Genomic DNA, 71,414 nt, shown 5'->3' on the forward strand with positions numbered 1-71,414 from the left:
GAAACGGACATCACCCTGCGAACGGAAATCACTTTACTTTATTCCTCACCTCCGGCTACCTTGTCTCCTGCCCCCCATCCTCTCTGCCAGGGTCAGGTTTTAGACAGACCTCCTGCTGGACATTCTTGTTCTGTGTTTAGAACCCAAAATATAAACACCACACTCTGTGGGAGGTCAGCCGGAAGGAAGGGGAGACTGCGGGCTGCTGGACACGGGACCCAGCCCCTTGAGCCAGACTCACTCCTCTGTTGTGCCGCACAGGCTCCCAGCTGAGCCCGCGTGCCCACCACGGACACCTGCGACCCCCCGTGGATCCTGCCAAGCCCATTCTGCTTGTCCTTTTTCTTAGGGAGTTTGAACTAACAGTAAAATGGATAAATTACAGAAGCCCCCAATTCCTTGCACAGGAGTCAGCTCAAATAACTAGTTAAGATGAGGCTTGTTAGCAGAAACACAAAACCCTACTGCAGTGGCTTTAACACATAAAAGGGTTTATTTGTCTCACTCGATAAAGAGGCTGGGAGTCAATGATCCAGCTGGTACAGTAGCCCAAACACTGTCAGGGGGAACGGGACTCCTTCTGGGCCCCTGCCCTGTCACCCTTAGTGATGGCTGCTGCATCCCCAGGGGCTGCCAGGCTGTTCCGGGAAGCAGAAGGGGTGAGGAGAAGACGAGAAGGGACGCGTCCCGGAAGACTTCTGCCGAGCCTATGGCACAGGTCTGTCTAGCTGCAAGGGAGGCTGCCATACAGAGGGCTTAGAGCTGGGCACATCACTAGAGCCAACAATGTTGGGGTTCCGTTAGAAAGGAAGGAAGGGGAAGTAGATATTTGGTAGAGTATCAGTTCAGCTGCTATAACAAAGATAGAAAGTTAGCAACGGCCAATGTACAATGAGAGATTATTTCTTAGGGAAAAGTTGTCATTTGGTCCAGAGCAGGTGTGGCAAACAGGGCAGGTATCAGCAAGAACTCAGGCTTCGAGGGAATAAGAGGGAAAATGGCAAACATCTTCATATTGTTGCGAAAGTTAACTTGTTTTTTAATGATTCGATTTGTTGTTATTACTTTAACCTCTTAGGTCCCCCGAAAGGATCTTGAGGAACCTCCAGGAGTCCCCAGACCACACTCTGAGAACCCCCTCTTTAGGGTCACACCACCTTAATAAATGAACAAAGAGGCCTGGACATCACAAATAATAACTTGGTCTCCTGGTCTAGCGCTCACCTTCCATCCCAATTTTCCACTCAGAAATTTCTTAAGAAGTAACAACCGACATGTTAAGGGGAAACGTGAACCCCCATGCGCACACACACTGGGGACCACAGCGGAGGAAACTACACGGTGGGGGGAAATCTTAATCTGCAGAAAGGCGAGGGTCTTTTTCTGCGAGGTCTCCGGGATACTGCTGGCCTTCCAACAAAAGGGTGCGGGTCCGCTTATATTCAGACATTTTTCCATAAATACTGTAAGTGTATTTCAGCTTCCTTATGATTTTCTTAACAGCATTCTCTTTTCTCTAGCCTGCCTTATTGCAAGAATGCAGTACATAATAACATACAAACTATGTGTTAATTGACTGTTTTGTTATCAGTAAGGCTTCTGGTCAGCAGTAGGTCATTAGTAATTAAGTTTGGGGGGAGCCAAAAGTTATACCTGGACTTTTGATTGCACTGGGGTCGGGGGTGGGCCAGTGACTCTAACCCTCGCGTTATTTAAGGGTCAACTGTATACATTTCAACTCCGGGGCCAGGAGTGGTAGGCAGAATGTTTTAAATGACCCCCCAAGACATCTTGTCCCAATCCCCAGCACCGTGGCAGGGGGTACAGCACAGCTGACCTTAGGAAGGGAGAGGGCCTGCGTGGCCGGATCTGGTCACACAAGGCCTCAAAGGCACTGAGCTGTCTGCGGTGACGCTGGAAGACTCGAAAATGAGAAGGAGCCAATGCACCGCTGCTGCTCTGAAGCACGGGCAGGCCGTGTGAGGAGCCGGGGCAGCCTCAGGGAGCTGGGGGAGGCCCCGCCAGCAGCCAGGGGGATGGAGACCTCACTCCCACAATCCCGCTGGACCCTGCCAGCAAGCATGAGCTTGGAGGAGCAAGCCAAGCTCCAGGTGAGAAAGCTGCCAGCCGACATCTTGGTTTTAGCCTCCAAGGCCCAGCAGAGAGCCCCACGTCTGCCCAGACCTCTAATCTGCGGGTCTCGGAGCTAATAAGTGGGTGCTGTTGAAAGCCACTAAGTTGGTACTAATTTGCCATGCAGCAAGAGGAAGCTAGCGCATCAGGGCAGGGACACAGGGCGAAGCCTGCCTTGTAGATGGCAGGAAGAGACATCCCCTTGCCCCATGAGATAAGCCAAGACCTACATTAACCACCTGCAAAAGCATCTGAGAACTTCACAAAGCTGCAAAGAGCAGTTTCCCACGATGCCCAGAGAAAGGGGCCCGGGAAGACATGTAAAAAATAACCACGGGGTGCTAGCACCTTACATAATCCACACAAACTAAACAGCTGACACAGAGACACCCACGCAGCAACACTAAGCTGGGGAAAATGAGAGTCACATTGGTGGCAATTTCCAAAGGGCAACAGCTCCCCAGGTGCATGAGTGCCTCCGTTCAATAAGGCGACGGAGCAGCTGAGCCCGCCGGGAGGACACCAGCAGCCCCCCAGCAGCCCTGGACGGCCAGCGTGCCCAGGAAGTCAGCACCATTAGCGTTTGCTCCCAGGGGCCTCTCTCACCAGCAGAGCTGTGGGAATGACAACCAGCGGTGAGTCACCGGGCCACCAGAGAAGAGCGAACATTAAAATGACAGTCCCCAAGGCTCTCCATCATCTTTGGCTTTCTAGCTGAGATGGCTATTGGGAGGCTTTGGGGCCATCTTCCAGCCCGCAGGCCCGGGAGAGCTACGGGGTCGGAGAGCCCAGCTGGCCCTCACTTCCTGGGGCCCGGCCCCATCTGGAAACCCTAGAAATAGCCCTCATCTGACCTGCCCCTGCGGTGTCCTTCCCCCCGCCCTCCCTCCTTCCCTCCTTTCCTTCCATCATCAGGTATTCACTGAGCATTTACTGATGTCAGTCCCTGTGCTAGGTGCTGGCAACCTGGCTGAGGACAAGTCTGACAGGTCCCAGTTCTCAAGGAGTCCACCTTCTGGTGGGGACGACAGACCACGAAGAAGTGAAAAAACACAAGGAAACAAACTGGATAAAGAACGGCGATGTCAAGTTCTAGAAAGGACAAGAACTGGGAGAGCCAGGCACACGGCAGGGGCGTCGGGGAGGGGCACAGAGCTGCTGAAGGCCGGAGCTGGACAGGGCTCAGCCAGCGCTCAGGCGGCGGGAGGCCGGGGAACAGAGCACGCCACCGATGGGCAGGTGACGTATGCAGGAGCCCGGGCTGTGGGGTGATGTTGGTCCGTAACACCAAGTACAGAGGGAGGCTGTCAGAGGTTCTAAGCAGGGGGTGGCTTGCTGTGATTTACGGGCGTTAAAGAGCCTTCTGGTTGCCCCGCAGAGAACAGACAGACGGAGGTGGCACGGAAGCTGGAAGACCCATCAGAAGGCTCCTGCAGAGGGGCTTCCAGGAAGGAGCGGCTGGATGATGGATGAGGATGTCTGCAGAGGGGATGGAGAGGAGGGAACAGGTTCAGGAGACCAGTGGGGAACAGAGCCAGTCACACTCGCTTGTGGGAGGACAGGAGATGACGGACAGTCTTCTTTCTCATCAAACGCTCGCCGTGTGCAGACTTAGGACGAGGAGCTGCCCTCAGCGCTGGAACACAAAGAGGTAGGAGCCCTGGTTCTGTCTTCAGAGAGGTGGCCCTCAGGCCAGAAACATAACAAGATGATACAAAGAGGCACTCACTCGGGGACAATAAATGGCGCTGACGACTCATGCCATGCAAGAGTTTGAGAGGAGAGGGGTGGGAGCTCTAAGAGCACTTCTAGTCGGGAAAAGCTTCAGCCGCCCCCACCTGGCCCTTCAGAAGCAGCGAGGGGACAGGGGAGCGCTCTAGGGAAGGGAAGTGCGCAGGTGTGGAAACCTCTGATGCTGTAAGTCCTTCTGGAACTCTCTGCCCCCTCGCTGCTCAGTGGACTGCAAAGAGGCCATTCAGAGGGTTCACCCCCTATCTCATCTCCAACATCAGACTCAACGCGTCGTACCTGGGGCAGGCAGCGTGCCAGGGGACTAAGGTTGGCAGGATCTCAAACGAGTGTTGCGGCAAAGCAGCCGCCCACGTCCCGTGACCGGCTCCCCGGCACCTGGATCTACCGGCTTGCACACCAGCTCTCCAGCTGGGACAGCAGCCCTTCCTTATCCCCAGCCAGCCTGCTCCGCTGACCATGACGGCCTGTGTGCATCTGTAGCTCCCTGTAACAAAGGCAGTACAGGGGTGCTGGCTGGGCGGCCTGCGTCTCCTGGAGGAACCCACCAGAGACAGACCCAGCTCCCACTCGAGTCCAAGCACCTGCACTACATATCCTCCCAGTGCCCCCTGCCCACACCTCCCGGGCTCCGGACCCTTCCAGGTACAGACACTGGCCCGAGCCGGCCGCAATTCCGCACGTCCCTTCAGGCACAGTGGCTCAGATAGCTCAACAGCTTTCTGGGGTTTTGCTTAAAGCCAACCACCTTCCCCACCGCCCCTGCTACATCCAGCTTTCTCCCTGGCTCACCGCCAGCCATGCCTCTCAAGTTCCAGAACATTCTACAGCTCGCCTGAGGTACAGAGAAGGCGAGCAGTTACACTGCTCCTGTAAGAGCCTGATTAAATCCCCTAAAGCTGTTCGAGTCGCCTGCCTCGGTTTGGAACACGCACCAGAATCACAGGGGGATCTGACTCAGAACCCTGACTCTGACCCAGGGGCTCACTTCTAACAAGCTCCCCGGTAACGCCGCTGAGCGGACGGGGGCCCCGCCTTGAGCAAGAACACCTCAGTCCTATCACCGCCCTCATCCCCCGAGTTTAAACTCACTCAGCCTGCTTTCTAATACAATTCCAGACACAGGACAGGGTCACACACACAGCGGGCTCAGACTAATGCACCAACCCAACGGTAATGAACATCCTGAGCTCAGGAATATCCGGGCAGCTCTGTAAGAAACGCGGGTTAACGCACCGAACATGAGCCCTACTGAGCTTACAGCTAAAAAACTCAAGTGGCCCCTGTTCTTTCACTGCCTCGTTACCGGTGCCCACCAAGTTCCCAAAGCAAAGGAACCCTCCATCCTGACTCTCTGACTTGAACTGTGCTGTGCCTGCGGCCAGCTCTGAGAAACGTAACCTGTGCTTCCAACAGGCAGCGCTGGACCGCTTTCTGAATTACTGCAGAATCTCTGCAGGAAAGGCACAAAGCTAGAAGGTTACAGGCCTGGAAGGAGGCCCCAGGCTCTCCACAGACTGACCACTGCGCTGGGGCTCCCCAGAGGGAAATACTTAAGTCTTTGTAGCACAAGCCAGCGTCCGCAGAGCTGACAGAGAATCCAGCAGGGAGCAAAACTGAGTCAACAGCAAAATGTGCCAGCAGGAGAGCTGGGGGGGTCTGAGCACACCCCAAATAATAACAAGCCGCCCAACGCGACTGCCTTCGCAGTGGCTGAGGATAAAACCAGGGATGGAGCAGTCAGTCCCCATGTTGAAATATTTCCGCCTGAAAGTAGGGCAGGAGCAGAGGTGACACTGGGAACTGGAGCCCCTTCTCCATGCTCCTGCATCACAGCGCCTGCCACCTGACCGGACTCCCAAAGGGAGAACCGCAGAGCACGGCCAGAACCCCACCCCCGCAAGCCAACGCCAGCCAGCGTGCCTGGAGGGAGCAGGTGCCCTGACCTGGAGAAGGGAGCCAGCAAATACCGCAGAGGGGACCCGGAGGAGTCAGGAAGAGGCGTAAAGGAGGTGGTGTGACATGCCCTGCCTGAGGTCCCAAGGGTCTCCATAGCTACGAAGGAAGAAATATGAAGCAGCGAGAGAAAGCCACATTCTGTCATGAAACAAAGCCCAGACCCTCTGAGGTCGGGCACTTGCAGGAGACTCTTGAGACAGAGAAAACATTCTGAGGATCCCTCCCCCTTCAGGGTCTTTCGCTGGAGCCCTGCAGAGGAGAGCCCGGAGCGAGGAAGGACAAGGTGAAGGCCACATGCCTGTGAAGTTGTTCCAACCCCTTGGGGCTAGATTGTAGGCCTCTCGGTTGCCATGTGGAAGAGCGAAGGTCCCAAGGTCCAGGGAGAGGACCGCACTTTGAAGTGAGTTGCACTTAGGTCCTCAGCTGACCCCTGCTGCCCTCTCGGTAGTTAACAAAGTCTTTAAAAACGCCAGCCTGTCTCAGCAAAGCAGCATCAGGCATTTGGGTCCATACTTCTGCGGTACAGGGAGGGCGATACTGATCAAATGTGAAGACCGGTTTTCATGAGGTGCTTGGAATGGAGCTTCCTGCGATCTGAAACTTCACGGCTCGGAGCTCTGCTTAAATAAGAAGCGAGCCCTTTTTGCTAAAGGACTCTCACTTACGATAGCAGCTGACAGTAACTGAACATTGCGCACGGAGATCACTGTGTTAGGTGGCTATTTTTACTTAATCCTCTCAAACAATCCTATGCGGCAAGTGATATTTTTATCTTTATTTTACCAATCAGAAAATGAAGACTTAAGAGACCTGATCTAACTTCCCCAAGGAACCGGGAAACAGAAGCCAGCAATCTGACTCGGGACCTCTGCTCTTATAACTGCCACCTGCCACCACCCAAGAAGCCCTAACGATCATGACTCTGGCTCCAACATTAACTGTGAAGGAACAGAAGGAGGGTAGGAGAGCAAAGTGCATGAAGAAGACATGGTCACCAACTTTGTCAGGAGCCCTCAAAGAAGGGTCCACTTCAGGAGTCCCTAAAGATCCCAGAACAGCCACCCTGTGAGCCTTCCTAGGCTCTGAGTGACCTTGTTTCCTAGTCACCCCCTGACGTACAAAGCACAGCTCTCTCCTCGTGATATGTGCGTGCAATAACGTCCTAGACCTGGGCTTCTGGAGTGCCACCTCAGTGAGGCTGAGACCCACCATCTCGGGAGCCCACCCTCACTAAATGAACCAACATTCGCTGAACCCCTTTCGGTCTGCACAGGGCACCCGATTCCAGTTGCAACCTGGTGAGTCTCTGCCAAAAGAGTCCAAGTTTTAAAATAAAAAAAAGATGGGGACTCCCAAAATGACAATGCTATTATTGCTCCTTTGATACTCAAGCCCAGGACAGGTCAAAGAAAATTGTGTCAAATGACTGATTTCTTTGCATTAAACATATTCCCTGCATCTCGAGGAGGCTTTGTTCTGGTTGGCATTTGAGATACTTTTGCATTCTTGGCTTCTTCCCTGCAGAGCCACTGACACCTTCAATGGGCACGATCCTGAGCTACGTTCCCGGCTAACTAAATGCCTTCTGTCCCTCAAGAGTCTCAGAAAGCCTGTGGGGGGGAAAATCTAAATTCATGAAGCCTGAGTTTGGCCGTCCCAAAAGAATAAGAGCTCAGGAAAATACGTTAGACCGAGATGCACGCTTGTCACTGCCACCACAACCCCCAAGGCCAGCATAAACCAGGGCATTGATCAGGACCTGCGGGCACGCTGAGTGGAAGCTAGAAAATGCCCAGGCCCGTCACCATCAAATGCACATAATTTATAGCATTACTTGCTAATTATAGAGCCAGCTGGGCTGGCACTTCTTAAAAACTCAAACACAGGGCCCTTTCCTGGGAGTTTTGGGGTGCATGTAAGTAAGGTCCAGGCACGCTCAACCCAAAAGGCTTCCCAGAAACCTGGGTTTTATTCACCAAGTAGGTTCCCCAGGCCAGCATCAGTGACACCTATGAATGTGTCAGAAATGCAAATTCTCAGGCCCCCTTCCCTTCCAAGCCTCCTGACCCAGACACCCTGGGGGGGCGCCCAGCAAATCCAGGTGATTCACACGCTAAAGTGTGAACCCCTGCAGTAAGGCAAAGCCTTTTCCAGAAGCTGCGAAAAGCAAAGTCACACAGTATCTGGTGGCCAGTCCTTTGTGCCGAAAGGTATTTCATCAGGCCCTGCGTCACCCCCCATTTCCCCCTGGAAACAGAATGCTCAACAGATAGCAGGAAGGCCATTTTTTTTATCTGAAACACAGCAATATCCTAAGTCAATTCATTTACTTCTGCAGCTAATGATACTGCTAACCAATAACTCTGGCCAATTGTAAGAGCAGCAATAACCCTCTCATATAATTGATTTTCTCTGCTGAGGAACAAAGAGGTCGCTCCCTCTAACAATTCGGCCTGCACTGATCAGTACATCAGAGCACTAGGAGACCCAGGCTGGGGCCTGGGCCCAAGCTCATGAACTCCTCTGGGTCTGCACCCACCCAGGGGTACGGCACTCGGCATGGGTGACGCCCCTCCATCAGACTCCAGGCCCAAGGCGATGATCTGCCTGGCACAGGGCAGAAAAAGCTGGAGGTGCCTGTGGAGGAAAAAGCCACACCACCACTCTCTGAATGTCTGTCCCCAGCTCTGCTGACAGGGCTGGTCGCCTAACCCCATTCAGTCAAGTAGCATTTATTTGAGATGTTCATTTCCACCGCGACCTTTATTTGCAAAGGGCCCCCAATTCAACGTCCCCCTATAAACATCAATGGCTGACATTTTAATATTGCATTTGTAATCCTGCAGCATTCTGTGCCCTACCGCCCTAAATGGGTTGAAGTGTGTCCCCGCAAAAGATGGTACAGTCCTAACCCCCAGTACCTGTAAATGTGACCAGATTTAAATAGGGTCTTTGCAGATGACCCGAGTTATCATAAAACATGATCGTTAGGGCCCTAAGGCAGTAGATCTGTGTCCCTATTAAAAACGGGAGTTTGGGGACAGAGACTCGCCCACAGGGAGAACGCCATCGGAAGACTGGAGTTCTGCCTCCACAGGCCAAGGAACGACCAGAGGCTGGGAGAGAGACCCCCCCAACCCCTCAGTCTCAGACTTGTAGCCTCCTGAAGTGACGTGAGAAATTTCTGTTGTTTAAGCCACTCAAGGGGTGGCACTTCGTTCCAGGAGCCGCAGGAAACTAATGTACTCTCCAACGAGACCCCAGGTACCCCCAAAGGCAGGATGGCCCTGGGAGCTTCCTCTGAAAGGACTTCCCCACCTCTGCACACCTTTAGGGGGCGATGCTGAAGCAGTGTTTCAAACCATAGCTGGGGAGCAGGACTAAATCAGCCAGCCCCCAGACCCGGCTTTGCATCCAAAGCCCCCTGGGGAGCTTTTCAGAAATACAGACGTCTGAGACTCCGCCCAGGGTCCCAAAGAATAGCACACGGTCGGCCATGAGATGCCACCTGCCAGGAACTGCCCCACAGGCCCTTCCGGGGCCCCTCCAACCTGAAACCCCATCACTGCTACACCGGTGTGTCCTCCACACCCTGGCCACGCCGAGGGGGCTCCATGGACCCGCAGCATCAGACTCACCTGGGAGCTTGTGGGACAGAGAAACCTGGGGCCCACGCCAGACCGACCGAAGCAGGTAAATGGCGTACACAGCAGGTGTGGAAAGCACTTGCAGCGGCTCGATGACGTGGGACAAATGATTATGAGGAGAGAACAAACAGGTAAGGGTTACTGGAGAGGCAGCATTACACAGTGGTCAATGCCGCGGTCGCTACAGCTGAGCTCCGTCACCTGAGACTCAGTTCTTCGGTCGGTACAGTGGGGACAATGCAGTGCCTGTCCCACAGGACTGAGGACGGAGTGAGTCAACACAGAGCGCCTAGGGCATAATGAGAGCTCAGTACGTGCCATCGAGAAACATCTAAGGCAGCGGTTCTCAACCTGGGGGTCGCCACCCCTCTGGGGGTCGAAGGACCCTTTCACAGGGGCCGCCTAAGACCATCGGAAAACACATATGTAATTACATATTGTTTTCGTGACTCATCACTATGCTTTAATTATGTTCAGTTTATTACAATGAAAATACATCCTGTATATCAGATATTTACATTACGATTCATAACAGCAGCAAAATTACAGTTATGAGGTAGCAACGAAAATAATTTTATGGTTGGGGGTCCCCACAACATGAGGAACTGTATTAAAGGGTCGCGGCATGAGGAAGGCTGAGAACCACTGCTCTAAGGGATGGCGTGGTGACTGTCTTCAACTACAGCGACCACAGTTTTTACACAAGAGAGGGAAGAACAGAAGGATACGGTATTGCAAAGCTCCGCGAGGACCCCATGGTGTCTCCTAGTAGCTAATCACCAAATGGACTTGGGTAAAGTGATTCCAATGTGACTGAACGGGGCGCTTAGCAAAGACTCTTGAATTTGTGACATAAATAAAACCGAATGAACAATTAACCCCTCAATCCACTAAAGAAATGAATGAGGGGACTCATCCCACAGCAGACTTAAGACACTTTAAGGTGCTCTCCACGCCCCCAAAAAGAATGGAGTGGGCTATTACGGGAGCATGCGGACTGCCTCAGATTTCTTTGGAAATCTCTGGGGGAAAAAAACATAAAACTTCTTTATCTTTGAATGAAGACAAAGTCCTGAACCAGAACACCCTCTCCTCTCCCACACCGGGTCCCTCCCCACTCCAAAAAACTCATGATGTTAACAGAGAAAGGTGACGTTCTAAAGCCAGGCAGACCTGGAGCTACCTCAGCAAAAGGGACACTCTTAATAAATGTAACATCAGCTGGAACCCTTTCTCCCCAATGTTACGTCTGGCCCACGGCAAGGATGGTTTAAAAAGAGTGTCCGTGAACCAGAAAGGAGACTCACGCAAAAGACCGTGACCAGCAGCTGCCATGCTTCGCCGTGCGCTGGCTGAGCGGATCTAAACGAAGGAAAAAATCCCCAGGCCCGCCAAGTGTGCATTTTGCAAGGATCGCTATCTTTCACTTTATGAAATCAAACCCTTTTTTTTTTTTTAAGATTTTGTTTATTTATTTTTAGAGGGAAAGGGAGGGAGAAACAGAAGGAGAGAACCTTCAATGGGAGCGAGAAACACCAATAGGTTGCCCCTCGAACGCACCCCAGCCTGGAAACAACTGCGTCACACCAGTCAGGACTCAGACCCTTTCTTAAAGTTTAACTACAAACAGCTGATTCTTTAACAAGAAGATCTAATTTTGCCCCTAATTTCCACTTTCAAAGATAGAGGTGTCATATTTGAAAAAATTTCTCCCCCAGGAAATGACATGGAAAAGCGTGGAAAGGAAACGTCTGTCCACAACAACAAAGTCAAATAACCCTATTAAGAAATAGGCAAAGAACTTGAACAGACATTTCTCCAAACATGATACACAAACGGCCAACAAGCTTATGAAAAGATGCTCAACATCACTAACCATCAGAGACGTACAAAAGGACAATGATATATCATCTCACGCCCACCACGATGGCTCCTGTTTTAAAAAACCAGAAAATAACAAGTGCTGGCAAGGATGTGGAAAAACTGGAACTCTGTACCCCGTTGGCGACGTTGTAAAACGGTACAACTGTTAAGGAAAAGAGTAAGGAGGTTCCTCAAAAACTTAAAGCTAAAACTACCACGTGATCCAGCAATCCCGCTCCTGGGTTTCAGAAGAATTGGAAGCCGGGTCTCAGAGAGATTATTTCCACACTCATGTTCACAGCAATCTAAACATCCATCAACAGATGACGGTTAAAAACGCACAGTGGAATATGACTCAGCCTTAAAATAAAAAGAAACTCTGACAGAGGGACAAACCTTGAGGACACTGTGCTCAGTGAAATGAGCCAGTCACAAAAAGACAAACACTGCATGATCCCACTTACAGGAGATATCTAAAGGAGGTGAATCCTAGAAGCAGGAAGCAGAATGGCCGGTCCCAGGGACAGGGGTCTGCGGGAGGAGGAAAGGGAGAGCTGTGGAGTAGGTACTTTATAGAGGACCAGAGCGCAAGATGAAAAAGTTCTTGCCATCAATTCTGCAATAGTGCGAATATACTTAAGGCCACTGCACTGTCCGTTTAAAAATGGCTAAGACAGTAAATTTTATGTTATGTGTTTTGTAGCACAATAAACAAACAACAAAATAACAAAAAAAAAAAAAAAAGAAAAGAAAGCAGTTGGCCATCTTCACTAAACGTCAGGGGACAGAGTTCAACAGCACAGCCAGATCTCGGCTGCATTGTACAAGTGTTTTCCCTACTTTGGTATCTCCTTCCCTCTAATTGTTTAATCCTTTTATTTGCAATGCAATTACTTTTGCCCTGATAACCTCAAGCATGAAGTATAAGTTTCTCTTAAGTTGCCTGGAGCAATTATCATGCCTTCTAACATGATAATAGCAGAGGGCATAAATATTCCATTTTGTCAGATCACTCTGTTTACACCATCCCAATATGTGTCTTGAGGATATAGATCACCTTTAAACAATCCTGGCTGGTGTCTCTGTTTTTGCCCTTTAGTGGAATTTTTAAAGGGCATCTACTGTTCTAAGAAATTGCCATTGAACTTGGGAAGTATGTTAACTTGCAGTGACAATTTGTCATTCAGCCTCACCGCCTGGAGTTTTACCAAGCCAGGCTCTGAGTGAAGACAGATTTTCTTATTCCACTGTTTCAGGATGTAGAGTTTTGCACTCACTAAGAGAAAAGTAGTAAAGCCTCATCTCGAAAATTAAACACAGGCCACGGTGTAAAGTATCTGCCCACCAGTGTTTTGAGTCCTGGGATTCTGCTGTTTCAGTGATGGGATTCACATATGGATACCAGAAAACTTAATGATTTGGGACATTACTGTCATCGAGGATAAAATGAACATTCTTGTAAGAGGCTCGCCTGTATTTTCCTCCATCTTCATCAGTAGAGCAATTTTCTTTTACGACGAGAAGTCATTGGAATTGCACAACATAGAAACGGATAATGCTGCATGCATTAGCAGACTATTGGCAGATGATTTTGTAAATGGCTTATCTATTTCATTACCTGAAAGGCCTAATGTCACAAGCAAGAAGTAGACGTTAGGCTGAAAACCTAAGTAAACAAAATAAAAATCAGTGGTAAGCACTATTCTGTGTCCTGCTTGGATTGAAAGTTAGAATGTTGAAATTCAAATCAATGTAGTGTCTTACTAAGAAATAATTCTCATCACTAGTTACAAACCCATTTCTAGTTGTCAAAATGGCCAGTAAGAAAAACAGGAGGGTTTCATGTATAATGGTGTGAATACATTCAAGGCAGGCATTTCCTTTTAATACTGAGATTTTGTGATGATCCTCCTCTCCCCCAAGGCCAGGGACAATTACTACAAAATGTGGAAGAGATATTTTGGTAACCATTACATGAAAACATGAAGTCCCCGGTTCCAGGGTCAAATTCAATTTTTTCTTTCATTTTGATGTCATTTAGTTTTATTATTGACAGTTTTATTTATAGTTTTTAAGACTCCTTCTTTAAAGAACTGTCAGAGATATGGAAAACACAGAGAATAACGAGATCAAAATCCTGTACTTCCCACTCAAATTTAATAAAGGTTAGCCTTTTACGATGTTTGACGTAGATCACCGAACCAAAGAACAGGAAAGGGAATATATGCAGAAGTCACTGACCTATTCCGGCTTTTAGACGTGCCACAGACATTAACCAAAAGCAGGGAGTCGGGCAGAGTCAGAGAAAGGACTCTCATCGCCAAACCCCTTCCACGGCACAGAGCGACGCCAGCTCCCCGGAGTGGTGGGAGGAATAAAGATGCAAATCGTATTAGTTTCCTGTGGCCGCTGAACAAATTATCGCAAACTGGATGGCTCAGAACAACAGAAATTGATTCTCACAGCCCTGGAGGCCAGAAACCCGCAATCAGCATCGCTGGGCTGAGATCAGGGTCTTGGCAGGCCCACACCCCTCCAGAGGCTCTCCGGAAGAATCCACCCCTTGCCCCTCCCGCCTTCTGGCAGCTCCTGGCTTTCCTTGATTCAGGGCCTCATCGCCCCAACCTTTGCCTCCATAGTCCCAATGCCTTCTCTCCTGCGTCCAATATCCCTCTGCCTCTTTTTCATAAGGACACTTGTGATCACATTTAGGATTCATCCAGAGAGACAGAGATCTGGTCCCTCTTCTTATAGGGCACTTATCCTACCTGAAGGCCGCCCCCCCCCCCATCACCTCACCTAAACCTAATTTTCTCCCAAAGGCCCCACCTCCAAATACCATCACATTAGGGGTTAGGGCTTCAACATATAAATGGGGGTGGGGCACAATTCAGTCCATAGCAACTGCCTACTAGCAACCTATCATGTAAGGAAAGTAAATCTAGTTATTTAAAGTTTAGACACCAAATAACTGAAGGTCTCCACCTCACCTGGTCAAATCACTTTGGTTTCTGAGTGGCCAGTTGGTCACTGTTACTTTGAAAAGTCCCTCTGAGAGACACTACAAGAGAAGTGGCAAAGACATGTGACGGTCACAATGGGAGAGGGAGACATAAGGGGCCACCTGCTTACAGAATACCCAAACAGCCCATGAGAGAATGTCTCCCTTTCTGGAGCCCAGAGGCAAGACCCACAGACATCCCAACAAGGCCTCCTCCTTTGAAGATCACAACATATAAAACACATACACACGTGCACACATGTGCACAAACGTCTTATTAAGCCTGAGTCCACAACTTGTGAAAATAAGAAACATGATCAAAGTTATCCTCAGCCCTGGCTGGCGTGGCTCAGTGGACTGAGTGCCCGCCTGCAAACTAAAGGGTTGCCAGTTTACCTCCCAGTCAGGGCACGTGCCTGGGTTGCAGGCCAGGTCCCCATTTGGGGACGTGCAAGAGGACAACCACACATGGATGTTTCTCTCCCTCTCTTTCTCCCTCCTTCCCTCTCAGTCAGGGAGTGCCAGGGAATCTCCCCTATTGGCAAGGATGGCGGCAAGGATGGCGGCAAGGGGAAGTTTTCACACCGAGTGTGCCAAAAGCTGGCAAGATGAATGGACGGGGCCCAAGCATGACAAAAGCTGGCAAGATAATTGGGTAGAAGGAAAAAAAGCCTTCCCTTCCCTACCCTGCTAAGAGCCACAGGCTTGAGCAAGAAGGGGAGATGGTCTTTGAGACCAAGTCCACCCTTCTCCCAGGTATGGTGCCTGAATACACCTCTTTCCTTTGCACTGGCACCTGTCTCACAAGTTTGGCTCTCACTGCGGCAGGCAGCTGACCCTGCGTTTCCATTACACTGGGACATCCAACAGCCGCTTGCTCTACCATATGGAAACTTGAGATGCAAACAGCTTCTGGAAAAGTGGGGAGGGGTGAGCAGAGTCAGGATCAGGGGGTCAGACCAAGCAGGCACTTGCTTTCATGAAGCTGTCAGGAGAATAGGAGGAGAAAGGCTGCCATAACTGTGAAGACATGCCAAGAGGAACCTGGAGCCCCTCTAATAAAGGAGGAGATGAACACACACTGACCCACGCTTCAGAATACCCTGAGGTACGCGTCCTTCAGATACAGCCTTCCAGGCTCCTCCAGCACTACTGTTCACCTTCTGGGACAGGTTCTGTAATTCTCTCGCTTCGGTGAGCATCAGAATCCCCTAGAAACCAGTTTAAAATGCAGGTGCCTGGGCCTCACCCCAAGAGCTTCTAAGTCACCAGTCTGGGATGGGGCCCGGGCACTTTCATTCTTTAAGTCTCCCCAGTCATTCTGCTGTGATCTGAAGTTTGCAGCCCACAGAACCAGGTCCTTCTCCCTTCTCATCTTGGGACTGTCCCTTCAACACGTGCAGGAAATCTTCCTTCTCTCTCTTTTCCGAGTCTTCTGCAATAGTAAGACTTTGGCTTCCACGGAAAAGAAGAAGGTGTCTGAATTGCAGTGAATCATCCATAAAACAGTTCCTGATCAAAAGCAAATTATAAGTAGCCTTCGATGGGTAGTCGCCAACCTTGGCTAAACATCAGAGTCTTTGCAGGGATGTTTTGCTTAGATACCCAGGCCTCTCCTTGGACACAATGAATCAGAACATCCAGAGGGAGGTTCAGGTGTCGACATCTTTCTAAAGCACCAAAGCCAAAGGCCACTTCCCTGTTCCTTCCCACCCCACCTCCCTTCTAGCACACTTCCTAATTGCCTTGCTCAGAAAATGCTCGTTCTAAATGGCAGTGTATGAAGTCTTTAGCTTCTTAGGCAAACATAATTAAGAAGGTAAATAAAGCACGAAAAATCATATAACAGATTCAAATCTCAGATTAAGTCTTTCTATTTTCTGCCTGCATGTTTAATTATCTGTGCCGTGTGTTTATAGTGCCAAAAACGTGGTCAATTGCAAAGGGCATGGATCTGTTTCCAGAAAATAACTCGCCATGCGTAAAGCACTTTCAGCTTAGAAGCTGTAAGGAGTTTTCATAAGATGACCGCGTCTGATTTTCCCAGCATCTCCATTCACTCACTCACGCATGCGTTCATTCATCAAATCCCTCCTGCACACCTACTATGCACTAAGCACTGTGCCAGTGTGCAGGACATGGGAGAGCAGAGCAGACCTGTCCCTGCCCGTGCCCCCGCCTTCAGGCCGCAGGGATGGGTCAGGTCCGCAGGTAATGACAGCACAGCGAACGGAAGGGCAGGACGGGGGAAGTGCAAAGTGGAGCCGAGACGTGAGACCATCGGGGAAGCTTTCTGGGGAAGGAACACGCAGACCACACCCCACTGGGGAAGCAGGAGAGAGTCGAGCACATACTGGAGGGAGTGTCCTGGGCTGGTCACTGCTGCCACCCTGTGTGTAATCATCTGTTGGCTCCTGCATTATACTCAGTGTTCCCCCATCTCGCTCGGGTCAAGGTAAGATAAGTCCTCCTACTGCTTGCCCATGGCTTTGGAAAAAGGAGGCTCCAAAGGGGACTGGCTGTGACTTTGGAGACACAGCGTCCTTGTGAGATGCAGGGATGACAATCCCTTCCCCTGCACCAGCCGTAAGATATGGAACAACGAAAGTAACGGCAGACATAGGGCTGCACAGAGCGTCTTCAGAGGGAGGTGCCATCTACTGCTGTCATTGGTGTGCCTTCTGTGATTTGTCCCCAGTGACTTTACTCCAACTCCTTCCTCTCTAAGAACTGGCCAGACCCCATCTCTGTCCCCAAACCTCACTTCTCTTTCTTCTCTGCTACCAGAACTCTAAACCCTTTGGGACTCTGATTCCCCAGCCTTGGGACCTGCACCACCACTACAATCAGAGAGGGGACAGACCACACAGGCACGGCAGTATCTGTATCCCAGCTCGGGATACAGCTGCCAGCCAGACATACATGCCCCACTACCCCCGGGAGGAAAGGGCTAAGACTCAACGCATACCCAATTCCGTTAGCCTTCCAGCCTCGAACATAAATCATCTTTGCCAACAACCCACCGGCTCAATCTGTCTCCATAGTGGGTCTGTATATTTCTCATAAACATGTTTCCTGGCTCAGCAGCTGGCAAGAGAGGACAAGTATTCACTCACAACTTTATGGTCCGAATGGTAGAGGAAATCCAAGTCCTAGAGGTTCCAACGGTGCCTACTTGCATTTAAGAATCTCTGCCACTTTAGTACAATAACAGGAGCCATTCAGTTGTGGGGGGAGGGGAATCCCCTTCAGCAAGCCAGCCTATACTGCAGTGGCAGCATGTGTGTGTTCCTGTCAGACCCACTGGGGGTGCCCCAGGAAGCCACATCACCCGTGGAGGTGGATTTCTAAGCCCTGGTCTAAGACCAGAGCATAGGCACCCTTGGACGCTCTCTGTCACCGGCTACAAAGCCACAGGTATTTTTCCTGCAGGCTCAGCAAGCCGGGACCGTGTGCACAGCTAACACACACAGGCACACAAATGGGGCGAGCAGCATTCAGCACCTGCCCTAGCAAACAAAGAGCGCATATGGAGGGAAAAGAAGGCGGTCCTGGGCTGCATTCCCAGCAGCTAAAAGCACACTGCAGGCATCCACGGGACGGTTCAACATGCTGTGCCCACAGGGACTGGCAGGAACACCACGCTGGGAGATTGCCTCAACACGCTCCGGACTCCTCTGCGTGCCAACAGGACCGAAAAGGACACCTGGGCACCATCATGAAGACTGCAGGAGGCTGCAGGAGGCGTCAAAAGGAGAGAGAGACGACTTCAACCGTGGCCTCCTCGCCTTGCAACTTTGCAATGGGCGCTTGGGACCTGGGGGGCCCTGAAGGCCACGTTCTCCAACAACCACATTGTGACGGGCCTGCGACACAGTGTGCCAAGAGCTCCCCGCTGTGATGAAGTGGCCCGTCTGCTTCACAAAAGACTGGTCCTTGCTCTCCTTTGTCAGTGACTCCCTTCCAAGGACAGGCGTTTCCAAACATTCCCACCTGGACCCTCCGCCACCGCTGCCGCTGCTGGCAAGCTCACAGGTTGGCTCCGCCACCAGCGAAGGCTTCGTCAGTGACGTGTACTCACAGGTGCTTTGCTGCTCGAGGCGGGCCCAGTCAGCCTGTGCTCAGCGACCAGGAGAATTACAGCTTGCTCTTGCTCCGAACACCCGGTGCCTCAACTGATGGCCTCCAGTGACATGCATGCAAGGAGCTGTGCCCACCCACCCCCAAATTCCTCTGTGGAAGCCCTAACCCCCAGCACCTCACATGTGCCTGTATTGGAGAGAGGGCCTTTAAACAGGGAGCTGAGCTAAAATGAGGCCGTTCTGCTGGGCCCTGGTCCTCTCTGACTAGTGTCCATATAAGAGACTTGGACATAGAGAGACCCCAGGGATGCACCCGCAAAGAGGAAGGGCCACGTGGGGACACAGAGAAGACGGCTGTCTATCCACAAGCTGAGGACAGAGGCCTCAGAATAAACCGGACCTGCCAGGACTCGATCTTGGGCTTCCCACCTGCAGAACTGCGAGGAAAGACATTTCCGTTGTTGGAGTCCCCGACTCCCAGCCTGCGGTGTTTTGTTACGAAAGCCTTAGGAAATGAATATGGACATGTGGCTAGCTAAGCAAAAGGCCCATTTGCAAAACCTCATCCCTCTTTGACCTGGGTCCCCATACAACGTGCCTCTTCTGATGGCACAGTCGTGTCCCTGTGCTGGAGAAACCCATGTCATTGCTCCGGAGCGCTCTCCAGCCAGCCAATGGCCAACATCCATCAACGACGGGAAGCACCGAACAGGAGGAAGGACAATGGTAGATCTCAACCCTCACCAAAGCAGGAGGAGGAAACACTAAAACTGGGGCAGAGGGTCAATCTATACTACAGATAGCTCGGCTCATCTGGCAGTATCAGACTCAGGCTATAGATTCTGCTCTCGCTCTCACACGCCAGTTCTCTCATTCTCTCTCTCAGTAAAATATGCAAACCCCCCTCTGGGGGGGAAAGTAATCCCCTCCTGTGACATCTGTCACCTCCCTTCTTGTCATATGTGGCCCCTCCTAGCAACTCCAGCCAACCCACACTGAGCCCAGCAGACGTCAGGGGCATATCATAAGTAAGTGCACGTACCGCTGGTTTAACTGTTCCGCAGAGGCATCTTCTCTGCCATCGTGGAGAGAACGAGGAGAAACCGAACAGGCTGGGGACACAGACAAATTAAGACGAGCGCAGAGGAGAAGGCAGAACCCCTACCACTTGCTGATGTCCCCTAGAGCCTGTGTGGGCAGGACCACCAGCCACACTCTCTCACAGGAGAGTCTCAGACAGAGTCACAGACACCCACTCCCTTCCCAGCCCCCTGCAGACCTCAAGATGTCCAACTCCAAGAGAGGGCAGGGTGGGGGTGAGGAGCCCACGTCTCCCGGGGAGCGGACCGCCAGGTTACAAAGCAAGCTGGAGACAGCAGGTAGCAACAACACAGTGTGTTGTCTTTCATTCTTCGGTAACAACAATCACATTTCCACGTGTACGTACATACGTACACGTGGAAAAGCACAGAGCGCTCTAGCAATGATGGGGAAATGTCAGGCAAACGGCATTAAGATGGTCGGGCGCCGTATATGCATTAAAATAACTGCCGGTAAAAGTCATTTCAAATTTAAAAATAACACACTGGAGAAGGCACAGCCTGATTCCGACTGTGTTAAATATGTGCACTCACAGACATAAGGAAAGAGAAGAGAGCTGCATGAGGCAGGGCTTGCACTGCTATACAGCGTCGCTGTGGAGCAGACTCAAACAAAACAGACAAATGAGGGAAGTGTTTGTATTGCAATATCTGAAAAACAGACATAGTTCATTTCCTTAAAGGAAAAAGAAAGAAAGAAAGAAATCTGGAGAATACCCACTAACCTGATGACAACGGTTGACTGCTTAGCCTGGGGAGAGAATGGGGACAGGAGAGTGTCTCAATCGATTAGGACCATCACAGCAAATTGGCACAGTCTGGGTGGCTTACAAACAACAGAAATTTATTTCTCACATTCTGCAGACCAAGATCAACACTGGCAGATCTGGTGCTTGATGAGGGCTTCCTTCCTGCTTCCTAGACGGAGCCTTCTTGCTGTGTCCTCACGTGGCAGAAGGGAGCGCTCAGGGGGCTCTTTTGAAGGGCGCTAACCCCACTCGTGAGGGCCGCACCCTTGTGACCTGCTCACCTCCAGAAGCCCCACCTTCCACTTCCATCACACTGGGGATTAGGTGCAACATATGGATTTTGGGAATACAGTCTATAACAGAAAGGTATTTTCACATAAATTTCTTTTTTCATAACAAGATTTTTGTATTGCATTAATGTTAATACTGATATGACTAAAAAGAAGGACGAGAGCCCTTAGGGACACACGCCTGACCCTCCTTCCTCACCTTACCCTCCTACCCACCAGCAGAAAATCCGTCCTTTAAACTGAAGCTAAAGGTTTCCCACCTACCGACATCCTTAACTTCACAGAGAAGCAAAACTGCAAAGATCATAAAAATGTCAATATCTTTGACATATTTGTCAACAAAATGTCAAAATGTCAACATCAACAGCTGTTCAACATCCGTTCGGTTTCTCCCTAGAGCCAGCCGAAGGGATGGACCCTGGGCTCAGGCTGGCCCTAGCCTCATCCCCCGTTGCCCGGCCTCTTGCCAGCCCCCTCCCCAAGCAGGTCACACCCTTCCCACCCACCTCTGCCCCTCCCCCTCTCAGAAAGACACCATTTGGCAAAGCCTCTATAAATCCCTCGCAGTTCCCTCCCCACGAACTGTCATTACGTGAGCCTTCTCTACTTTATTCCCAGACAGATAAATAAAAACCAAAACCCAGTTCGGGGAGGCGTTTGATACACCCGAAGTTAAGGGAGCCGCAGTGCGGTCAACCAAACAGGCTGAGATAAGTGAAACCCTTTACATGCGCCATGTTTTGTTTCAGCTCCGAAAGGGGGACAAATACCTCTGAAAGGTTGAATGCAGGGCAGGGGAGTCAGAGAGCAGGGTCCCTTGCTGACCATTTCCTCCCCACCAACCCAAGCACCCTGCTGCCCCTTGGGTCATGAACCTAAAAAGATGTTCGGGGTGAGAGGCTCCGGGGCTGGCTGGCAGTGTGACCGGTGCGTGAACAGCCAAGGACGGGGACTCAGGTCAAGCGCTGCTGCAGGGCCCCTGCAGCCACACCTCTGCCCCACTGGACTTCCCCGCTGCTGCTTCCTCCACGGGAAGTAACGCAGAGACGGGCACGCGTCCTCCCACGGGTCAAAACCCGCGCACCGCCACCCCAGGGGACAGAAAGGAGGTCCTGGGGTTTTCCGTAGGCAGCCCCTTCTTTGCCCCGGGGCCCCCCGTCAGGGCTCCAGCCAAAGCCTTCTGCTCTCGCAACGCCCTCCTGTCTGTGGGCCAACTGCTGAACAGTGGGGCTTTAACATAAGGTGGAACGGACCAGAACTTGGAGTGATCTCAAGCTGAATTTGCCCACAGACCACCCCATGGCCTCCAAAGCCACTCCCTCGTGAGCTCCCAGAACAGCGTGCATTCTGAAACGGCATTCTAGCCTCCCATGGGCGCTCAATCAACACTGGACAACCACGCAGGTGCAGGACCAAAACCCAGGAAGTCAGACCCCACGGAGCACCGCCCGCAGAGCCGAGCTGCTGTCCTGAAGGGAAACCTTGACTCTGTCTCAGCGTGACGGTGGACAGACTGTTGGCAAGTGCTCCTCTTCAACAGCCATTTGTATTCAGCGACTGCAGCGATGATAAATAATTCTTACCTATTTATAAGACCCTCCGAGATAAATTCCCCTTCTCGTATCAACAGCAAGAATTAATTTATTTTCAAATGGTCTGGAATAGAGATTTGCCATCAGGCTGATCTTTCTGCCAATTAGCGAGGTTCTGGGCATCCATGGCGACTTCGCCCTTTTCGGACCCTTTCATTCTCTCCTTAGATGTTCAGCCGCCGTTCCCAAACCACCCCTAGGTTTCTTTATAGCCCATCCAAGACCTTCCCCTGGGATCGTCTTCATATGCAAAACATGCATTAGAAGGAAGCACGAAACGCAACGGTTACAGAGAAAGGCACTGCTGTCCAGAACTAATTGGCCAGAGCCTATTTACACTGCCCAGAGAAAGCCCCACCCTCAGACGGCTGATCAAATACACCTGCCCCCCTGCACGCCCCCCAGTACCAGTGAGTGCTGATCCCTCATGACTGCAAAGAGCTCTCCTCAAGAGACTGTCCTGGAAGCCCAGCGGGGCTCAGGAGGGAAGGCAGAATGAGACCCAGCAGGGGCTGTGAAGAGCCACTGAGTTAGCCCCTGCCTGCTGGCTGGGAGTCAAGGCCGCTGATCCACAAGATGTTCCTGCCAATAGCAAGTTCGCACAGTCCCTGGGGGATTGGAGAGCACAGCACAGCAGCCCACGTCAAGGACCGCGCAAAGCTATTAGCACACAGATATATGTGACTGTAAGGAAGCTTAGGGTCCAGGAGGCAGAAACTGACAGCCATCCAAGCTTTTGATGAAAAAAAAAAAAAAAAAAATGACATTATGGTTTTTCCTCCAAGACCACATCACGGATCCCCATGCAACAATCATAGCCAGCCGTCTGGTCCCAAGAATGGCCCTTCTATGATGTCAGTAATCAGTTTCTCAGGGCCAAATCCCCAGGAACTTTCTTCTCTTTCTACAATCGGGAATTCCAGGCAAGAAAGAAGACAGGTGGGCAAGGACGAGAACAGCAGCCTCCCTCCCGGGTACCCGCCCAGCTGAGTCCAGTGAGCCTGACCCGATGCTCCTTGTCCCCCCACCCCCGATCCAACAGAACAAACAGCCTTTGACCCCGCGGCCCCCCACAGGGTCTCCTCTGTGCCTCCTCCCTCTCTGGGAAAGCAGAGAGTTCAAGCCCCAGCTGAGGTCTCCCAGGGGCTCACACCCGCCTCGGGGCCTTGGCACGACCCCGTGCCTGACAGGCTGCCTGCGTCCTCCCTGGGTTCTCACTGATGCTGAATCCTCTCTACTGATGGCAGCGCATGCAGACAACCCAGCTCCAGCCAGTAATGGCCCTCGGTTACGGTCTCACAGCCTGGCCCCGAAGCCCCCCTCTCCTTAGGGACCGCAGCCGGATTTCCTGCTGTGGCTCCTACGGCGCCTCTCCGCACATGCTCACGCCCAAACCCGGCCCCCCGGCCCCCCGGCCCTGCTCCGGTGCCTTGTCGGACATTTTAATTTCGACTTTGCAGCCACTAAGGAGAGTTGCCCTCAAGTTACAAAAAGGAGAAAGGGAGCTAAGGGACACGCGCCCAGTGGGTGGCAGCCGCGAGCTCCACCCAGAGCCCTGCCGCTGCCCAGGCTCCCCGCCTCACCCTCCTGTAACAAGCCCTTGCTGGTGTGATGCTTGGTCAATGGTCTCATGCTACCGTTGGGTGTACCGTCATCTCCCAGGGGACATCTAAAGCGCCTTACGGGCCAGGACCGGATCACGGTCACTCACTCCTCCCAGCTTCCAGGTCCGTTCACGTATACAGAGCCCCACCGCGGACTGTCAGCCACGCGCTATATTTATAATGAAGCCTGACATTTAAAATCTGAACTTAGCAAAACATAACCGAGGGGCTGATGAGTCATGTCACCAAGAGCTAATTTCCTTTTAGGAAAAATGTCAAATTCAATTCCTCTACATAAAGGCCCTAAGTGACCTGTTTCAACATCGCTGGCCACTTAACAGAGGTGTGAACGGGCCCACCCCGTGTGAAGGGCGGCACTCACCAGCTGAGGCATCACGAGGTCGGCCAAGTAGACGAACGCAGCTCCAAGGGTGAAGCCAGCGGCCACCGGGAAGAAGGCAAAGGCACCGAAGCCCCCAGAGGACGTGGCCATCTCAACCGCTGGGGCCAGGAGGGACCAGTAGGAGGCAGCTAACATGACCTGCAAAACCACAGAGAGCAACCACCATTACAGCAGCCTCAGATGGCCTCCCACGTGGGGGTGTCGCTGCTCTCTACGGGCCACACTGACACGCACAATTTCACGTGTTAGGCCCTGAATCCTCCATCCCAAACCAAAAAGCCACCATCAGAACTCCTGGAACTAATGTTGCAGGAACTCAGCCCGGGGTGGAATGGAGTTGACCTGGGAAGATGGACTCTCTTTTGCTGCCATGTAGCCTCTATTTTGATGGTTCTCAGCCAGGGGCAATTTTGCTGTCTGGGGGACACTTGGCAATGTCTGGAGACATTTTTGTTGTCACACTAGGGGCATCTAGTGACTAGAGGCCGGAGACGCTTGCAAACACCTACAATGCACAGCTCCTGACGGCAAAGAATTATCTGGCCCCAAAAGTCAATAACGCTGTTGAGAAATCCTGTCCTAACAGGATTCTTCCAGGACATGTTGCATCGTCAGCATAAGCCACCGCATTATAAGACAAAGGTCGTCCTTACGTTCAGTGAAAATCTCTCTCCCTTCCATTTTTACATGTTAGCTCTAGGCCCACTCTCTGGAGCACCAAAGAATGTCTTTCCTCTGTGGCATGAGATAGCCTTTGAAGTATCTGAGGACAGCCAGGGAGTCAATGTCAGCTTGACCTCATCAATTTACGGATCTCTAAAAAGGAAGAGGAGAGCTAACATTTATCGATCACCTAATATTCCCAGGGAGCAAGTTTCACCATGTGTATCTTGTTTTTATCATCACAAAAACCCTGAGAGGTGGATAGTGTTTTCTCTTACTATTTGTAGATAAAGAAACTGAATCTCAAAGTAATAAGATAATTTGCTCAAGGTCACATAGCCCATAAGTGGCAGATTCAGGGAACGGAGCAAGCAGAACCATAATCACCTCAATGAGCGGACCCATACGAGCGAAAAGGGGAAAATGGAACTAGACCCAAATCTCAGTGAGGTCAACTCAACAACAGACTCTCCAGTGTTTAGAAAATGGAACATTCATCCAGCCAGTTACTCCTATAGATGCGGTGGCATCTTCCTGGCGGGAGTCCACCCACTACCCATCGTAACCACACAACAGTCACCACAGACATGTAAACGGTTGAATGGCTTTCTGAAAATGAAGCAGGAATCAGGTGGGGAAAGCTAGCAGATGCCTGGTTTCTATTATAAACCCGGTAGAATAACCTGACTTTTTAAGCTATACATGCATATCTTTGGGGGGGGAATTTTTAAAGAAACTGATAATCACTTGAAAATATATAGAAATAAATATTATAAGTAAATGTATCATATAATATAACTTTTAAATCTTTTAATAATAGAAGATCTTGATTGCACAGTCAAAATTCAATGAAAGGGAAAAGCTCCTGTGTACAAGAACTCAATTTCCAGAAATGTTTCTGCCTGAAAGAGACTCAATGAGACTGTGTTTTTGTTAGAAGTGCCTAAATCACAGTCTTGACACCAGAAAATTGATAGGGACTGGAGGAGACACTTAAAATCAGCAGATATTTGCAAGTTCTGCTAGAAAATCCCTGACTTCCCTTTGGTAATTTGCAAAACCTAGAAAAACTCATATGATCCTTTTTCTGAAAATATCATACAAACTACCATGGGAATCTATACTTTATAATGCTATTAATTTCCCTCTGTGTCAGAGGTACCAGCACAGAATAATCAAAAACAATCAGCGAACTCCCTAGTCTACAGCAGGCAAATCTTTTCATTTCTGCGTAAGTGCTCATTTTGGGACCATTAACGCTCTGAAAATATAAATGAATTGGTGAAGGGTTCCTTATGGAATACATCAGAATATCTGGGCATGATGGGGGCAGTTAAGCATTTCTTTATGACAGTAATGACAGCTTAATTCAAGAAGAGAAGAAAATCCAAGCCACAAAATACAAAGTCCCTTTTAATAAAACCAGGAGAGAGAAATACTGCACACTGATCACTTACAAGGCACTGAACATCAGTACCCGTCATTCAATGACAGTGTCTATAGATCAGGTGCATGAAAATCTACAGCAGACAGGAACACAGAGTTCAAAATACCAGCACGCAACTCAAGGCCCGCCGGAGTGGGTCCTCCATCAATGTTTGCTGAAGCAAATGAACAGGGACTCTAACCTCAAGGCCGGTGGGTAATTAAGGAGTAGGCACAAACTTGCAATCCGCATAAATCAAGGCAAGAATTACTCCAAAAGGACAGAAGCCAAGTAATATGTCTAACTCTGTCTCCAAATCAGATATAAAATTAATTTGTAAAAGTCAATTAATAAGTACCTGATGAGTGACTATTACACAACCAACGTTATGCTGGATCCTCGGGGGCTGAGAGGGAGGAAGAAAGACGCAAAAGCAGACCGGGGTCCCGCCTCTAAGGACCTGGCTACATCGCAGGAGAGCCTCAGAAGACGTCCGATATGACAAACAGAAGGCCTCCGAAAGACAGACGAGTAAGTCTGTGGCCTTTCTGGAGATGACAGCGTTGTAAAAAAAGAGAACACCTGAGAAAACACGGCCAAGAGCACTTGACGGTGGCACATGGTTTGGAAAGGAAAACGAGGTGGGGCCTTGGAGCTGGGCCCAGCACGCCCACTGGCGATGTGAACTGCACTTGAGGTAAGACCACAGCACTCCAAGGTCAAACACCAGGTAGGTGTTTTGTTAGAGCTCACCTTTCCTCTTCTGAAGACCCCCTGTTTGAGTGACGGAGAAGGGCCAGTACACTAATTACTTCAGTCCTTTCAATAGTCACACTAGCCAGATGCCAAAACCATTAACTCCATGGAGGTTAACAAAGCGGGGGAAGGACATCCTTACTGAACCTTTTCACCACTTGGTCGCCAAGCGAGTGAGAACACGATACCGCCCAAAGCAACCTCTCCGTGGCACCCAGCCACCAATCCATCAGCAACCTCTCGAAGGCGCCCTGTTGGAAGACAATTACACAGCTGGTCCAGCCCTCCCCGCCCACCCACCACCCACTCACCCTGATCGGACTGTCCCAGATCTGGCTGCTCACGTCTGATGGAGGAGAGAAGAGCCAGCTCATTGAGAACAAACCCAGACACCCGGGTGGGAGAAGCTTTCACCCCGCTTCGCTGAACTCCCTCCGGGGAGGCGACAAATCACCGAGAGGCTCCACGCCTCTCTCTGCTCAAGGAGAGGCTTCAGGGCAGGATCTCCGGGGTCATGAAGGAAAATGACATCCCTTATTCCAAACAAGATCGTATTTCATCCTCACCACTCATGAAAACATGGCTTGTCCAAGTGTTTTCCGCCCTACCTCACCTGAGGGGCACAAGAGACTCCCGTCAATGTGGTGGCAGTGACCTTGGGAGATGGAAGGCAAGAGGTCCAGGTCGATGGGACAGAATCTCAAGAGACCAGGTGGAATATGAAAAAGCCCCCCACCTAGGTTTGCCTGATCTAGCAAATAAAAATATAGGAAACAGTTTGAGTTTCAGATGAACAATGAGTAGCTATTTTTATTTCAGACATGTTACACTAAAGTGGGAATGTTCCTTAGCTGACATTTCTATTTAAACGGCCATCCTATATTTCCTCCGGCAGCCCTGGCCAGCCATTCAGGGGCAGACCCACTGGGTTTTTGGAGCTCCCCTCCTTCCCACTTCATGAAAGGCAATAACACATCATCGTGGGTAGAAGGTGTGACTCCGGAGTCAGACCACCTGGTTCACAGCTAAACTGCATACTTCAGGCCTCGGGTGAGAGCATCATGTCTCCAGAGCTACTATTTCTTCACGTGGAAAACATACAGAAGGAGCGGCACTCCTAAGGAACACGAAATTAGCAACAAGAACAACCTTTACATAAAGACTGACCAGGGGCTGGGAACTTCCTTAACCCTCCCTACCTCACACATGGGAAAAGTGAGGCACAAAGGGGTTAAGTAATCAACAAAGCCATACAATTAGTAAGTGGCAGAGCCAAGATTCAGTCCCAGCCGGGGTGGCTCTTGAGTCCCTGCTCTTGACCTAATGACCATCCCCAAGGAGGTGCTTACCTCCTGAAGTTGTTGCAAGAACTAAATGCAATGATGCATGTAAAATGCTTAGCACAAAAACCAGCCTAAAGAGTCTCTAAATGCTAGATACTACATATGTGTGTGATATGTATCAATTTTTTTACTGTTATTAGAGCAAATGTTATGGGAGAAAAATAACCAAACAGGAAAAACGAAGGATCTCAGAAGGAACACAGGGAATTCAGGGAAGGAACTTTTTTTAATTATATTTTATTAATTACGCTATTACAGTTGTCCCAATTTTTCCCCCTTCGCCCCCCTTCCGCAAGCACCCCCCACTCTCTCAGGCAATCCCCCCACCATTGCTCAAGTCCATGGGTCATGCATATAAGTTCTTGGGCTGCTCCGTTTCCTATACTGTCCTTCACACCCCCATGGCTGTTTTGTAGCTACCTATCTGTACTTCTTAACCCCCTCAGCTCCTCAGCCATTCCCCCACATCCCCACCCATCTGGCAACCATCAAAACACTCTCTGTATCTGTGATTCTGTCTCTGTTCTTCTTAGTTTGTATTTTTAGATTCAATTGTTGATAGATACGTATTTATTGCTATTCTATTATTCATTGAGTTAACCTTCTTCTTTTTCCTAAGTAAGTCCCTGCTGGAAGGCTTGAAGTTGTCCCAGACTCTGCTTACACTGTCCTTGTTCTTTTGGATTCCTTTTTCTTCTTGTTCTGATTGGCTGTTTTTTGCTTCCTTATGTTCCAAATCATCGATCTGATTCTCAGCTTCATCCACTCTACTGCTGTTTCCTGGTAAATTGTTCTTTATTTCAATTAGTGTATCCTTCATTTCTGTCTGGATCCTCTTTATGCTGCTGAGGTCCTCACTAAGTTCCTTCAGCATCCTTATAACCAGTGTTTTGAACTCTGCATCTGATAGGCTGCTTATCTCCATTTTGTTTAGTTCTCTTTCTGGAGTTTTGATCTGTTCTTTCATTTGGGTCAGGTTTCTTTGTCTCATTTTGGCGGCCCCCCTGTGTTAGTTCCTATGTATTAGGGAGAGTTGGGATGGGGGGCCTGGTGCGGGGCTGGGACTCCTCGCTCCGAAGATATCACTCAGGGAGGGAATATTTATAAAGGGGAAAACCTGTTATTAATATTAGACAGATATGTATGTGTGGAATAAATCTATGAAAAAGGATAGGATGCTGGCGGGAACAAGAAAGACTTTTCAGAAACTGAAACCATGAAAACAAAACAAACAAGAAAACATTTGCTCTATTTACAGAGTTAAAGTCAATGAAATTTCCCATCATGCAGAACAAAACAGCAAAGGGATTATAAAACAACAAGAAAAAAGGGAGCAAAAGGAGAGGCTCAGCCAGAAAGTCCAAGAGCCAACTAATAAGGCTAATAAAGAGAGAACAGAGGCCCAGCGGGGGAAACCATTAAAGGGCCATGAAATAACATCTGCCAGAACGGAGGGGCACTGGTCTGCAAACCCAGAAATTGCAGAATACACTGACTCAGAAATGTGGGGAACATTTTCTCAAGAAACAGACAAAAGTGGTTCCTTCTAGGAAAGAGGACAGGGCCGTGGAAGAGGTGGGGGGACTGATTTCTTTTCTCTTTACAAGCCTTTTATTAACGTTAGCTCTCTCTAGATGGGGGCATCTATTACCCTGATAAAAATAAGCAACGATTCAAAAAGACTGAGCCCAACTTAAATGTCCAATAAGTCATCAGTAAAAAGTATCACAGTCACGTGTGCAGCGTAGCATCATTCCGTTACACCTCAGTGCAGGTGAAAACCAGTATCACGGTCAACGTGTGTGCGGCAGGGCCACGCATCCACCTGAATAAGGAAGCATTCAGGACATATTAGGGGAAGGAACATGTTCTTAAACATAATGTGCAGCATGACCCCATTCTTTAAAATTACACAGAAACGAGAAAGTATAGAAGGTCATGCTGCTCAGAAGGAAGATTTGGAGGAGGCTGTGTGGAAAAGATGATCAATGGACGATGAAGAAAAGAGATCCCGAACCATGATCCCCAAGTTCACTGACCCACACCGAGCCCAGATTCCTCACGTGTCCTACACCCGTCTCTGTCTATGTCAGTTGATACCAATCAAGACGTACCGAGCACTTACTAAGTGCCAATCGCTATACTAAGGGCTTCAAATACCCTTACTTACTCGTCTGCACGACATCCTATAAAGGATGAGGACGCCGAGGCTCTGCCCGCGCTCACACAACTCATCAGCGGAGAAACCAGGACCAAACCCAGGCAAGGGAGCCCCAGAGCCCATCACAACAGCAAAGGACTCGTCCGCCCGCACAAGGCCGCACGCCTCGGTGCCGAAAGTCGCCCTGCCCTTGGCTCACCCCACACCGCTGATGGCTGGAGACATTTCCTGCATGACCACATCCTGAGAAGTTCATCATAATTAAATCGTGGGGAAATTTTCAAAGTGCTTCAGCGATGTAATGAGTTTACATTCAATTAGCCTCTTCCTTCACTGGGAGAACCAGAAAGGCCAGTTTCCTTACAGCCTCAGTGGGAAAGGGTTTCTCACTGTCTATTTTCTGCGATTTCATTCTGACGCTCCAGGAGAGTAAATCAGGGCACACAGAAGAGCTGGAGAAACGGGGTGGCCTAAAAGCGGCGCACCCCAAGAAGACCTCTAATGCACACACTACCCTGCTCATTCAACTCTTAACTTTAAGAATGTTTTTGAATGCTGACTGTGTTCTAATCCCTGTTCTAGGGAATGCAGCTCACAGTGACCAGGACAGCCCTGCCTTCTAGATGCATCTAGTCTGGGAAGGAAGACGTGAACAAGCAATCAGAACCCATGATTGCCATATTGAACAAGCACAGAGAGCTACAGATGCTCATCAAGGCAGAACGTGTGGGGAAAACGGGAGACTCCGCTTCCTTACGGAGAAAACTCTTGATGGCAAGCCTCTGGAAAGAACCATGCTCCCCAAGGGACGAAGCAGGCAAACCCCCAAGGCTTTGGGAGCTAGGTCCCTGATCAGAAGGCCAAGGTGAAACACACGGTAAGGCAAACCCTCCCTTGACCAGTGGGCAACAACTTACTTCGCAACTCAACCTATGCAGTGCCAGGAGTGTGCCTGTTCCGAGCCAGGTGGCCGCTGGCGCTCTCCAGCAGGGAGGGGCTCCCCACCCCAGGGACCATATGAGATGGGGGGAGGGGGGGACTATGAAAATATTTAGGCTCTCAAAGGAAGCACGGATCTCCAGCGGGTAGGACTCACCCTCCTCTTCCTTCCGTCCATCCCTCCATACCCTTCCGCCCATCATCAGTCCATAGCCACCCATACCTACTCATCCATCCATCCTCCGTTCAGCCAGCCAGCCAGCCATCTGGGCATCTGTTTATGTGTTCTCTCCATCAAAGAAATTTATTGTGAGCCTCCCACACGTCAGGAATACTTTCTTAGCGTCTGTCCTGGTTTACTCTTTTTGAGATGACAATACTCATTCAGGCCCACCTCTGCCAGGACTCTCGCTACCCGCCTCCATTCCTTTGTGGTTCTCCAGCACACTTGTCATCCCTGTCTTGACACGCTCTACGGTTTATTATAGAGTTTGCTTATCATGTGACTTTCTGCTAGAACGCCAGTCCCACAAGGGCAGGAATTTGTCTTGCTTTTTAGTGTTTTATCGCCAGTGTCTAAAACAGTACCTGGCAACCCAGGGTAGGGGAAGGGTGCAAGAGGACCCCTGGGGGCTCCCTTCTTGTTCCCACTGCCCTACATCCCATGGCCAGGTCACACAAAGGAGTCCATCCAGTATGGAACGCAGCACAACCTTCACCTATTATATGCAAATAATAAAAGTTACAGCTACAATGCCCTGGCTGGTATAGCTCAGTGGATTGAGTACCGGCCTGCGAACCAAAGTGTCGCTGGTTCAATTCCCAGTCAGGGCACATGCCTGGGTTGCAGGCTGGGTTCCCCATTGGGGGTGTGTGAGAGGCAACCACAGATTCCTGTTTCTCTCCCTCTGTTTCTCTCTCCCTTCCCCTTTTTCTAAAAATAACTAAATAAAATATTTTTTTTTAAAAGAAAAGCTATAGCTACAGGATTAGTTTGAGGGTCAGATGAGGTAATGGATGGGAACGTGCTTTGGAAAATATAAAGCAAGAAACCCATGTCACATAATAATATTTGGGGCTCATGAGCCCATAAGATGCGAGTGTGCCCTGCAGTCAGCTTATGGGTGCCCCCAACCCATGGATTTCTTCATGCACAATTGCAAACTGTCCTGCAAATTCAAATCGGTAATCTACTTAAAGCCTATACCCAGGCAATGACTCTGCGCCCCTTCCTCCTGCCTGAAACACGATACTAATCTGTTTTCCCCTTGTTTATGCGTTTCACAATTATAAATTTTCTCCACCCGCCTGGAGAGCTAACTCACTTAGCCCCAGGGCTGTCACGGTTAATTTCTTCACAAGAAGACCAGAGCTTCAGAAGCTAAGAGAGGTTTCCAAAGAAATGCTACAGAAAAAGAAAAAAGAAAAACTGTGCACAGGTAAATGCAAAGGCTTCCCTTCACTTGCTTGTCAAATGCATGCGTCTCCTGGAACTGAGTCTCCGTCAGGCCTGGGGGCTCTACTCCGTTAGCTGCTTGGCCAGTCTGGGGAAACATCCCAGTCGGATGTGGGATTAAAAGTCAGGGCACCCTGACAGCAAAGATCAGCTTCCACGAGCAAGCTATTAAAGTGTCTGCTTCCCTGGTATTTCATTCTCTGCTCCGGAGGGCACAGAAGCATTACAGAGTCAAAGCTGGGTTTTTTCCTCCCACTATTTGCATGAGGTAGGAAAGGGAAGGATGTCAGTCTCCGCGGAGCGGAGTGGGGAGAAGCCTGGAGGCACAGGTAACAGGACTGGCTGCTAAATCACAGGGATTGCAGGCAGCTCAGCTAGAAATCCTTCCCGAGGGCTCAGCATTCCCTGTCTGAGCCCAAACGCTCTCTCCGTTACTGCGGAGGATCAGAGCTCTGCTTCAAGGCCCCCTCAGCTGCCCAGAGAGGGGCTCCCCTACCCAGGGAAAGTGAAGTATTAATTACAAGGACCCTCCCAAAGGCCTAGTCCTTCCTTGTTGGGGGCGGGGTGGGGGGTGGGGGGGAGACACGGAGTGGGAGTGGAGTGAGGCCAAGAAAACCCCAAGCTCCATCCTGCACTCAGCACCCCCAGGCCCCGGGAGGCTTCCGAGCCCATGATCACCGCCTCCAGGTTTGTCACCACGCTCATGGGGGCAATGGAATGAACAGAAACTACAGTCTGGCATTGTCCCTCCACTCTGTCTACACGCCCACCCGAGGAACACCAGGATGGGCTTTCCCTCCGCGGCTCTGCCCTCAGCCAAATGCTCTCTATACCCACCAACAATGTTCATAAAATGAGGCCAACTCCCCTGCAAAGAGGGAAGAAGACTGAAGCCTGAATCTGAAAGATAATTGTTTTTATCCTCAAAAAAAAATAAAAATAAAATGAAACCACACATGTGCAGTTAATGAAACCAAGCAAGCCTGCCCTGGCTGGTGTGGCTCAGTGAATTGAGCGCCGGCCTGCAAACCAAAGGGTCACAGGTTTGATTCCCAGTCAGGGCACAGGCCTGGGTTGCCAGCCAAGGTCCCCAGCTGGGGGCGTGCGAGAGGCAACCACACATAGATGTTTCTCTCCCTCTCTTTCTCCCTCCCTTCCCCACTGTCTAAAAATAAATAAATGAAATCTTTTTTTTTTTTTAATAAAAAATAAAACCAAGCAATCCTGAAGCAGGGATCATAAAAAGCAGCATCTCTGCCAGCCCCGGCCAATTCCACAGCCTGGGTGCACCTGCTCTCAGGAGGGGCGATGACCAAGATACTTCAGGGTGGTCACAGTGCTGTCCGCCACAGAAGGCCGCCTTGCCCAACAGCCAGCTCTTGCTTCCAGAACAGCACAGCCCTGGTACTGAGAAGAATTTAGCCCAAACGCTTTCCTCTCAGGAGACCAGAACACCTGTGACTAACCTGGGACCACAAAGGCTTGGCTTCTCCCAGAACAAATGACGCTTCACTGGGTCTTCGAATTTCTCCCTTGGTATGAAAGTCAGCAGACTGAACGGAAACTCAAAGCGCCAGCATTTGCTCTCAGAGGTGGGAGCTAAGGCACAAAGGTAAGCGGAGAGGCAGGATGGAGAAAAGACCAAAGGAGAGGCCACGTAGGGGGCCAGTGGCCACAAAAGAAGGAATATGGGTCCTGGAAGGGTACCGTCAACAGGCATCCCCTCACAGGGAGGTGGCAGGTGCTACAGCAGAGCCATAGTATTTTGCAGGCTCCTCCCATCCAAAACTAGAGAGTATTTCTCCACCCACGGAATCCGGTGGGCCTTGTCACTTGCTTTGGCCAATCAAATGTGACACAAGTGATTCGGGGTCAGCTCCGGGGTCTAGGCCTCCTGAGACCTTGCAATTTTCACCTGCACCTTCTTGTAGCTCTTCCCCAGTCCTGTGAGGAAGGCTGTGCTAGACTACGGACCCGTGCGGGCAGACGCCCAGACAACTGGAGGTCACAGGGCCCCGGACCCATAAGCGAGGCCCTCTTCCACCCTCCAGCCTAGGCAAGCGGCCAGGTGTTCACAGCCTCATAAGTGACCCCACGCAAGACCAGAAGAACCACCCGGCTGGGCCCAGGCAACCCAGAATCATAAGAAATTATAGATTGGTGTTGCCGAAAGCCACTAAGCTTGGGGTGGGTTCTAAATGACACAGGCGTGTGGGGAACGTGTGCTGTGTGTTGGCTACTGGACATCTATAACACCTCTCCCCCCATTATTAGTCACTTTATCTAATGGCGGGAGGGGAGACAGGGCACACGGCCCAGCCCTGGCCAGATGACACACCACATCCCTGTGGCAACATGGATTATCATTCAGGGAGGAGCACATAACTCGAGCCAGGCCAGTTAACCCCTGGCCGTGAAACTCAATTCCAAGACCGTTTGCACTATGGAAGAAAGACTTCCCCTTCCTCCGGACTTGAGCCTGAGAGGATAGAGACAGACTCGCTGAAGGCGGAGCCACACAGAAAAAAGAAGAGCCAGGAGACAGAGAAACCCAGGTTCTGGTGATGTCCTCTGGCCCACAGAGTGGACCAGTATTTGAGGATGGCTCTACATCTGGGTATTTCAACTGAATTGGCCAAGACATTTTCGTTCTTCCTTAGGCCAGATGGAGTTCGTTTTTCAATCATCCATGAACCTGGATGATATAGAGATGGAGGAACTTATTTTTTATTGTTTACCCTTTGTACTACTTGAATTTCTTACCGACATCATGAATTCTGCCTCCATGTTGAAATAAACTAGTTAATGAGAGAAATAACACAACTCATTTTTAAAACAGCGGGTAAAAAATGTACACAGAGAAGGTAAGTCAATAACAGCATTAGGGCTCAAAGTTCTCTCTGCACTAGGCTGTGCGGCCTACAGTGCGAACTGCCCGCCCCGGTTTCCGTTCTCCTCCTCTTTCATAACAGAACCCCAATGTTTATCTGAGCACATTGTAGCAAAACTAAAAGACCATGCACCCTAGCCTTCCTTGCAGCCTGATGAGGTCATACAGATAGGTTCTGGCCAATCAGATGTAAATGGAGCTGTCGTGCAGGACTTCCAGGGAATCTCCCTCCCCCCTACCCCCTCACTGCCTGGCACACAGATGCGAGGTCCTGAGATCTAGCGGTCATTCCGGCCAGGAAGACAAAAGGAGTCTAGATCCCTGGTGACTCTGTGAACCGACTTTCCCAGCCACGGTCTCTGGATTTCTTCTACCCAAGCGGAGCCTTTCCAGTTTCAATCACTATTTTCCAGGTTTCAGTTACTCTCAGTCAAACCTAATACTAAACAGAGCAGCAGGAAACATCACCATCAGCACAACTAGCTGTAGGCGTCTCGTTGCCATAGAGACCACCCCAACACAAAGACTCCACAGTACAAACCCACTCACATGAGAAAGGCCCACTGTAACTCGAAGATGCTCCCCTGGTCCTCCACCTCCTCGTTTCTGACAGAGTCCCCCTCAGCCCGTAAGCCGGGAGGGTGACACCCAATTCTCCAGCAGCCCCAGGGGAAGTAGCCCCAGGAACACAGCCTGCCAATTCCTCTTCATTCTCTGGCAAGTGTCCTTTGCTCTCCCCCTTCCCAACTCCTCTGCCTCTCCCCAAAGTCAAGGCCTCTAACGAGTCAAGACACCACCTAAAGCCGTACAAGAGCCTCCAGCCTGCCTCCCCTGCCCGCGCCCCATGGCGGTGCCATCTGCTCCCCACAGAATTCCCTGCCCGAAAGTACAGCTCGGATCATGGCACCCTCTCAGAAACCTCCAGGATGTCCCCACCAATCTAGAGAACTAAGCAGAAATTTTCTTCCATGGGATCTCAGGTTGTCCATATCCGACCCCAACCTACTTCTCTGGCCTCTCCTCCCAACCAAACCAATCGCCATTGCCCTCCACAGCTCTGTATTTTCTACTTTTATGCCTCCAATCTGCTGTTTTGCTTATAATTCATTTCCTTCCCCTGCTCCCTCCTGACATCCTCAGAGTCTCCTGTTCTTCCAACCTGAGCTTCTTCCACGAAGAAGTCCTCTCTAATTCCCCAACTAGAAGGCAACTCCCAGTGGCTGGGTTCCCGTTGCCTTTTGCCCACTGCCTTCCTACAGCCGCACGCTGACCTGTCTCACGGTTACAAGTGAACGTGACTTCTCTTCTCTGCCCGACGCTGAGCCCCTGGTAGGGAAGGATTATAGCTCCCTTCTTTGCATACCCTCTCACAATGCCCTGCACACAGTAGGCGCTCACTAAATGGTTGTGATGGCCTGGCCCCAAGACAGTTCTCTCCCTGCTCCCGCATTCTGGGCAGGCGCTCTCCAAGGAAGAAAACAAGTGGGTACTCTGCAAACAGAACACACGTCTGGGCCATTTCTAAAACCGCACCGGCCCTTGAGAAAGCTTTGACTACTGGCTCTTCGCCCTCCTTGCTGAAAAGCAAGACTATGCAATCCAACAGCAGCCTTTCCACAAAGCACGTGTGTTAATAACGTGTATAGATTTGCTCTTGTCGCGCAAAGGCTAAAGGACAAAACTTAACAAATATTAACTTTGATCCCTTGCATCAGAGTACCTTTCAAAAGAACTGACACTAACTAAATGCTCTAAATGCTTTTTAATGTGATTTGTACTAAGATGCCTGTGAGAAATAATGTCAGCTACCCTCCTATTATTTAAATTGCAGCAGAAGGCATTTAGATCCGTTTCTAACAACTAGCTAAACAGTCAATTAAGTTACAAAAAAAGAAAAGAAAAAAAAAAAGTGTGGAGTCTTGCTTCACAAAAGTCTTTGGGAACAAGCTAAACCCCCACCATCTGTCTGGATTTAGTGAAACGTCACCTCGTCTGATGGCAGAGGGGTTCCTGAGGTGACTCCCAGAAGGCCCTGCCAGTCCTGAGGTTTCTCAGACACAGTATGTGAACCAACGAGGCCGTGCACCAAGCTGGATTGAAATTCAGGCTCAAGCTCTCCATGTAGTCAAGATCCTGCCTCCCATCTCTCTTTTGCAGGAGCCAGGGAGCCGGGAGGCGGCGCCTGAGATCCCAGCTGGCAGGTGTCCCGTATCGCCGGGCCAAGGAGGAAGTGGACGTGATGGCAGAAACTGCCCCCCTCCCACTCCAGGCCGCTATCAAAAGCAACCAGCCTTGGGATCCCAGACAACTGCCAAGTACGTGGTGGGCTGCCTGCCGTGGGAGCTGTCGCAGACAGGCTGTGGCTGGAGACCAGAGGCAGCCGCCGCCCCCGGACTCCCCCACCCGAGTCCCAGGCCCCATCCTCCACACTCAGTGTTCCTCGAACCACGACCCCAACCCTACCTACTGGCGCAGGCGGATTCTTAGCCCCAGCACCACGTGGACCCTGCTTTTCCAAACACCAGCTCATCCTTTACTCAACCACAGCCTTCACCAGAACAGGGGTTCTCACGCTGCAATTGCCTGGGGACCCTAGAAACCCCTAAAGCCTCATCCCAGCCCCGGAGAGGCGGATGTGATTTCTCCAGGGTGTGTCCAGGGCGCTGGGCTTTTTACATCACCCCAGATGATTCCAACATGCAGCCACTGCCTCAGAAGGAAGGGGGCTTCCCCCAAACCAGAGCACATCCTTAAACCAAACTGCAAAGGACGTCAGGCCAAGTTAGCTCACCGTGCTAGACCACGGAGGCGAACCACAGTTGCGAACTTGAGTTTGGGTTCAGCTGGGAAATCTACTTTTATTTCACAATCTCAAACTGCACACTTGGCCCTGGGCCGTCTGTCTTGACCCAATGCACCTGTGTGACAAGGCCAATGGCGGACAGGGGTCCACATCATTCATCTTGCCTCACTGCAGAGCCAGGCCCTGAAGACCCTTCAAAGGCCCACCCCAGCAAAAGGGGCGCAGTAGCATCATTTCATGAGCAAAAGCCAGGCGCCCTTGGGGAGGACCCACCACCAAGCCCAAGCCAGGTTCCCAGGAACTCACCTACTCAGGAACCCCAGACACTCCAGAGAGCCTTCTGAGACCTCCAACCGGGGCCTTGCAAGGCACACAGCTGTGATCCCGATGGTCACAGGCTATTCACACTGCCACCAGGCCTCAGAAACCCCTGCCGTAGACCACAGCAGGGGCTGGCAAACTTCTGAAAAGGGTTTTGTGGACAACATAGCCCTGCTGCAGCGCCTCAGCTCGGCCGCTGTAATGCAGAAGCAGCCGCAGACAACATGCAAACAAAGGGGCGGGGCTGCGTTCCACGAAAGCTGCACAGTGGTCCCGCCTTGACCACGGGGGTACATCCAAGACCCCCAGAGGTACAGAACCCCATAGAGACTATGCTTTTTCCCACACGTACATACCTACAATCAAGTTTAATTCACACATCCGACATAGTAAGAGGTGAGCAATAATAAGCCATAATAAAATAGAACAATTAGGCCAAGTTACTGTAACACAAGTTACGTGAATGTGGTCCCTCTGCTCAGGGGACCCCTGCTGACGTCTTCGCGGAGGCTCAGTGCGCTCCGGTGCAGCACGCGGCCGTCAGCCAGAACACGTTTTCTGTTCAGTCCTTGCCCCACAAATTAAGTCCCTTTTTCATCTTAACTAAGCACTCGCCCCCACACTCTGTGGCTGTCCCTTTTGCCGTCGGAGCGGCGAGAGCAGAACGAGCCCCCATGTCTTCCCAATTTCAGGGCCAGAAGCACCATGACTGCTGTTGAACACAGCAACCTCGGCTTAGTCTTGCTCTTTCCTTGTCAAGACCCTCCTTCCACCTTTCCGCTCAGAGGAAGCGCCCTCTGGCTTCTCTTCGGCACATCCAAACGCCAGCATCGCTATTCTTGCGCTCTGGGGCCATGATTAAGTAAAACAAGGGTGACTTGGCACATGCCCTGTGACACTGCCACAGTCGACCTGATCACCAGGACAGCCACCAAGTGGCTAGTAGGCAGGGAGTGTCTGCGGCCTTGAGACCCTGGACAATGGGATGATGAAGTCCTGGGCAGGATGGAGCCGGACGCAAGATGGCGTCATGCTCCCCAGAATGGCAAGCAATGTAAAACTTATGAATCGTTTACTTCTGGAATTTTCCATTCAGTATTTTTGGACTGCGGTTGACTGAAACCACAGGAAGCGAAACTGCAGATAAGGGGGACTGCCGTATTTACAAGAACAAGTGGTGGGCTGGCACTCGCTTCTCACTACCTGAGCTGAACCTCTAGGTCCTCTGTAATCTCCTGCTCATCACTACACACACGCCCGCCTCCCCTTCATGGGCACAGGGAAGGGTGCTCCCCAAACAGCAAGGGACAGATATCCCCAAGGAGAACAGCCTGGCCCAGTCCACAGGGCAGGCCCCAGGCGGGAAGGGAAGTCAGAGGGAGCAAAGGAGAGGCAGGGTTTCCAAGCCGGGAGAGGGAAGGCACCCTGAGGCTGGGAAAGGAGCGGACAGAGGGGGTAGGACCGTACAGGGGAGCTCAGGCAGGCCTCAGGGCGACATGGCCCCCATGCTCAGTGGGGCAGGAGAACCTGCAGGAGCTCTTCCGCCAAGATAAACACTTCCTTCCTTTCCATCCATGTGGGGAGAAGGTGCTCCGTCGTACCATTCCCCCCAACCCCCGTGCACCGTTTATAATGACAATGGGAAACTGAAGCATGAAATTGAAAAGAGGGAAGCACTATATTAAAAAAATAATAATCCGCCTCCCTCCCGAGTGCTTTTCCTCCTCTCTCCTGGCTGCCTCTCCCACTCGCCACCCCATCTGGCGGCCAGACTGCTCCCCACCCGGCGTGCAGCCAGGAGTCGGGACGTGCTGGAAGGAAAGGCCCTCATCTTGCTGGCACATGCTGCCCGGGACAAGGGGAGGGCCAGAGGACAGAGCTGTCACCACGCTGCTCTTGCCCTCACAACAACCACTGCAGTTCGGGTGCCAGGAGAGCAGGGCCAGAACTCAGGCTTATCGCCCACGCCAGGCATGGTCTGGGAACAGTCATCTCAGCTGAGAGAATTTCCCCTTGGAAACTGGCCATTCGAGACCTTTAAAAATAAAATGCCACAGCACACAAACATTGAGGGTCCCAACCCCTCGACAATGAGCATTTGAAGTGTCAGCGTCTCGCAGTATCGTTACGCAGGAAGCAAAGGTCGCAGACGCAGCAGGTGTCCCTTAACAATGGTGCCAAGGGCCCTGCAGCAAGGCTGTGGCCGTCCTGCTTAGAGAAGGGCCCTTCCCCACACGGCCTTCAAGCACCGCGCCACACTTAGCTTGTCAGACGACACGCCTGAGTCAGGCAGCTCGAAGTCCCACCCAGCTAACTCTGGTACACCACCCCCACTGAATGGGCGGCTTCCCCCCTAACACACGCAAACATCGCCTCCCCGGTCACTGCATCCTGGTGCAGCACAAGAAACTTGCAGAGGGTAGAATCTAGAAGGCCCTGCGGCTTCCCAGCTCCCCAAACTTGACACAGCAAATCTAAGAGACGAGCTCCACTTTGGACAACTGCCCCCAAACTTCCAAGGTGACTGATGCGTCCAGTCAAAATGATGCTGCGGTGGGACAGGCTCCAGGTGCAAGCACATTCAGCATCCCAGGGAGGTCGTCTCGGGGCGCTTTGCTTCCCTTACCCTCGCAAGGGGGAAGATCTTGGCTCAGATAAACAGGGAGCAATGCCCTTAGCAGGCGCTTTCGGGCCCCGTGAGCACGCTCCTTCCACAGCATCTGCTGGTCCTCTGGCTGCGGCCCAGCCCACTTAGGCGTGGTCCAAAAGACCTCACATCGCAAATCTCCACCGGGGGCACCGGGGGCACGTCAGGCTTCCCTGCCTCTCAGGCGGTAAGAAAAAGGAAAGGTACCAGCGATGATCACTTCCCAGTGAGGCTCGTTAGGGCCAGTCGTACAAAAGCTAGGATTTCTGAAGACCCGATTCAATGGCTGCCCCCCGACCCCGGCTCTTTTCTCTCTCCTATTTGCTCTAGAGGAAGCCTGTCCAGTGGACCTGGCTGAAATCCTCTCCCCGAATCCCACATGCTACAATGAAGTCTGCTTCTCCCCACTCATTTCTCCACAGAAATGGACTACAGCTGGTTGCCAACACCCCTCCAGACTCAGCGGCCATCACCGGACAACATCATTAATTTCCAGCGGTGAGTCAGTTATGTGCAGAAAACGCGAGTCACCGCATGCTACACAGAAGCAGCGGACTCAGCCAAAATCTCCTTAAGAAAATCGGGTCTTTCATAAGAAACCAGCTCCGTTGGGGACGAAATAATCGATGTTAAACTGCTTTTTCATGCCGAGAGGTGAGCTGCTGGACAGGCAGGCTGTCTTTCTCTTCTGCAGCTCCCATGGTCATGTTCAGGGCTCACGAGTATAGGAAACAAGGAAACAGTGACTCCCAAGCCAGTAGAAAATCAGCAATAACAAAGGGCAAATGTAATTAGAGGGTCTCTGAGAAGGGAGTGGACATCATTAGCATATTTACAAATCACAACAGGGGCGTTTAGATAATCGCTTAGATAATCGCGTTAGATTGTAACTCCGGAGTATCCAGTCATGGAGAAACCGGGAAGGAGGAGAGGGGTGGGGAGCTAATCGAGTTAGGGAGGGGGAGCTAATCACTTTCACTTTAGGGCAGGGAAGCTAATCACTTTCACTTCAGGGTGGGGCACTTTACTATAAAACCAGCTTTCTTTGTCTACTTCCGGCACACATTCTCCTGGCTGAGGGTGCGCCCGACTCTGCAGACTCCTAAATAAACGCCTCGCTTTGCTGCTCAAGTCCTGTGTCCCGGTTTTTATTGTGAGCGTTTCTCACATGAGTGCTTCTTCCTTCAGAGAATACAAATTGACTTAGAAACCCATGAGTTCGACCCTCACCAAAAAGACATCAGAACCGGGGCCAAGACCATTAAAATAGGGACCCTGGGTGCTTCAGCCTCTCCCAGTTCACCTTGGCGTTCTTCTCTGGAGACAGTGACTGCCTCCTCACTCAGATGAAAATGCAGTCAGCTTCAGGGTTAAATCTACCACTGAAGAGGCGAGCAGGTGCACGGGGAAGCCAAAGCCTAACTGTAACACTTCCCAGTTACCGGAGCAAAAGATCAGGCTAACTTTTGCTGGAACTCATCCCCCTGAAACGTACAGATCCCAGAAGCTCTTAAAGAAACATCAGTGCCACGTCTTCAGTCCTCAGCAGACCCAACTGAGGTCCAAGACCACTGAGGAGCTTGCCCAAGGCCACACCGATAAATGCGGGCAGGCGTTCCTGACTTCTCAGGGGCTGGCTGCGACCCCACCTAGCAACTTTCCGTTCTGGATAAACCATCTACTCTCTCTGGATTTGTTTCCTGTGCGTAAATAGCGGCAGCGGCACCAGACATCCACTAGAAGGCATGGTGGTTTAAGAGGGGGAGCTCTACGGTCAGAATGTGGGTTCAAATCCTGGGTCCGCTCACTGTGTAGTCCTGAACAATTTACTTACAGTCACTGTGCCTCGGTTTCCTCATCTGCAAAGCAGGGTACATAACAGTACCTGGTATACACCTCACAGAGCTATTAGGAAATGAAATGAGACGATCCCAAAGTGCTTGGCAGAGCACCTTGTACACGGTAAGGACTCGGTAAATATTAGTTATCATGATCATCTGAAGTCTTTTCCGGCTTTAAAACCGCATTACTCTAGGACTCAAACAGGGAATAATGACTATCTTCTTTCTTAATGGTAACATTTCTCCCCATTAATTTCATGCCTCAGGCAAAAACCAAGGCCAGGCACAAGAATGGAGAAGAGAAAGATGATCACTACTAGAGACTTGGAGAGCGATTTAAACAGTCAGGAGGCAAACAAGCAAATGGACTGGAAGAGGGGTCGCTTAATTAATGGTTCCAAGGTCCTGCTAATACGAAAAAAACGAACTATAAAACATATTGCTAAGCACATTTAAAATACACATGACCCTTGTGCCAGGAATTTCTCTTACAGAAACACTTGTCTCGGGGCACAATGACCGACTGTAAAAATATGTCACTGCAGCATTATACTAGATACATATTTCAATGCACATACAACACATGCATAAATGTAGGCACCACTGACGAAAAAAACGTGCCACATCTGTGCAAGGTATTTACAACGGGACCCCAGGGCTGGCTTTCCCTTCTTCCAGATATTTGTTCAGAGCATGTCAGAGCTGTGTTGAGCAAGCAGGGTCTTTAAGATACCGGGCATGATGGCACATTTGGATGTCCCGACACTTGGTGAGTGAATAAAACAAATTCCCCGAGGCTCCTGCTGAGAGTGAATGCTGGTAGCCCCCGGGAAACAAGGGGGACAGGCAAGGGGGCTTTCTTCTTCTTCTTCTTTTTTTTTTTTTTTAACTTTGAAAACATCTGAATTTTTTACGCATTCCACTCTGTAACTAGAGATGACACATCAGAATCCTGTAGACCGGGTTGGTTTCCCATCTTGGCACCATGGTTAATCCTCAGCAGGAGCTGAGAAGATTCTTTTTCGGAGGGCAGGACGCTGTCCTGCGCATGGCAGGGTGTTCAGCAGGGCCCCTGGCCTCTGCCCACTAGATGCCAGGTGTGACCGTCCAACATGCGCGATGGATCCTGGGGAGGGGGCAAACTCGCCCCTGGCTGAGAACCATTGTCCCGGCCAACAGATTAGCTACATTAAGTACACATGACCCCACACTAAGTACAGGCAGTTGTGACAGCCCCGCTCCCTCTCCCTGGTCCGGGAAGCTTCTCTGAGAATCCACTTCTAGTCGCCAGCGCCACCGTCGCCAGGGTTTCCTGGGTTCAAGTCCCCCTGCCCCCCACATCACGCTGCGACTTTACGCATCTGGCAGCGGGCCAGGAGCTAGCTCCCATTCAAGGTCAGTTTTAGAAAAGCAAATGGCTTTATATTCTGATAAAAACACATACACAACATCTAGGCTCTCTCTCCCTTTTTCCCTACCAACTACAGTACTTTAAAAATCGAAAACAAAACTATTTTAGATCCTCACAGTTAAGTGAACACGATAATACACTGGTCTGATGTTTTCAAGGAAGTTCCATCTTAAATGCTTGTGTTTTAATGCTCCCAAATTCATTCTTACACGACCTGAAGACAAATACACTCTGTTTTTATTTCCTCGTCTCAACGTAAATCTTACAGTGCCTAAAAGAGTACAGACTAGAACAGAGCACCCCAAAGCCTGGTCAGAAGCATGAAGACAGCACAGAACAGCAAAGTGTCTCTGTGCCCCCTATAAGAACTTTGAAAAACTAGGTACCCCATCACTCATTTTCATTTCGACATTTAAAAGGCTTTCCTCTAAGTGTATAGAGCTGCAAAAGGTATCATTTCTGGCACATAAATATCGATGTGTTTAAACGAAGCTGCTGGATCAGTCACTCGTGTGCCTAAACCGCTCAGGGACCTGACTCCCAGCAGTACCCACCTTCAAGTTCATATAAACTAAGCCGTGCGTGTGCTTCAGGCACCGTTCTGTCTGCGGTCTACATTCTACACGCACCAGAATACAGAGGCGAGCTCTTCTTCAAAGGGCAAAAAATGTACATCATTCCTTTTTCTCCAACTTGTATTAATTGCATTTCCCCACAGACTTTTATCCTAGAGCAGCTCATATTTTACACTAGAAAGTCTATTATTGATTTCTTTATCATACGTCCCTTTAATATATTTATATATATTTCAATTAAATTTTTAAAAATTTCCTGTGAGCCTAGGGCTCTACCTGTTTAAATAATAACTTTCCTGAATGGAATTACCATTAACAGCTACTGGTGGTAGAGAATAGATTCAAAACAACAAAATTATAATTCATAAACATTAAAAAGTAAAATATTCTTGGAAATGCAAATGTTCATGCATGAGGCTTTTTTGTTGTTTTTTCAATTCATTCATATATCTGTGGACAAATATTAAGTAGCGCTGCTAGAAAAAGACAGAGTTAGATATCAATTTATTTCTATTTTTCTGTTTTATTACTTTTCAACAGAAGATGGGAAACAGTAGATTGTTATAAGTCATTTTGTTCATTTTGCTCTTTGAACTCTTTCCAAGTGACAGACCCCAAATCCCATTGTGCTCCATCACAGAAAATTACTTTTAAGGATCTCTCTGCTGACAGTTTGATTAGATTCACATCAAAGGACAGGACAGCATCTGAACTGCTCAAGGACTTGTGCTCAGTGATTAGCAATTAGCATCCCCCACTTTCCCCACACCAGCACCAACACACCGGGGGCCCCCTGTTTATGCGCAGAGACTGTGCTACCCAGGGACAAGGGAAAAAGGCAAGAATGTGCCTTTCTTTTGTGACATGGGAGAGGGCGACTGTGCAAGGCAACCTGGGGCAGGAAACGCAGCGGGCAGGGCAGCGCGGGCAGAGCAGCTTTGGGAGAGAGAACAGCCGGGGGCGGAGGACCCTCTGGGTGCACCTGTGTCATACCTGGTGCGCCCCCACGTGCTCTCAAACGTGCAGACTCCAGTCTGACGGCTGCTGACTTAGAGGACTCTGGGCGGTCCCACCCCCAGGCTAGTTTCTGCACATCACAGGACTAGTAAGTAAACTGGGAGAAAGGAACTCAATTCTGACCAACCAAAAGGGAAAACTCATGACCCACCTTCTGACGTGACTCACACAACGGGATACACAGCAGCACCATGACACACTCATACCCAGGGAACAGAATCTGAAACAAGCCTCCAGGTCTCGCTCGGAGCTCAGAGGAGCGGTGGGGACGGAGGGACAGGTTATACAGCCGCACCAAGGGAGCAATCAGCCAAATTCAGAACGTGGGACATTCAACAGACACTGGGTGCAGTTTTCTAACAGATTACCACCATGGGGGGAAAATGGGACTGTTAAAGAGTAAAAAATAAAAAATAAAAAAAAGACTCAAACAATATAACAAATTCAATATGAAAATCTCGTTTGAATCTCCATTCTAACAAAACCATTTTAGAAGACACCCTTTAAGAAAAATGGAGGAAATCTGAATGTGGACTGGGTGGTGGATTACAATTAGTGCCACGGTGATTGTGCTTAAAAACACACAAGTCAGTCCGTCAGGGGTGTGTACTGGAGTTACAGGTGAAATTACATAGCTGGTATTTGCTTTTACAAACTATTCCAACTCTGAAGGAAGTTGGGGGAAGACAGATGAAATGAGATTAGCGAAAGATCAATAATGATTGAGGCTGGGTGGCGGGTACCTGGGGCGTATCATAGAATTCGCTTCATATTTTTACGGATTTGAAAATGTCTATAATGAAAGGTCTTTTATGAGGAAAGAGGAGGAGAGAAAGAGAAGTTTAATGAGTGCCAACAAAGCCCCATGGTAGGCCCTTCCTAAAAATTATCTTTATTTTACAAGTCCTCAGGCAGCTGCCCAACCAGCCTCTTCCACTGTCTAAAGAGGGGCACGGGCATGAAATACACCAGAAACAAACAGGGATGGTGAGAAGGAAGAGCCCCTAGCACCTGGGCATCAGAGCTGCATCCTGGTCACACGGGGAGAGACCGGAAACGCCCTGCAGCAGAGAAATGGCAGAGGAAACATGTCTCAATTTATAGCCCTCCTGTAATGTGCTACTTACCCCGGCAGCAAAGCCAAGACTCCCGTCTAAGATCCGCCTCTGAAAACGAAAACAGGATGTTTTAGTGTTAAGGGATATTTCCCAGAACGACAGGAAACCGTTACCCCTAAGAAAGCCACATGAATAAAGACTGGACCACGCCTGAGTTTTCAAACTGGCCGGGAAGCCTGGACCCGAGCCTTTACAAAAGGGGCCAGAAACTCAGGGGAACAAAACTTCTTTTAACCTTCCACCCATCCCACAGGCGATCGGTCTTCCTTCTGGGTGCTGCCTCTTCCTCTCTCTGTGAATGATGACCAGGAACCCTTAGTAAGCAGCTGGCCTAAAGGGTGGAAACTGACAAGTGCTGGCGAGGAGCAGGCAGACCAGCCAAAGACCTCCCACGCTGCGGGGGGATGGGGGGACCTCAGGCACAGCCCGTGACCCCGCAGTCCCCCTCCCGCATGATTACCCAACAGCAGCACATACACAACTTCACCAAAAACACACGCACGGAGATGCTCTCAGCAGCACTGTTCGTGAGAGCCAAAAACTAGAAGCGACCCAAGTGGAGACATCAGTTAGGATATATTCATACAGCAGAACGCCACACGGCAAGGAGAGCGCCCCAAAACATGCGTGAATGGAGCTCACTCTCAGGCAGGGGCACCCAGTAAACCGCAGAATAAATAGGGTGAAGTCAGCCAGACACTGAAGAGCGCATACTACGCGATTACCCCACTTACGTGGTGTATAAAAACAGAGAAAACCACTCTCTGCTGTCAGACCAGGAGAGGGATTGCCTCTCACTGAGGCTGGGGTGCGGGTCGTGATTAAAAGAGAATCTAAAAGGGCTGCTGGGGTAAGTGCATGTGTTGGGGGTGCGGGGGTGGTAGTCTTCTAGTGCGTGATCTGGGTACTATTATATTTTCATGGGCATCTGTGAAAAATTGTCAAGCTGTGCACTGATAAAATGTGCTTTTTCTGTATGCATTTTATATTTCAGTCAAAGTGTGTTTAGAGAAGTGGCCTAAATTGGGGATATAATCTATACCCCCGTGAACACATAATAGGCCTGCTGAGGTGTCAATCATCTGATCCGTGAGACCCCACTGAGGTCTGGGCAGTTACAGCTGCGGGCTCAGCAGGCAGTCTCCAGCCACAGCAGCCTCCTGCCCCCCTGAGTGACCATGGAGCAGGGGGAAGGCTCTGACCCCAGTGGGCCATCCGGACAACGCTCTTCCTTAGGCACGCCATGACATAAGCCAAGCTAATCTAACCAACTAATTTAATCAAGCCAGACAGATATAATAAAGAAGTCAGGTAACATCATCCGATCAGCATTCATCTGGATCTTCAAAGGAGAAACGTTATACTTTATTTTCAAGGTCAATAAACCTGTTCTTCCACTTTAAGACATTTATTTCAAGGAACTAATCAGATATGTGCACAAAGATTTGTGTTCATTGTAACACTATTTCTAAAAGCAAGAAAAAAGGACACAGCCTAATTGTCCAGCAGTTGGGTAGCGGGTAAATAAATCTCAGTGCATCTTTATGACAGCATACTACATAGCTATTTAAGTAACCCAAGTAATCAAAATCATCAAGTAATCAAAAAGCTATTTAGGGATATGGGGGATGCTTATGGTATCAAGTGAGAGAAGCTGGTTATAAAACATCACATACACCTGGCTGCTGTGGCTCAGTGGATTGGGCATCGGCCTGCGAGCCAAGTGTCGCTGGTTCGATTCCCAGTCAGGGCACATGACTAGGTTGCACGTCAGGTCCCCAGTTGGGGGCGCGAGTGAGAGGCAACCACACAGTGATGTTTCTCTCCCTCTCTTTCTCCTTTCCCCTCTCTCTAAAAATAGATAAACAAACAAATAAATAAAAATAAATTATAAAAAAAAATCACATACAATTTAATCCCTATTATATAAAGAAAATAGACAATGTATATACTTATGCATACTCAAATCCAACTGAAGAAATTTGAACAAATATGCTTTTTCCTTTCTGAGAAGGAGATTAGAAATTTTTTAAATTACTTCCTTAAGCGTTTCCATATTTTATAAGTTTTCCAGAGTTAACATAGGATTCGGCTGAGTCAGGAAAACCAATACTGAGTGAAGCTGCACCAATGCTGATAACAGGGTACAGGTGTCTGAGGGCCTCCCATCTCCAGGGACCCTCCCTGTAGCCCGCGTTTCAGCTGGGTGAAAACGGAGGTTCGCCCTGGAGGACAGAGCACACCTCTGGGGACCCACTCTACTGTGGCCTTGGTCGTCCCAGGCCGCGCCCCTCCCCACCTCTCACGCACCCCTCCTGGGCGGAAAGGGTTAACACCGCCCATCTGAGCCTGAGGTCCTGCTTTCAAGACAGGCCCCTGGCTGGCTTCTGGGAGCTTGGAACTGCACCTGCTCCCTCCTCTCCCCGACTGATAGGGAGGGGTCACTGCACCTGTTTTACTAACCCCCGAGTTACGCGGCACACCTGCCTGCCTCCGCGAGTCTGAAATGTGGGGAGCAGCAGCAGCCAGCGCCCAACAAAAGCCTGAGTCTCTAATGGGCGCCCCTGGGCAGACACATCCCAATGGGGCTGGGAAAGGCCCACAGGGCAGCAGGGACATCAGAGGCCTGTGCACACATTTCTCCAGACTCTGCCTGTTCCTGCTGGGTGTCCTTTCACTGCATGGGGACAATGACATGCAAAGTCCGATGAGTCCTTCCAGTGAATCAGGGAATGTGTGGGTGGTCTTGGGGAGCCCCTACAGGCCCCTACACAGGAAAAGGTCCCCGCAATTCCTCCTCTTGACCTGTGTGGGTACCCACAAGCCCTAATGGGGAGAGGGCCCCTCTGGGAGGGCTCCCCACTTCTGAGGAGCCCCTCAGCAGTGGCCAGGGCCACACGGAGCTACGAGGTTCTCCTCATCACAGTACTGCATTCGACTCCTCTCTCCATAGCCGGCTGGACCCCAGCTCGTGCACCTCGGACCTTCCCTTCTCAAAGCAAAAGACGCTGGAAAAGTGAAACCCTGGGCTGCTCTGCCCCGGAAGGGCCCCCGGGAAACCCAGTGCGGCTACCATGAGAGAGGAGGCGGTCAGGGAACCCGGAGCCCTCTCCTCTGGCTCCTGGGCGTCTCTCATTCAGGGACTGGGCGGCGAATGTTTTCACTACCTGTGGACAGTAACCTGGGACCCGGGGTTCCATGTCCTGAGTTCCAAGTCTCTGACAGCCTCCCCACCCCCCACTGAGGAGGGAGGAGAGTGCTTCGGGGGAGGTCCCTCTTATCGCTGACACGGATACCTGCTTTACTGGTCTCTCCCACAACGTGACTGGCTTGCCAACTTCCTAGACATGTCTTGGTTTCCAGACCCGCCTCGTAGCTTGTTTGACTAGCTCTTAAATCACTTAGTCACTTAGCACTCCTACAATTTCTAAGGCTCCATTCATCCAGCCTTCCGTGGACCACGCTGGGCCTGGGGCCGGAGGGAGTCAAGGGTTGAGGAAGAGTAAGGAATTTCAGGCCCAGGAGGTGCGTGTGGGCTGGGGAGGAGAAGGGTGAAGTATGGGGAATGTGTGTGGGGGAGCGGGGGATCGGTGGGTGCGGGGTGTATGTGTGGACTGTGTAGGAGGGATGCACGCAAGGGGGAGGGACAGAGGTGGGGAGCTGGGGGACACAAGGGTGCATGGGTGTGTAGCAGCATAAGGATGAGTAAAGGTGGGGGGGACAGCGTGGGCAGGTGTCGGGTCTGAGTGTGTTTACCCCGAAGCGGGTGGGGGAGGGAAGGAAGAGCCCTGGATTTGGAGTGAGAGGGAGGGAACAGACATCCCTCCTTCCCCCAGGTCTCTCCAACCTCCCCAGCTAACTCGAGGCCACAGGGCAGGGCAGGCACGCCCCAGGCCTGCTGCTCTTCTTCAGTCTCACGCGTCACCGCCTGCACCAGGCCCCAAAGAGACTGGATGCAAGATGGAAATCGGGCAGGGGCTCCAGGAGGCTGAATGCTGGGATTCTCGCCCCCCACCCCGCTCCCTTGGAATCAGAGGGGAGAAGCAAGTGGTGAGGGGGCTCTAGGCACCTGCTCTCCGGGCCTGGGAGGAAGGAGGGGGGCCAATGAGAGGACAGAGGACAAACATCACCCACAATCTGAAGGCGTGCCCAGTGGTATTTGAGAATCTGCCACCCTGCCGTGCGGAGTGGTATTCCAGAGCCTGCTAAGAGCCCCCAAGAACTTCCAGAACAAAATCAAGACAACCCACCTGTCCACTAGAGAATATGAACACGAGAGCCGCCCCAGCAGCCGTCATCCCCCAGGTGAAGAAGGTCCCCAGCAAGGCCTGGAACACAGTGCTGTAGCCTTGGAGCATGCTGGATACGTCTGTGTGCAGAGGAGCAAGAGGGTCAGTGTCGGCGGTCCCCTTCTGGGACAAGCGCGTGTTCTAAGGTGTCCTGATCCCCACCCCCAGAGCTGGCCTGCGTTTGGGTCGGCCTATGAACCTTTCTACCATGCCACCCTCAGTGAAATCATCTAATTCTGGAAGGAGAGACGTGGGGACACCTAGGGAGACACCAGAGAAGACACCGTGAAAGAGGTTACATCAGGAAATAGTTCCAACGAGAAGTTCAAAGAATGTGAATTATTAAGCCTGGAGGAAGGCAGGGTCTGACTGCAGCCTCCCACCCTTTTGTCTATTCTTCCTGCCCCTGCCAATCATCATCCATCTTCCCCAGAAAACAGTGACTAGCTCAGGTTCCACCTTGAAACTCATCCAGCTAAGTCCTGATCCAACTTTGATCAGCTCCCCATGGAAGCTCCCGTGGCCTGCCAAGGGTACACTCCAGCAACTGACCTTCCACTAGCCCAGCAACAATTCAAGCCTTGTCTCCATTACCACTGTGCCCTAAGTGGGCACCAACTCAACCAAATTATCCATGCCACCTGGGACAAGCCCCACATGGCCCTGTTCCAAGTCTCTCTTGGCATGGTCCCCTCCCAGAATGCCTTCCTTCCCAGCCTCCAGCCATCCAATCCACAGCATCCTCTGTTGCCCACCTAATGCCAACTTATGCCAACTTCCATTCCCTGCTTTCTGAGTCCTCGCCACACCCGTCCCTGCGCATGTGCACATCTTTGGCGCCTTCCTTGTGCGGGCTTGCCTCCTTCACCCTTCACATCATTAGTTGCTTACGAACAGGAACGATGCTTTTTCACGTTTGGCACCCGGGTCCATAGGGCTCTCTGGCACCCAAAAAAATGCTTGCGGAATTATTTATGGCACCTTGGACTCTTTACCTGGATAGGACACTGAGGACCAGGGAACGGAGCCATAAGGAAGACGCCCCAGTCAGCTGCTGAAGCTGAAGTGACACACTGCCCGCCGGGGCACAAAAGGGCCACCCCTTCTTGTTTTTGCTCAGAGGGCCTCCTCTAGGCTTGAATGTTTTAAATCCTTGCTCTGAAATGACAGGGAATCATTCTCGCCGTGGAAAGTTACAGGGCAGAGAAACCCGCTTGTTGAAAAGCCCTGTGTTCCCGTACACAAACATCAGGGCCCAGGGCCTCCTCCTCTCAAAGGGCGCATTCAGCTCCTCCCTGGCCACCCGGCACCCACAGGGCTGGACACGACCCCACTGGGCTCGGCCGTGCCAGGCCCCAGCGCTGTGTTGGGGGCCAGCAACCCTGAGCTGAAGACGCTGCCTCTCTCTGTTGACCCTGGAAGGAAACTGCGGCAGACGGTGGCAGCGGTCCTGACGCCACGGGGCTCGGCAGCATAACCAGGATTCAAACGTGGGAAGGCTGTGGGTCCGGGTGAGCCCCGGCAAGAACCCGGTGCCAGGAAACCTCTCAGACAGACAGCATCTATGGGTTCGGACTGTGTCCCCACAATCCAAATGGAACTCAGGACGGTGACTGCACCAAATAAATTTTTAAAAATCATTAAAACACACACACACCCTTTTACAAAAAATACATCATCTTGTTAAGTCGCCTTGAAGGGTGGGCGGTTCATGCGTTTTTAAAACCAGATGTCTGGATCATGACATCCACCGTCTGTGTCTAGCTGCCTGTACAGCATTTTCAAAGACTGGCACACAGCTATCGTCCTCTTAGTATTTATCATCCAAGGCAGGTCATTAAAAAATATATATATACATAAAAGCAGTACGGAATGTGCCTTTTAACAGCTACAGAAAAGAGGAAACCGTTTGCATTCGCCTAAGGGCCAAAATCAAAATGGGTTTGGTGTTGGGAGCTCGTGGGTGCTCTTGTGGCTTGTTGGATGGGGCGCACACTCTCCTAAGCCTGTCCACTTCCAGCGGGGCACCCTGAGACAGAAAAGGGGCCCATTGGGAGAGCCAAGGCCGCCACCCCAACAGCTGCGGCGTTTATCATCGGCCACGCAAGACCAGCGCCTCTTGGGGAAGGTTCTTCCCTTTGCTGTCTTCAAAAGGGTGGTCTGAGAATCAGCAGCACTGGTCCCCCCTGGGAGCTAGTGAGAAATGCAGAATCTCAGGCCGCACCCCAGACTTGCAGAATCAGACCCTGCATGTTGTCAGAATCCCACGGGGGATTCGTAGGCGCATTAACGTGGAAAGCACTGGTCTGAAACTAGAACAACTTGGACAAGACCCAGAATTTAAAAGGCGATTGCCCTGCCGTGCAGGGGGGCTGGCAAGGCCAGCGCAGTCCCAAGAGAACAGAGCGGTTTCTCCAGCAGCCGTGCGGGGTCAGGGAGCCGCAGCCCCAGCACCTCAAAAGCAGCTTCCACAATGGGGCCCGGACTTCCTCGTGAGCTGTCTGTTAATACATAAGCCTTGATTAGCCTGCAAGGGGGGGTATTCTCTGCTCACCCCAACTTCAGAGGTGCCCACCACCACCCACAGGTGTGCCTACAGCTGCACCTGAGGCCCTCCTGGCCGATCCAGGTTTTCTTTCTTTTCTCTCCGTGAACCCCGCTGCTGTGCTTCCAAGAGTCAGCTGCAAGATGCTGCTGAAGCTGCAGGGCGGAGGCAGCCCTTAATGCACGTGCACCCGCGGGGCCCCGACTCCCCCGGGGAGCCCAGGAGAAGGACTCGGGTTTGGGCTGCTGGGCTGCGGATAAGTTCTCCGGCCCCTCGCTACTCTAGGTGTGGTCCGCAGCCCGGCGGACCTGGGCACTGGCTGCAAAGGCGCCGTCTCGGGCCTGCTGCATCTTAACCAGATTGCCAGTCAAGTGCAAGAGGTCCTGCTGACCCCCCGAGCCAGGGGGAGGGGACACGGAGCGGCCGGAATGGGGGCCACCTCGCTCGCAGCGCTCCCGGGTCCCCGCGCGCCCGCCGTGAAGCGCTGAATGAAGAGGAGGGTCCAGGAGAACCGCTGTCCACGGCAGGCAGGTCGACACCCTGCAGCGGCCCGGGAGAGGCGGCCGCAGGGCCCCCTGCTCCCTCCTCGGCCACCTGCCGGCGCCGCCCAGCTCCCCCGCCGACCCCTCCTGTCCCTGGGCACTCCCTTCCAAACTCCAGGCTGCCCTTCCGAGTCCCACACGCTGGTCCTGATGGCCCCGGACCCCGGGCCTGCGGCCCCACCGAAGGCGCCGAAGGAGAGAAAAGCCGACTCACTACAGTGCCCTCTCAAGCCCCCACGCCACTTCCATCGGCCCCCGGTGCCGCTCGCGCGCCGGCTCCTCGCCGCAGTCACTTCCTGCTTCCCGCCCCGCACACGTGTCCCTCCGCCGCCAGGCCCCGCCCCGCCCGCCAGGCCCCGCCCCCCCCGCTGTGACTGGCAGAGCCGGCGGGAGGGTAAATTCTGCGGTTCACAGCCTCTGCGGGCTCGGGAACAGATGGGGCGGGCAGCGCAGAGCTCTGAGGCCAAGCGGGAAGAGCGTCTGCAAGCATAAGCTTCGGCAGTCTTATCTGAAGCCACAAAAACCCCAGGAAAGAGACTGGAACCTCCCTGATGCCATTTAGGTCCCAGCTGAGTCCCATCCCCCAAGGGAGCAGATCAGAATGTGTTTGAGAGGGTCTGGCGGTAGGGGTCGGGCGGGGGTGGGGGAGGATCCCCCCCCCCCCATCGTTTTCCATTCTCCAGGGCAATGGCCCTCACACCACAGCTCCCAACGAGGTCACCAGGAGCGATGTCAAGACGCAGACAGCGAGCACCCTCAGCGGTTCTGGTTCTGGGAGTCGGGGCCCGGCGGAGAGTTTCTGTTCCGCACCAGGAGTTGCTGGGATGGCGCTGAGAACCACGGCTCCAGGGGAAGAGCTTTGCTCTCGGAACCTTCTATAAAAAGGCCAGAGGGCAGGATTGCTAGATTGAGTCAAAAATTAAAACAAGATGCTTGGTTAAATTTACATTTCCAATAAGCAACAAATAATTTTTTTAGGTAGGTCCTGCGCAATATTTGGGACACACTAGGCTAAAACCTATTTCATATGTGTTGTTGATCGGCAATTCAGATTTAACTTGGCATCCTGATGACCCTACCAGAGGCTAAAGGGGGCAGAAAAATGGCCCACATCACAGCGGCCTCGCCCAGAGGCTCCTATAGGAGCAGGCCTTTTGTGTCCAGCGGAAGTCAGTCGTCTCGCTGACAACGGCCCCATACCCATGGACTGCGTCAGGAGGGCCGATCACTGTAGGGTGGTCTCTGCCCAGGAGCTTGTCTGAGCAGGGAGAGCTCAGGCCAGCTGTCTCTGTCAGCTCAGGCTGCCCTAAGAAATGTTTCTGTTGTGTATACCCTGCCCAGCCTGTGGGATTTTGGTAACAGCAGCATGAACAGACGACAACACCCCATTTTACAGATACGGAATCTGAGGCTCAGGAAGGCTCTGTGTGCCCCCAGGTACTGAGGAGTGTGGGAAACGGGGCCCAGCTGACTCCGGACATGGTCTCAGAACACTCAGGGCTCACAGCATGGGACCCAGCACCCTCATCAGCAAGCACATCCTCTCACTTCCCTTAAACCACACCAGTCACTGCAGCGGGTGCCCAATGCCCAAGAGACAAATCGAACCATTTACTATCTTTCCCAGTGACGCCCCCTCCCCCGGCGCCCACACACACACCAACCCAAACTGCCTGCCTCTCACACTCCCTTGTGGTAAGAAGTACCAGAGTGCTGACCAGAAGAAAACGTAGTTTCCTTAAAGCTTTGTGCACTGGCTCTTCCCTCCAGCGCACCCCCAGCCCATCCCCACTCTCCCCCACCAGGGCAGCCTGCAGGCAGCCTCCGCGATTTGGGAGGGGGGTAGAGGGATGGCGTGTGCGGGAACAAACCAGGGCAGCGGCTCATTAAAGGGTGGCAGGGTGCTTTGCGGGCAGGAGGGCTGCCTCCCAAGTGTGGAAAGGTCATAAAACTAACTGATTTTGACAATCAGTGAAGGAGCCTCAGGGCAGCGGAATGGTGCCCCTCCCCAGAGGAATCACCTCCCTCGGAGCATTGGGGTGTGTGGGCAAGGGGACGGCAGCCTCATCCTAGAGAGCGCTGGGGAGGTGGAGAAGGGGCGGGAGCTGGGCACAAGCGATCCAGCCCAATGAGCCCTGGAATTCCTCGTTTTTGCTCCTCTCTTTCTCCCTCATTCTCATTCTCCCTCTCTGCCTTCTCCTGCTCCTCCTCCTCTTCCTCCTCCTCCCCTTCTGCCTTCTCCCCTCTCTCTCTCTCTCTCTCTCTCTCCCCTCCCTCCCTCTTTCCCTCCCTCTCTGAGACGACATTTCTCTTAGACAGTAATGTAGCAGCTGAGTACAGGCTTTGGAACCTGACAGCCCAGAAGGAATCCCAGCTTAGCACGTGACTTTTCTTGGACCAATTCCTCAACCTCCCCCAGCCTCCATTTCCCCGTTCTGAGTCTGGGAATAATAACAGATACTCTCCAGGTTACTGTCACTGGAGCAAAGCACCCAACACCCAGCCCAGCACCCACCATGGCAGCCTGAATGATTAGTTTCCTCAACCCTCCCTCATTCATTCATTCATTCATTCACTCAAGAAACATTCCGTGAGGCTGTTGTGTGTCAGGCACCCTGCTGGACCTGGTGTGCGGAGATCCACCAAACACACGTGGCTTTGCCTCCCCACCCTTTCTGGCCCTTCCCTTCTTTCCCTTCCCTGAAGTCTGACCACCGAGGCCTCAGGAGCACTGAGATAAGCCTGGGAGCTGGGGGCAGCCAGTTCCTCCCCTCAACAAAGTGTGGGCGATAACCCACCCCCTCTCCAAACTAGCGCTCAGATATGCAGATGAGGTCCTGGAAGTAAAAGCAATAGGTAGTTTATAGAAGTGCTATTGAAATGTAAGGGGGTTCTGTTGTTTTGTTTAGGGGATTTTTTGAAAAAGTATCCCCCACCCATAAACCCAGAATCCATCTACTTCTTCCCATTTGCACCACTGCCGCCTTTGCCCAGAATAACAGCTTTGACTCCTCATCCTGCCTGGCACCTGATTAACCTTCTTGATTCTTCATTGCACACCCCCACAACAGTTCATTCTTCATACCACAGCCAGAGTGATTTTTTTTAAAGATACAAGTCCAATCATGTCTGTCTGCTACTGCAAACCCTTGGGGGACTCTACATCACCCCAGGGCTCCAGCTCCCACCTTTACTCTACGAAGCCCTGTGCGGCCTGGCTGTGCTCACGGGACCACTGCAGCCCTTCCTCACTCTGCCTCAGCCAGGCTGGTCTGCCTCCTCCGTGGACACCAAGCTTACTCCTGCCTCAGGGCCTTCGCACTGGCTGTTCTCTCTGGAACACAGCCTAGCCTCTGCCTGGGGCGTCTGTCTCCAGATTTCCACCTGGTTGGATCCTCCTTGTCACTTGGGTCTCCGCAGAGGCCTTCCTTGAACACCCGCTCTAGCACTGACTTCCCAAGCCCTTCTTTGCTCTCTTCATGGCATTTGCTGACATTTGGCATTCTTATTTATCCAGGCCCCTTCCAATGCAGGTTCCATGAGAGCAGTACCCTGTCTGCCCTTTACACGTGTGTGTCCCCAGCACACGGCACACAGCAGATGCCCGGCAGTTATGTAATGGGTAAGTCTCTCAGATACAAAAATGCCACTTGTTGGCTGCAGTTTACATATTGAAGGCCTTCCTGAGAGTTCTAAGAAAAATTATATAATAAAAGGTAATTTTTGTGTATTGGATCAGATGGCCCAAATACTTCAACCAGAACTTGGTAGCAGCCAGTGGCTCTCAGTCAGGGGCCATTTTATCCCACAGGGCACAACAGGCAAGTGGGCGGGTGCTAGTGGGTGGGGGCCAGAGATGCCGCCAACCACCAACACCCAGAACAAGCTGCACAGTGAAGAATTGTGTGGCCCAAGATGTCAACAGGGCCAAGATTAAGGCACGCTAGCGCAATCTCATAAAGTAATTTTCTTCATATGAAGTAACTATGAAAAACACTTTCTAAAATTTAGCATGCCCTTCTAAGAAGCATCTGGCCTCAGTCAACCCACATTTGATTCACCCTAAAATGCAAGAAGGAAGAGAACCAACTGCCCAACCAGTCTTTACATCCCAGCACAATCACTGCACCCATACTCATTCAATCAAAACCCCTAGGTGTTCGATTTCCCGTACCCCTTTGGGTCTTGATTATTAAGGTTCTGATTCCATCATCCAGACACTAGGACATCACCGGGCTTCCTAAAGGGAAACGCCTGGAAGGGCTTTGGCAGTGACTCCCCAACAGGTGGAACAGGTCTGGCTGCCCTTGACCTTTGCTCCCCAATGTCCCTGATAACCTGACGAAGAGGACATTCCTAGCTGAAGGATCCCATGTATGCACAGGCTGGTACAGCAGTATCCTCGACTGTTCTTTTTGATCCGTTCTGGAGTTTTTGTAAAAAGTAAATAGGGGGAAAAAAAAAAAAAAGAGGACGTTCCTAAGCACCATCCAGAGGAGCCAAGGGCAACTTGATGCTACTTTCCTGAGCCTGTACAGGGAAGGGCTGCCCTCGAGGGCTTGAGGGAGAAACTGGGCCACCAATCAGGTAGCTTCTCACCTTTGTCTAATGGTTCTGAACCTGCACCCCCCGCCCTCAAGCTGGGGCATAGAAGTACAGGTTCTACTGACTTTATACAAGCCCAGTGTGGCGAGAGAAGTTCTCAGTACCGTGACAGGTATTTAAAATGCAAATCTCTCGGTCAAGTGCCAGCTTAATAAGATGTGGAATGACTAGATAAACACCACCACTAATTAAATTGAAATCACGCCTGTGATGATACGAGATGATAATCGGCATAAGTCAGGTTTCCGAATTTCCCACATGTGCTTCAGACACCTGTTCTGGCATCTTATAAAGAATTCCACGGGAGCCATTTCGCCAAGTTCACGAAGAGGAATCGCCGAACAAATAAGTTCTACTCCAAGCCTGTTCCTCCACAGCCTTATGGGTCACAGGAGCAATCAGCTGGTTCATTCAATCGTTCCACAAACGCTTACTGACTACCTACCACGTGACAGGCATGTTGGAGGCACTGGGTCCACAGCACTGAGGCTGAGACAGACATCGCCTGTGCCCTCGTCAGGCTTCCTGTCCCGAGACGCTGGGCATTGCATTGCATTATAACGTGAAGCGTATCATGAACGCCGTTGAGTTATCATTCGGTTCCTTCTTTCCTTCACTCTTCCACAGGGAGTATCTGTGCCTTCCTCTGCTGGCTTCAGCCAGTGAGGACAAATCAACAGGAGGTAACGCCCTCCTTCTGGTGGAGAGAGAGGCACTTCACCAATGTGGCCCCCTCAGGGCCTCGCCGGCAAAGGAGTTGCTGGGAGCAGAGACGTTCTAGATGGGGAGGGGGCCACAGTACATGCCACCGTTGCTGAGAACTGCCAAGAGAGGCCTCAGAAGAAAAGGACCTCAATATGAGGTCTTGGGATTTCTTTTTCATTCTAAGGTAATATTTATTTAAATAACAAAATTACTTTTTTTTTTTTCTTAAGGTCGTCGTCGTCGGCAGCCGTCCGTCTCGAGAGACGATGGTGTAGCTTCTTAAGAGTCTATCTGCACCGCCGAGAATGGCTGTGCAGTCCGACTCGGGAGTGACATGGTATCTGTCTCCTCCCATGTTGAATCGACATCATGCGATGACGCTGAAGCTACAGAGCCTGGGCAGGGTGATATGGAGGGTCTGCTGTTGCCCATGCAGCAGACGCCCCCTCTCTTCGCAGCTGAAGGGTCCAAGGGAAAGACGGAGTCGATACAGCTTGGGTTCAGGTGCGCCGCAGGAGTTGCCGGTGTTGACTACAACGTCAAACTGCCTTAGGGACTCCGGCTCTGGATTTTCTGTCGGGGTTTACTCCCTTAGCCTTTCCCCTGAAGAGGTATGCCGCAAGGCAGCGGAGGTTTTTTGGAGTCAGAGTTTTCCTTCTCTGATGTGCCCTGACTGGAAGATCGAACCAGCGACACTTAGCTCGCAGGCCGACGCTCAATCCACTGAGCTAAACAAGATGGCGGAAGAGTAAGTGGAAGCTACACTAACCTCCTCCCAGAACTAGTCTGGATTTACAACTTAATTTTGGAGAACTCATCTGGAATAACCAATCGAACACTAGCTGGAGAGAAGTCTTATAACCACAGAGAGACAGAAAAGAACGCTACATCACAACGTGACCGGTAGGGAGCGCGGAGATGCGGAAGGATTGGCTGGGCTCACACCGGTGGCAGCTGAAGGGACTGAGAAACAGCTCAGCAGCCGGGGGTTCCCCCTGAGAAGGGCAGGGTCTAAACACCCAGAAGAGCTTCCCAGCCTACAGCAATAGAGTGGAAAGTAAAATAATCGTCGTCGTCGTCGGCAGCTGTCCGTCTCGAGAGACGATGGCGTAGCTTCTTGAGAGTCTATCTGCACCGCCGAGAATGGCTGTGCAGTCCGATTCGGGAGTGACAATCCCTGCCGCACTTGGTACAGGTGAAGGCAGATGGCTGTTGTTGCTGCTGTTGACGCTGCTTCCGCCTCGATCTTTTCTGGACCGCCTCCTCGTTGCGCGCAGCCTCCGCGCGTGACGTACCTTGCCTGACCGCGAGCCTCCAGGCTAGGCGGTCGTCTGCTTGAACTTCCCATGTGTTGAGATTGATGGAGCATTGTGTCATGTCCTTTTTGCAGATGTCTTTGAACCGCAGTTTTGGGCGCCCTGTCATCCTCTTGCCTTCTGCTAGCTCGCCGTAGAGGAGGTCTTTGGGGATACGGCCTGCATCCATTCTTTTGACATGGCCGAGCCACCTGAGGCGTCTCTCGCTAAGAACTGCATGCAAACTGCTCATATTGGCTCACTTCAGCACCTCGGTGTTGGGGACCTTATCCTGCCAGGCGACATGCAGGACGCGTCGCAGGCACCTCATGTGGAAGCTGTTGAGTTTCCTTTCGTGCCTTGCGTAGGTGGTCCACGTCTCGCTGCCATAGAGGAGAGTGCTGAGTACGCAGGCTTGGTAGATGCGCAGTCTGGTTTTCTCAGTGAGGCTGGAATTGTTCCACGCTCGCCGGTTCAGTCTGGCCATAACTGTGGCGGCCCTGGCGATTCTCCGGTTGACCTCCAAGTCGACTGACAGAGAGCTCGAGATGGTGGACCCGAGGTAAGTGAAGTCGTTGACAACCTCCAGGGTGTATCCGTCGATGGTGATGCATGGGGGAGTCCCCGTGCCTTGAGCCATAACATTCGTCTTCGTCAGGCTGATGGCTAGTCCGAACTCCTTGCATGCATGGGAAAGGCAAGTGACTAGCTGCTGGAGTCCCTCTTCGGAGTGTGATGTCAAAGCTGCGTCGTCGGCGAAGAGCATCTCACGGATGAGCACCTCTTTGACTTTGGTCTTGGCTCGTAGACGGGCCAGGTTGTAGAGCTTGCCATCGGATCTGGTGTGAATGAAGACACCCTCGCTGCAGTCCTTAAAGGCGTATTGGAGGAGCATGGAGAAGAAGATTCCGAACAGCGTAGGCGCGAGGACGCAGCCCTGCTTTACTCCGCTGCTGACTGGGAAGGCCTCAGAGGTTGCGCCGTTGTAGGACACCGTGCTGTGCATGTTGTCGTGAAAGGACATGACCACAGTCTTCCTTCTTAAGGAAGACTGTTAAAATTGTATAATTCAGAACCCTCAAAACCTGATGTGTCCTGGGTGAATGTTTAAACATTTAAGCTGGAAAACAAACAGCTTCATCTGGTGGGCAGAATACTGCCCCCCACGAAGATGTCCACATTCTAATCCCTGAAACCTGTGAATAGGTACGTACCTTACGTGGCAAAAGGGTCTTTGCTGATGTGATTAAGTTAAAGACCTTGAGACGGGGTAATTATCCTGGATTATCTGGGTGGGCCCACTGTAACCACAAAGGTCCCCATAAGGGAAAAGAGGGAGGCAGCAACGTCGGAGTAAGAGAAGGAGATGTGACCGTGAACACAGGGGTCAGAGCAACGGAGACACATGCCAAGGGATGCAGGCAACTTCTATAAGGTGGACAAGACAAGGACGCGGATTTTCCCCTGGGACCTCCAGAAGGAACACGCAGCCCTGCCAACTTTAGCACTCGATTTTAGCATTTCTGACGCCTGGAAATGTAAGACGCATTCGTGATAATTTGTTATGGCAGCAACAGGAATCCAATCCACTTCCTTTTGCCTGGAAGCATCACATTTCAGACGCCTTCTCCAAGGATGCTCCGAACCACCAAGGCCCGCTCGTGGTCCTTGCCCACTGTCATTAATAGGCAGGACCAGCTACATAATTTGCGGGGCCTGGTGTTAAGTGAAAGTGGGAGACCACTTATTTAAAAGGCAAGAAAAAAGTGCCATTGAAGATACAAAAATATAAAGCTTTATCCTTTCTTCTGCATGTCTCCTGTGCTCCCTGCAGACTCCACCGTCTCTCATCAAACTTTGCTTACAAAACGCGAGTTCAGAGACAAAACTTTGAGGAATTCCCAGACGGTGACAGCAGAGCATTAAACCAAGCACAGAGCCTTTCTGAGCGTGGGGCCTTCTGGGGACTCTACAGGTTGTGTGAGGCCAGCTCTGTCACTGAGACTGGAGTGGCAGGGCCAGACAAGGTTGTTCAGCAAAAAAACAGTCCACCGAGAGCTTCAGAGTGAGGCTGTTCAGGGTGGAGGGAAAGTGTAGGCGAGACCAGGACCAGAGCCCGAAGTCCTGGTCCAATCCACAGCCCCCGCTGGGAGAGCCTAGGATTTGGGAAAGAGAAACTCCCATTCCCGGTGGAAAGGAGCGACGAGGCAAGGGAGAGAACAGGGCCCTCTCAGCAATCCGAAACTAGTGGGCCAGTATCTGGGGTCTTCAGGTTTTCCAAGGGCCTATGAAATGGTTAAGAATTTAAAAAACAAAAATATTGGATCTTGGGCTAAAAAAAAAAAAAAAAATTCTGTAGAAATATAAATTAATAAATGTTTAACTCAGTGCCTATAAAACATTGTTAATTGTTGACTTTGGTATTCATAAAAATTTAATTACATTCGAAAAACAATCCAAGGCTTAGCTTTTCTTACTTCAGGAGAACTCCTAAGTATGCATAATAACGGCTAAAAATTCATGGCCAATCATAAATTAAATAAGCTTAGAGCCAAATAATTTCAAAAGCAGAATTATAGAAATTGGATAGCTTTTATGAGGGGAAAAAGGACTGAATGCAGAATGAGGGAGCATTTTAATATGCCTGATGCCGCATGGAGCGAGATGTCAAAAAAGCAGGAGTTTTTTTCGGGGCCTACAAAGGTCCTCAGAGGCTGCAGGGAATAGGAAAGGAGGCAGGATTCCAAAAAGCTTTATTCCAAAAAAAACAAAACAAACAAACAAAAAAGCTGTATTTCTCTCTCCAGGAACCCACAGAGAACAGGATGGTGGGAGGGAAGTTCCCTCAAGAACCAAGGAGAAGAAGGTCGGGAAGTAATCCCTCCACCATCAATACTCAGAAAGAGGAGGAGACCCCAAGGCTCTCTAGACCCCATCAGACTGAGCTGGGGGATAAGGCCAGGGCCAGAAATGTGCGGCTGCTGTATGAGGTCATCTGAGAGGCTCTGTGCAGTGCACTGAACAGTGTCCCCGCCCCCGCCCCACAAAAGATATGTTCAAATCCTAACCCTTGACACCTGTGAATGTGTCCTTAATTGGGAAAAGGGTCTTTAAAGATGTAATTAAAGATCTCAAGATGAGGTCACCCTGGATTAACCAGATGGGTTCCAAATCCTATGGCACGTGGACTACTTATAAGAGACAGAAGGGGAGAAGGCAGGACACCAAACAGAAGGCCGTGCGAAGACAGAGGCAGAGATGGGAGTGATGCGGCCACAAGCCAAGGAGTGTCTGGAGCCCCCAGAAGCTGGAAGAGACAGAGAAGGGTTCTCCCTCAGATCCTTCAGAGAGGATGTGGCCCTGCCAACATCTTGATTTTGGATGTCGAAACTTCTGGCCTCCAGAGCTCTGAGAGAAAACCATTTTCTGTTGTTGTTTTTAAAGAGTTCTTTTTTATTATTAATTTAAGAGAGAGAGCAAGCAGAAGGAAGGAGGGAGGGAGGAAGGGACAGAAGGAAAGAGGGAAGGAAGGAAGGAAGGAAGGAAGGAAGGAAAGAAGGAAGGAAGGAAGGAGAGAGGGAGGAAGCCACCTCACTGTGCTACTGGGAACTATGTCAACCTAACAGGGAGGCAGCCATGGTTCCTAATCCAACTTCTGTGTGTCAGATTCAGCTTATGGCTAAATTGTGTCCCCCACAAAATTCACATGTCAGAATGTGACCTTATATGTAGACAGTGTCTTGGTAGAAGTAAAGCGAAGGTGAAGTCATTAGGGTTGGCTCTAATCCAATATGACCGGTGTCCTTATATAAAAAGGAAATCTGGACGGGGACACACACAGAAGGAAGGCAATGCGGAGAGTCACAGGGGAAAGACAGCCACCTGCAAGCCAAGGAAAGAGGCTCTCAGGAGGAACCGACCCTGCCGACACCCGGATTCAGGGCTTCTGGGCTCCAGAACTGGGAGAAAATAAATTCCTGGTGTTTAAGCCTGTGGAATGTTGTTAGGCAGTCCTAACTGACACAGGGCCAGAGGTGACTGTCGCTTACGCCATAAAATTGAGTGCTGGGGAGCCCCTCCCAAAGCTTCTGGTCCGAGGCTTCACAGCCGCCGGCACAAGCCCGGACGCAGAGCTGGTGATGCCCGAGCGGGGCTGGCACCCACATCTCCCTTCGGCCCCATTTCTCCCACATGTCGCACGTTTCTGAGTCCCTAATCATCCTTCCAAAGTCAAAGCTTTCCACCCTAGCCCTGAAAATGGGTATGGCAAGCAAGACTCCGGGGAATGGGTCAGGGGACCAACGCTAATACAAATGTCTCAGGGACGTCCCAGGCATTCCCACTGACAAGTCACCGAGGTTCCCGTTCCACATCTTAACACGTCCCGAAAACAAGAAGTGTGACTACTGCAGTGATTTTCCTGACAAGTCATCTACAACTATTTCCAAATAGTATGTCATTGAGACTTGGCATAGATTCACACTGACCTCTTACCTAATGCCACCGTAACCGGCGAGGCTTTATAGTCTTTCCACACGGTCAGGAACCCTCAGTGGGGACCTGCAAGAGATAATAACACAGACAGGCTCCCCCAGGAAAGGCACTCAAACAATCATTTAGCTCATTTAACGGAAGGATGGAGTCCCCAGATTGCACGCCGCCCTCTGTCCCTGCTAATGGGGTTGGCCCATCAGGATGATTGCCCAGGAACACACCTAATAAAACTATTTAAAATATAGGGGGGAAATGACATCGATCACACTTACGCTACACAAAAGGATGGTTCGACAAATTACAGAACATAAACACAGCGAGTCAAAATGATAAATACCGTAGCAATGCAGGAAATATTTATGATACCGTGTTTTGTGAAAAAGGCAATATACAAATGATATGGCATTTGTTATTACATTGGTAACAATGCAGGTAACAGATGAAAGGCAATTCATGCAAATTAAAGTCGTTGGGACACTGGGTGATGAGAAGGTTGCGTTTTTTTCCCCTTTCTATAATATTATGTCCCTTTCATAATTTACAAATATGTTAAAAAGGTATATAAAAGGTGAGCCCAGAAAACAAGGCTCATTGAGCTTATTAAATAATAAGACCTCAAGGCAGTTGTGAAATTCCTGATTCTCAGCCCAAGACTCTCAGTTAATAAAAGAGACTCTTTGTGCTTATATTCAAAGCCACCTGGATGTTTAAAACACCCAGCTCTTTAGAAAGCCAAGTCCCTTTGAAAACTTCCTCAGTTCATTTTAATCAATCATGTCCTCAGAATTTTCTTCACCTCATTAGCTCCTCCACGGGCAGCTGCAGAGCGAAGCAGATCGTTGCCCGTGATGAGAACCGAAGGCCCGAGGAGGGTCCCTCTCTCTCTCCCACTCCCGCACGCTCCTCCGGGAGCCCCCCGGGGACTGCCTGTCACCACCAGGCGAGCCCGTCACACTGCAGTCCGTGTGTATTGCCTTCCAGTTTCACAGACAGATGGTTGGCGGGGCCCTGGCGCGGACAGAACATATGATCCCTGAGAGGCCCACGGACGTGTGGGCTCTCCCCACCTACCAGAGGCCCCGTTCCTCTGGCTGTCTCCAGTGCTCCCCAGATACACCCAGGGATCCACAAGTTCGGGACAAAGCATTCAAGTCTAAGGCTCCTTTCTCCTCCTGCCAGAACCAAAAAGTTACCAAAAAAATGGGGCCTCATAGAGGACCCTTGACCCTGACCCAGCTACCATGGAGGGACACATGGCAGTTGGGCCTTAGGATGTTGTCTCCTGAGGTGCCTGCTTCTGGGATTGAGAGACTTATATCTAGGTCTTCCAGAACCTTCTAGAGCCACAGTGGGGAATCTACTTTGTGTTCATTTTAAGAAGCATCGATTACCTAATAAGGAATCATCTCCTTGCTACCTGTCGGCGGCGGCGGCGGCGGCGGCGGCAGCCGTCCGTCTCGAGAGACGATGGTGTAGCTTCTTAAGAGTCTATCTGCACCGCCGAGAATGGCTGTGCAGTCCGACTCGGGAGTGACACGGTATCTGTCTCCTCCCGTGTTGAATCGACATCTTGCGATGACGCTGGAGTGTCCTCTCCAGTGAAGCTGAAGCTACAGAGCCTGGGCAGGGTGATATGGAGGGTCTGCTGTTGCCCATGCAGCAGACCCCCCCTCTCTTCGCAGCTGAAGGGTCCAAGGGAAAGACGGAGTCAATACAGCTTGGCTTCAGTTGCGCCGCAGGAGTTGCCGGTGTTGACTACAACGTCAAACCGCCTTAGGGACTCCGGCTCCGGATTTTCTGTCGGGGTTTACTCCCTTAGCCTTTCCCCTGAAGAGGTATGCCGCAAGGCAGCGGAGGTTTTTTGGAGTCAGAGTTTTCCTTCTCTGATGTACCCTGACTGGAAGATCGAACCAGCGACACTTAGCTCGCAGGCCGACGCTCAATCCACTGAGCCAAACCAGCCAGGGTCGCTTGCTACCTGTAAGTCGCCTATTATTAGTAGTTTGAAAGAGTTTTTTCAAACAAACTATGTTACGCAAGAATGGATTCTTTTCCCTGTTTTTCATTCATTGAGGGCACACTCGTGCATCGGAGCTTCGGATCCACATGCAATGCCAGGGCTGCGGAACTGAGAGACTCCAGCCCAAAGCGAAGAAACTGGGTTTTAATTCGCCTTTGCCTCACGCAGCTCTTGGAAATAGTAATCACCGGCGACCACAATACCTGGCACAGTCCCTTCAAGCCCGGCAACTCCAAGCTGGGAAACTGGGAATCCCAGCTGCAGGGGGTAGCAAGTAAGAGAAACACACAGTCCTTGGCCTTGAGAAACCGGGAAAACAATGGTGTAACTACATCCACGCAGAACAGTTAACTACGTGAGTAGCTCCCAACCTGTGCCTCTTGCTGCTCTAACCCTTACACTAATTAGGTTTTTCAGCCTAAAGGGAATTAGAATGAATGTGCGCTCTCCCCCTGGTGAATAGAGAAGATACTTAATGAATCTTTTTCAAACAGATGAGCAGCGACCTCCATTTTTTTGAGCATCTTCATTCTTACAGGGCACACTCTCAGACAAGACTTCTAGAACATGATCTCACAAAAAAACCCTAAACGCAAAATTAACTAAAGAATTAAGTGCAGTTGCTGCCCCAGGAGGCTGACGAGACTTGAGGTGACTAGGCTGGAAGGAGGTTTGGGGAGGGGCGCACCCGAAGATCACCTTCCCACTAGTGCTTATTCATTCCCTTCTCTCAAAGTGACTTCCCCGTCATTGGACCCTTGTTGGGCCAGATGGGTGGCTACTCAGTTGGAAACCAGGGCCACACCAATAAAATGCAAAACCATTAAGGGCTGGAGGAGTGAAGAGAACAGGAGGTGGAGAGGAAAGGAGAAGGCATTCTTGCTCGGGAGACCAGTTTAGGCAAAGGCCCAGGGGCAGGAATTAGACAGGAGTGTTTGGCCAACCACATGGAAATGGGTGAAGCCATATCAGGGAGGGTCTAGACAGTGTGCTTACTGGTTCTATCTTGATTTATCTGCAAATCCGCATCAACACAGACCTTACATCTAGCACGCAGCCCTTTATTGTACAAAATCTTAGGCCTTTTAAAGAAAAGATCCATGTGTGTTTGTCACGCACTAAGAACACAAGCTACTTAAGAGTGCGGAAATATCTCACACATTTTGTCTGCCAACTACAAAAATTATTTCCTTGAGGGCAAAAACCCTGAGAACTACACAGGTCAGGAAATACCGCAGGTTTAGAGTAGGGACCTGGCCTGCCCAAGAAGAGGGAAGAACCCGGGGTCAGTGAGTAGCAGAGGCGGGAGGCGGAGGGACCTTTCGGTGAAGAATACAAGTCACAGCTGAAGGATGAGAAACACAGTCCATCTGATCACACAAAGTATGTCCCGATATTAGGCAGCGAGGTTTCCTGACTTCATATCTGCTTCTATTCCCAGAATAGGAAGCAAAATAAAAGGCCTTCCTTGAGGACTCGGAGCCTTCCTCATCAAAGGAAGGTTGAAAGGTCCAGCCATGCCCTTCCCCTGGGGACGTGGCGAGGTTCACAGGGTGATCAGACATCCTGGTTTCCAAACACGGAGGAATTCCCTGACCTTTGGGTTTCAGTCGGAAGAGTTCTGGACGAACCAGGACGAGCTGGTCGCTCTCCATCACATCGCACGTGTGAAGAAAAGCTGACCTTTCATGCACAGAGCTTTGCAAAGGGTTTTCCCATCATCCAGATTTAAATGACTAGTAGGAGCCATAATCCTGGTCCCTCCGCAGGCTCAGGGACCCCACAGGTCAGGGCCCAGGCATCCCCCAGGAGCCCCCAGGCGCAGCGCAAAGTCTCAGGCCGAACCCCGACCTGATGAACCAGAACTCGCATTTTAACCAGATCCCGGGGCTGTTCCTCTACACAGTCAAGGGTGAAGAGCACAGGGTGGGGGGATAAAATCTGTTTCTTCAGCTGTCTGAGTCTGTGCACATACTGTTTCTTTTATTGTTTCAAGGTCAGGGAAACCATCCAGAAGTGCCTAGTGGCTTACAGCTTTTTATTGGCAGTTACAGCACCACACAGCCAGGAGGCCGTGGCGGATTCTGCCTGGAGGGTCTTTTATTTCCTCTCTTCCTTTTCCTCTCTACATCTCGGAAAAGAGAATGCAGCAGTCCAGAACCACATCCTGGACTCAGTGGTTGCTTTGTTCATTAGCATTTCTCAGCCTCAGCACTGCTGACATTTTGTGTCAGATCTTTATTGGGGGGAGGGGGCGGTCCTGTGCATGGCAGGGTGCTTACTTAGCAGCATCCCTGGCCTCTACCCACTAGATGCCAGTAGCAAACCGCCCCCATCCCAAGTTGTGACAACCAGTAATGTCTCCAGACACTGTCCAGTGTCCCCTGAGGGGAAAATAGCCCCCAGTTGAGAACCACCATCTCAGACAAAGAAGAGACACTCCTCAGGCAACAGGGGCCACAGGGAGACGCGGGGGCGCTTCTTCCTGCCAGGGCATTCATTAAAGTTTCAAAAACTAGGCCAAGCTGATCCCTGCAGGCTCCTGGAGAGAACCATCTGGGTGACCTAAGGGCCACCTCATGTCTAAGGTGACGCTTTTCTGAGGATGACATTAATGAAGACAAACAGCCCCTCTGCCATAAGCTCATGCCACCTGCCCCTCTCGTCACAGCTGCTCTGTATTATTTAGCCCGCAGAGCACAAGGAAGATCTTTTCCCTTTTTATTGGAGCGCCGGGCTGAATGGGACCGGAGGGTTTCTGACAGCATGTTAAAAAAGACTGCGTCGTTTCTGTTGGAACCGCCAGGAGAAGCCACCTGGCTCACTCCGCAGCCCTGGTCGCAGGAGGCAGAAGGCCAGACCGGCGGGGCTCTGGCTGCTCCGTCCCCCACTGTCCCCGGTGCTACCTCCTGCCCCGTCGCCCCAGAAGGCATGGGCACCGGGGCAAGCGCCGGTCTCACTCCAGGCCTGTGGAGAAGAGTAACTACAGTATGTTGTGGATGTGAAGATGCATGAACCATCACGCTGCCCACACAGGGGCACCTCGGAAATGTGATTCATCCTGCAGTGCCACAGCTGCCGTCAGCGCGGTGGCGGGTGGGCAGCAGCCCTGGAGGCCGGATCATGCCCCCACCTAGAAGGCAAAGGCAGAAAACTCACAGCAGGGCCTTGGCGATGGGGAAGAACCAGAGGGGGGCTCTTTCGGCCCCTAGGAGATAGACGGTCATGGAAAACGAGAGAGGGTAAGCAAGCCACATAGTCGGGGGCAGTGTGTCTGTCTTTCTTTCTTGATGGTTCATGAAATAAGGGTGCATCCTCAGGCTGATGGAACCTTAGGGTCAGTAAAATGCAGTAGGTTGCTCTCCCACTTGGCTTGGTCT

At 51.1% G+C, this 71,414-nt stretch overlaps 1 protein-coding gene across 1 annotated transcript; it reads right to left on the minus strand.

Annotated features, from left to right (window-relative positions):
• Positions 1-22,695: 22,695 nt before the first annotated feature.
• On the minus strand, positions 22,696-55,215 carry LOC149998884 (zinc transporter ZIP11-like). Its single transcript, XM_090257581.1, has 5 exons — positions 55,130-55,215; positions 51,790-51,908; positions 47,549-47,587; positions 24,152-24,310; positions 22,696-22,773 (listed from the first exon to the last, which is right to left on the minus strand). The coding sequence occupies exons 2-5, from the start codon at positions 51,895-51,897 to the stop codon at positions 22,696-22,698; spliced, it is 384 nt and encodes a 127-aa protein (XP_090113707.1). The 5' UTR covers positions 51,898-51,908; positions 55,130-55,215.
• Between the last annotated feature and the right edge of the window lie 16,199 nt (positions 55,216-71,414).

The sequence above is a fragment of the Furipterus horrens genome, unplaced genomic scaffold (genome assembly GCF_987537825.1).
Source record: "Furipterus horrens unplaced genomic scaffold, mFurHor1.1.pri manual_scaffold_11, whole genome shotgun sequence".
Lineage (NCBI taxonomy): Eukaryota > Metazoa > Chordata > Mammalia > Chiroptera > Furipteridae > Furipterus > Furipterus horrens.

Bases quoted from the DNA above. Each gene is read 5' to 3' on its own strand.
- LOC149998884 (XM_090257581.1), bottom strand. From the start codon at position 51,897: ATGCTCCAAGGCTACAGCACTGTGTTCCAGGCCTTGCTGGGGACCTTC. The intron at 47,588-51,789 runs GTGGGTTGTCTT...TTTCGTTTTCAG, and splicing joins TCATATTCTCTAGTGGACAG to AGGCGGATCTTAGACGGGAG. The intron at 24,311-47,548 runs GTAAGTAGCACA...GTGGTTTTGCAG, and splicing joins GTCTTGGCTTTGCTGCCGGG to GTCATGTTAGCTGCCTCCTA.